The 72,089-nt window shown below is 42.5% G+C and overlaps 1 protein-coding gene across 1 annotated transcript; it reads right to left on the reverse strand.

Moving 5' to 3' along the window:
* Positions 1-12,193: 12,193 nt before the first annotated feature.
* On the reverse strand, positions 12,194-52,119 carry LOC134622508 (NLR family CARD domain-containing protein 3-like). The gene is made up of 7 exons (XM_065470163.1): positions 52,100-52,119; positions 51,068-51,303; positions 49,173-50,961; positions 47,375-47,548; positions 24,117-24,293; positions 12,882-13,058; positions 12,194-12,206 (listed from the first exon to the last, which is right to left on the reverse strand). Exons 1-7 carry the CDS (start codon positions 52,117-52,119, stop codon positions 12,194-12,196), a joined length of 2,586 nt encoding a protein of 861 aa, XP_065326235.1.
* Between the last annotated feature and the right edge of the window lie 19,970 nt (positions 52,120-72,089).

Genomic DNA, 72,089 nt, shown 5'->3' on the forward strand with positions numbered 1-72,089 from the left:
GTCCTGCAGGTTTTAGATGTGTCCTTGATCCAACACAGCTGATTTAAATGGCTAAATGACCTCCTCAACATGGCTGTGTCCGAATTCAGGGGAAGGATGCTTAAAATGCCATATTTGGATGCAATGACGTCACAGCGACGCGACGAAGGCTGTCCGAATTCAAAGAGCACTCAAACTGTGGCGACAAATGCGTCCTACTTTTCCCCGAATTTTAAGGATGGGTCCGATGTATCCTTCGTGTCCTATTATATCCCAGGATTCATTGCGGGTCATAGAGGAGATTTGTTTCTGATAACGATGGTGGTCGAAGCAGGAGAGGAATACACTTTCAAATGTAAGTATATGAAAATCTGGTTGTACAAAAGTTAAACTGTTATAGCGGTTGTGTTGTTAAGCTTTGGGCATCTGCATAGACATGTTTCTTTTATTTAAAATAACCGTATACCAGCTTGTATGGTGGGTCCCGCAGTTTTTCATGTATTGCCGCTTACATACAGCTAATTTTGATTTTTTCGAATTGGTGATATGTTGTGGGGAACAAAGACCAAACGGCTTAATTTATTAAAACGAGGAGAAAACGATCACCTCTTCACTGGGGTGAAGAATTGGGCCGCTACGGCGTGGATGTACAAGAATAAATCAATTTACACATCATATTCATATGAGTGCGGTCCTATTAACCCTCATGCTGTACAGCAGCGGTCCCCAACCTTCTTTGCGCCACAGACCGATTTATGTCAGACACGGAGCCTTTAAGGTATCGCGGATGAATACAACCACATAAAATGATCCGACCAAGACAAAAACTGTGGTATTTTGTAAATATAATAATAAACGTGAATGTACTGTATAATTGTGTAACTTTATTAGCAGCGTCCTCCTGAAAATGCGCCAACATTGAGAGTAACATCCTGCTCTCTGGTCGCTATGGTAACGTGTAAATATTTCTTTCAAAATAAGACACACAGCTACAACAAGGGAAAGACCCAGGGAAACCGAGTTAACGATAAAAACCCTGAAAACCACAAATTTCACAGCGGAGCCTCAACTCTCGTCTCCTGTACCAAACGACTCACGGACCGCTGCTGTACAGAACCTGTGATGTCCAGACGGTATTCCTCTGGTGTTCTGCTGTGAAAACCTTTGGGTTTAGGGATTAACATAGTTGCCATGGTTTCCTTTCTTCTCTTATTTGTTGTGTGTGATCAGGACAATTCTGGAGAAGATGGGCCTGCAGGGGAAAGTCACCCCCTTGCAGGCCAGAAGACAAGGGCTCAGCCACCTACAACGGTTTGTCTTTTCTGGTTGGACAAACCGTTTTCTGGTTGGAGAATCACACAGGGTGGTCTGCAAAGAGAGCTTTAGGATGCTTCCTCCCACTGTCCACTGCATCTTCCATCCACAGGGTTTGCAGGGCTGGCTCAATCAACGGCTGCCACACCACTAAGATGTTTTCAGAAATATGCAAGCAGGAGATGGTGGATGCTATATTATTAGTAAAATACTTGTAACTCTGTAGCAGACAACAGTTTGATAAAGTGCTATGTAAAAAAACAAACAAACAAAAGATTAGCTTCTATACGTTTCAAAGATATTTAGTTTATATTTTTTATATGATACAGTACATGTGTAAGAATGACCGATGTTGTGCCAAAAAATGATCGTCTGCCAAAAACTGATTTCCGGTTTTTGCCCTAAACTCATTGCTCGTATTTAACCTGCTATGAATAACGTGTTGGTCTATAATACGTGAAACATATGTCAAATGTTTCCCTCATTAATGATATCAAGTCACCTTGAGCCACCAGCAACATTCCTGTAACAAGGTAGAAGCTGCAATCAGTTTTTGGCAGTGACTTTTATATATCCTTTATTTATCCAGTTCACAAACAATCTTGTTGACATTAGAAATTTATTTTTTAAGAGTAATCTGGCCAAGAGGACAGCAGACAGCGCAACAAATATATCAATTGTACCTACATTATAACCAGAGTTATAAAGATACTTGAACAACAGGTAATTATTGTATATATATAAAACCTCTTTGTAAACCATGTTCACCGAAGTCTATTTACCAACATACATAAAGATATTACACTCGGAAACATTGGAAATCAGTTTTGGCAGGCGAACACTTTTTTGGCACAACGCTGGCAATAATTTAATTAGCCGTGTAATTAGCTAAGTAATTCCTAAATGCGTGTAGATTAAAGGAAATTATTTTACCTGGATATGATTGTCTCTGATGAGCCTAAGGTACAAAACGTGCGGGCGACGACGATAAGGTTTTTCTAGCTCCTCGAGAATTAAAATTGTCCAAACAATGGAGCAACATTTCTGGGTCCATTTTAAAGTTTTCGCGCTGTGGCGCCAGCGAACGGGAAAAACACGCAAGTAAGGGCGGAGTTGAAGGCTAGGAGGCTGTCCACAGCCCATCTGTTATGTTGGATACTCACTGTTTGTTCAATAAAGTTTCTATGGAGAAAAAAAGGGGGCTGTCCACAGCCGCTCACTTCCTGACTACCCGTCTGTCTAAGGACACTACCTTGTGACGCTTTTAGTTAATTTTGTGCAACATGTCAGCCCTACATTGTTTTATGATCGCCAGACAATATTGTAAATAGGCTTATCTACCCAAGCTTTAGCTTGGTTTGGAAATGATAACCAAGGCTTTCTGCCTCCCAATTTGGAAGTAACACCACCACACTGGCGTTCCTTACCACTGCCACTGGATATGCGGAAGCGACGCAGGAGACGGGGTAACCGTGGAGGTCGCCTCGTCAAATTGAGACTCAGGATTTCTTGTTTTCCTCATGAGCTTTGCTCCATTTGTCGATCCTGGCCGCGACTCTTCGTGCCGTTGCGTGCTTTGGACCCGGTGGACTCCTGCTTGGTTCCGGTTGTGGGATCTCTCGAGAAGGGTTCTGCAAAATACCCTCCTCTCCGACATCTGCGTTGGCGTGGAGTGGACCGAACAAACCTCCGACCTGTGGATCTGGTTGTTACCGCCTCAGGAGCTTCTGAGCCAATTCCTCTCAAGTTGGGTTTAATTAACGCCAGATCGGTGGCAAATAAGACATTTATTTTGAAGGATTTTTTCTCTTCCCGTGCGCTGGATTTTCTTTGCTTGACTGAAACTTGGATTCCACCCGGTGAGTTAAGTGCCTTTTCTGAATTACTGCCAGCTGGTTGTGCCTTCTTTAGTGTTCCGAGAGTTTCTGGTCGCGGAGGAGGGCTGGCTGTTGTTTTTAAGGCACATCTTGACTTTAAGCAGCTATCCCCATCGACACGCCACACCAGCTTTAAACTCTGTTTGTGCGAACTGGGCCACTCGTCTTCGCTGTTGTGTGCGATTGTTTATCCGCCCCCAAAATATAATAAGGAGTTTTTATCCGAGTTCTCAGAGTTTCTTGCTGACTGTGCATCACGGTATGACCAGATCCTTTTACTTGGTGATTTTAATATACACGTCTGCTGCCTGGGGAAGCCCCTGGCTAAGGACTTTCTGGACTTAGTGAACTCTTTTAATTTTGTTCAGTCTGTTAAAGGTGCCACTCAAGAACGTGGTCACACACTGGACTTGGTTTTATCACATGGTTTATCTGTCCATAACGTACTCGTCGAGGATGCGGTGTTCTCTGACCATATGCCTATTTTATGTGACATAGTTCTTTTTAACCCTGTTGTTAAAAGGCTGTACCTGCTCGATGTTATCGTGCTTTTGGTTCAGATATCGCCGAGCGGTTTTCCATATTGTTTGACCAACTTATTTCTTATCCTCCTGAGTTGTCCACCTCAGATGGATTAGTTTCGTATTTGGATTCTGCTTGTAAATCTGTCCTTGACGTTGTCGCTCCTTTTAGATTCAGACAGTGTAAGCCAAAGGCTAGTCCTTGGCTAACTGATTTTACCAGAGCCGCCAGAAAAGGATGTAGAAGATGTGAAAGACGGTGGAAAAAAGATAGGCTGTGTGTCTCTATGGAAGCTCTTAAGACTAGCTGGAAAGTCTATCAGAGAGCAGTAAAGGCTGCCAAGCACTCCTATTTTTCCCAACTTATTGCTGCCAGCTCGCATAACCCTCGTGTTCTATATAACATGTTATGAAATCAGTTTTACCCCGGTTCTTTTATTCCTCAAGGCTTCCAGAGACGGCACCGGAACTCCATAGTCATTTCACAAAACCTTTATTCATCTTTATTCATCTTCATTTAAGCATGCACCTTCTAGAAGGGAAGACTTGCCAGGCTGGTGTCCCTCTGCAAAATCGTCACTCCGTTGTCTGTGAAACGCAGTTTTGTAGAAGCGACCCTATCATAAAACCCCCATGGTGTGCTGCAAACTCTTTGTCTGTGTGTATGCACGAGCACGTGAGTGCCTGTGTGTGCGCGTACCCGTGTCTATGTGAGTGCACGTGAGTGAATCTGCATGTGGATGTGTGAGTCTAACAGTTTAAGCACTGTGTGTGTGTGTCTCTGCGTACGTGACTTCCTGCCGGTCATAAAAGTAACCTCACCCAAGCTACACCAAATTTCTCTACACAACATAGAAAACAGAGTTAACATATTACAAATATTGAGACCACCACTCTGCATCCACTGGGTCGTTGGCCTCTTGTTGTCTTACATTTACAGATAAGGTGTAGAGTCTCCTGCAAACCTACTTCTAAGTTATAACAATTATGCGTTTTTATTAAAGGTACAAGCATCAGCATCAGCAACCCCCAACTGTAGCTTCCTGTCTCCTTTTATGACAGCAGACCATAAATTCCTTTCTCTCTAAACAATTACACACACTCTCAAGCCTACAGCTAAGCCAAACTGAAACACAGAGACAAATCCTTTCCTATTCATCTGATCTAAACAAATTTAACACATTACATTCTAATAATTATTTTCTTGTACTCACAAATCCCTCTTTTGATCTGCCCTACGGCAGATCAACAATACTCTAAATCTGTTACTAAAATGTGTTCATCTAAGCTCTCCCCATTTCCCAAAAGTGGCATCATGTCGTCTGCGTTTGATTTGTTCCACCGTGGCCTGTGATGGTGGAGTCGCTGGAATGGATTCAGGTCTGTCTCTGGGCAATTCACTTATAAGAAAAATCACAGTTACAATAACAACAGTTATCACACCTAACACTACCGTTTCTCTCCAATTCCCCCTCAACCAGCCTAGAGAAGTTGACATGATGTAAATGTAGACGAAAGGCTTGTCTGTTTACATCTCTCCCTCGCAGAAGGCTTCTCTGCAGAGCATCAAATCTGCGTGGCAAAGTGACACACTTTAGGTGATCTTCATCCTTGGGAAAAGTGGTGTCAACTATTTCCCAGTCTCCTAGCATTTGTGCTTCACACAGAATGACAATTCCATCGCTGGACTTCCTCTGCGCTGTCACTTTTGGAGCTTGGCATGCTCCCTTCATCCTTCAGGTTCTCACATTCCAACGCTGCTGAAGATTTTAAGATTTTGCTGTGCAGAGTCTCCTCATGACGATCTCCTGCGCGATGTCTGCTGTGCTGAAGGTGATCTCTGATCCTCCTGAAGACTCTCCTGGCCTCAGCTCCCATCTTGTGAATGATCCCCTCAGCCACTCCTTCTCGTCATGGCACCTCACGACATCTGCAAATTAAAAATTAACACTCCTCTTGCCACATGGCTTTCACCATGTGTCAACTCCCCAATGAGACATGTACCAGAATGTTTCACATTCTCTCTAAAACAATCTCCAGGGTTTCCCACTTGGAGCAGCTTCACTCCAAACTGTAACCCTGTAATTAGTCAGCAGTTACATGTTTATCTTATTTAACTCCCAGCTCTACCTGGAGCCTGTATCCTGGAAGACAAAGTCTTAAAGTTAAAACAACTACACATTTGCAACCAACTATAGATCATAAGAGTAATAAAGTATTCAGCATAACAGACAAGTATCATGTGCAGGTTTTCTCCAATCATTGAATCACAGTTATTCCCCTAATTTGCCCCAAATCATGAATCATCCCAATTTATTCCACAATTTAATCGGTGACTTTCCTTAAGCAATGTCACTCCACTCATTTTATCACTATGAGCTCAATAGTGGCCAGCTAATGAGCCCCATATTCAACTATTCCATAAACACTGCATCTCTTATTTGTTTTCTCATGTCACTTGTCTGTTTTCTGCTGAATCCTCTACATGCACTCTTAGAAAAACAAACATTAGCAACACACATGGACAATCCTGGTGGTCAGGCGTAGGTCGACAGGTTCCAGAGGTGCTGTAAAAGGCCATAAAGTTAACCCTGGTGCTGTAAAAAGAATGAAACTGGTTTCAACACAGGATGTGTCTCACACTATTTTCACATTCTCCCAAGAACACAGTGTAATAGCATAATCAATCCTGTAGTAGGAAAAACTAACACCAACCAGTTGTGTCCTGTTATAAATCATCAAATCACATGAAGAACTGTAATGCTGTAGAAAAGAGAATGCAAATGTTAGCGCTGTGCAGATGTATACACACTTTCTCACAGTAACTTCTGTTAGCAACACAAGCCCATGAATAACACACCCCTGGTAGATTCACAAACACAGAAAGTGGCATTTAAAAGTTAAATCGGTATGGTCAGAGCTCATGGAACCTAGGCTCTTGCTGTCATCTTTCTGCTCCTGTAAAAAGAAATACACATAGATTCGTCCACCCTTTCGTCCTGTCTAGGTGGAGGTTAACCTTGAATAGTGGTCAAGTCAGTCAAGTTTTTTTTTTCCCCACTCATTCATTCATTCTTCCTTTCTTTCATTCCTTCTTTGCTGATAGTGGAACCTATCGTCGCATTCCGTTTCCACCCTCAGCAAAATGACGTCATTTCAAAAAGAAAAAGAAGAAATTTAGACTGGATTACCTCGCTGAATCCTTTTGGACAGGGACTCTAATTGTCCCAAATAAGTGGCTTTCTCCCAAGCCCATTGTAATTTTGGAGAAACTCACTTGCAACGATTTTCTCAACATGTTGTATAGCGCTTTTAATTCCCATTATGCAGATCTGCTTAAAGAAAAAAAGATTCCCAAACAAAACTGCCAGTGGACTGTTCAAAACAAAACAAAATAAAAAATAAAAATAAAAATAACAGATCAAAATGAAAAACAAAACTAAATAAAAATCCAGAAGTCCGGTCTTTGGACTTGTCCCAAAATATTCTTTCTCCTATAGGTGAAAACACACCAAATGTAAGACTTGGTGCCATGGTAAAACCTTCCCCATACATTAGAAACAAAAAACAAAACCAAAAAACTAAAAATCTGCTAGTTTCACTCATTTTAACTCTGGCTGCAGGTTTCTGTTCACCCCTGCAATCATATTCCCCAAAATAATACTAATTCAGTCGTCTATGTATCACTTCTCAACCTACTCAATAAAACAGACAGGATGATGGTAACAGTATTACCTACTTAAAATCATTCATGTTTGATCCTCATGAGCTTCATTAGGTGTGTGTGTTAGTAGGGTTAATGCATTTTCTATTTCTGTGTGTCCTTTTATGTACCTTCCCCCTTTTTTTCTGAAACAAAACTTCGTTCACTCCAAATTTTGTTTCAGAAACATCTAAATGAAAATGTGTCTTAGTCAGGCACAGCTAAACCCCAAGTGCTTGCAGGTTACCATCGGCAACCACGCTGTGTGTTATTAACCCCTTCTACAGATACCCTCTTTGAATGTGTGCCACTCTATGTATGATTTTGTGTTATCGCTAGTGCATATTATGCATATTATGTGCATATTATGTGCATGTGTGGTATTGCCAGTACACTTGCATACCTCAGTTCTTCTTGTCTTCCTCCCCCTTTTGTGGTGGTCTGGACACTTTGTCAATCCTCCACTTCAAGGCAGTCGCTTGTCTCCCTGGATTCCTTAACCCAATTTGATTCCCCACACTAAAACAGCATTCCTCTGTCCTCACCTGCTCCTCTCTCTCCGTTCTCCTCTCCCACTTTACAGTCCAATGGCAGTCAGTTCTCTTCAACTTTGTCCCATGTATGCTCCCACTGTCTCTTTCATTGCCATCTTACTCCAAACATGGCAAATGTCAAACTCCAACAATCTTCTCAAAAGTCCTTCACACACAGTGAGGTTGCAGCTTGCTCCATTCATCCAATCAAGATGATGGATCTTCTCTTTCTGATGCCGTTTGCCCATCGTGCTGCTGGACCTCTCTGCTCAGGACTCTGGTATTGTCTCTTGGACTGCTGTCCACTGTTGATGTTCATGCTTGTGCTTCTGGAACTGCACTCCGTGTCTTCAAGGAGAGATTAGCTTCCTTGGATCTTGCTTTTTCAGGATGAGGACGGGAAGCTGCAAAACAATTCAGCCAAAAGTCCTGGCTGGGTGTCTCTATATTTTTTTTTTATTTCTAATGATCTTAACCTATAATTTTCTTCTGAATGTCCAGGTCCGTTCCCCACCTGTAATCGACAGAGTGAGAGACTTTCATTATTCACTGTGACTGCATATGTTTTCATCATTCCTAAAGCAACACATCTCCGCTTATTTTGTTTTGAACTCTCCAGACTTTAAACCCCAAAAATGAAATTATTTGTTCTTAACCGCAAACACAAAAAATCTTCTTCACATTATTATTAATTATTTTCATCCACAGCACTCCAAATTATGTTTTCATTTGGGTCCAGCGGGGGAAGAAGGTGACCCGTAGTATCACTGCTTCCTCCAGTTGGAGACAATTTCCCACTCACACTTCCACACTTTTTATTTTTCTTTGTTTTCATTATTTTTTTTCTTTCTCTTTTTTCTTTTTTTCCCATTGTTTTACACCCACACATTAACCTGTAAACTCACTCCTCCAACCTCATTCTCCTTTCACCCCAACAGCTCTCATGCAGTCCACAATGAAATTCTCCATTCATCCTTGAATACTTGATCACCTTTAAATGTCATTGTTAATTTTATCAATTTATTTATCATTACCTCAACACTAATCCACTGTTTAGTTTTCTTTATTTATTTTAGTTCACTTTCTCCTATTTGATCACTATGATTTCTTGACTATTATTATTTCACAGAAAATCAACTAATCTACTTCTTCTCCCTCTTTTGTCATCAAGGAATTCACACACACTCACAGGCTGGTCACTCGCCCCCACTTTTCTTTCTCTCTCTCTCTCTCTCACACACACACACACACACACACACACACACATCTTACTCCTCCTTTGTTCCACCTGTGAACCCGCCCCTCGAGGCTGGTCCTTTTTGTTACTTTAATTGACTCCCGTACTTCAGACGAGACACAGACTCTAACTGCGCTTTCACACACAGTCCTTCTGCATCAGGCACTGGTTCAACTCAGCTCGGAATCTAACCGGTGAAAGCAACCGATCCTGCTTTTATGCAGACTTTAGACTGTGACAGGGACCTCTCCCCGACTTAGTTATTTAGGAGTTCCGAATCCCCAGGTTACCACCCTGGATCTCCTGTCCCACAGGTCTCCCCCCCGCGTCCGAAGGGAAGTGAGGCAACCAAGCCCGGAACACAAACAGCCCTGAGCTGGCGACGAGGCCTTAAACCCCGCTTTCTAACTAATAGTAACACACGTTTCCTGCTTTAATGCACGGGGACGGATCACAGCACCGCCACTTTTTCCTAATAACTAAGACGGATCACACACCGCCACGGATGAAGCACCGATTCTATTAACTACTAACTAAGACTGATCAAACACCATTTCTTTTACCTACTGAGTGAATTTACACTGAGATGCGTTCAACTTAGCGAACAGATAATTTAGGCTTTAAACAATATGCACGGTTCGAAAAGAAACAGGTCGTGCTTACCTTTTAATCAGGTGAGCTAGCGCTCTGTTCGCCTCGTTTCACGATCTCAGCTCTGCCAATTCATCCCCTCTGGGCCTCGAGCGAATCCCGGGTTTCACGGCACCAAAACTGTTGCGAAATCAGTTTCACCCTGGTTCTTTTATTCCTCGGGCATCCAGAGACGGCACCGGAACTCAGTAGTTATTTCACAAAACCTTTATTCATCTTTATTCATCTTCATTTAAGCATGCATCTTCTAGAAGGAGAGACGTGCAAGGCCGGTGTCCCTCTGCAGAATCTCTCACTCCTTTGTCTGTGAAACGCAGTTTTGTGGAAGCGACCCCATCATAAAACCCCCATGGTGTGCTGCAAACTCTGTGTCTGTGTGTATGCACGAGCACGTGAGTGCCTGTGTGTGCACGTGAGTGAGTGAGCATGTGGGTGTGGGTGCGTAACAGTCAAAGCACTGTGTGTGTCTCTGTGGACGTGACTTCCTGGGGGTCATAAAAGTAATCTCCTCACCCAAGCTACACCAAATTCCTCTACACAACAGAGTTAACATATTACAAACACTGAGACCCCCACTCTGCATTCACTGGGCCATTGGCCTCTTGTTGTTTTACATTTACAGATAAGGCGGAGAGTCTCCTGCAAACTGTGGGGTTAAACAGAATGTTTTTGCCATATATATAACCTGCAGCATCCACAGGACATTCATAAGTACAGCATGTAACTTTCAGATCAGATTGAGATGAGCAAAACAGATTGGCAATCTTTGAAACTTTTGTTATGAGAATGACTATAATCATTTTATACACACTTGCTTCTGTGCTTATAAAGAGCTGCAGCTTGGTCCATTAATTGAGGGTCAAAAGCTTTTGGCTGGTGGTATGATCAGCCAATCTACTGTGAAGTTGACTAGAGCTGGGAAGGAATTGCAACACATGCTTACAAGACATTTATATCAGATTACTCTTGGGTATCTTGTATTCGTTTATATTCTTTTTATTGAGTTTAAGTAGTATCATTTAAGCAAGACATTTATTCAATATATTACACATAGCAGTTTCAGTTGTGTACGTGCTGGCCTTTTGTTTGATGAAAAGGTTATGAGCAGAGGTGCGAGGTGAGCCAGAGTACAGGCGAGGTCATGACATATACACAGCACATACACACACAGTAGTAGACTCATTTTGTAGGTAAAGAGTTAAGACTTATTTTGCTGTAACTGCAAAGTTGTGTGCGTACGTGTTAGTCTGTTCCAGGAAGTACACCAGATGTCCCAGAGATAAGCGACAGCGAGGGCGAGCTGTGGGAAGACACCTGGACGGAGACGACGGCGCTGTTCTTTTTAAACTATGTCAAAGTTAACTGAACGTTTGTGGTTTTGGATTGACGTATGCTGTATTGTGTCTGCTTAATGCAAGGGGGGGGGGGGGTTGTATCACCCCAACCCTATATAACCTTTTGTTTTGAGTATTGTCAGACAGCTCTACACTGATTCTGCACAGTGTGGTCTCCATGCGTGTATCTCATTAAACTTCTTCGCTTGACCTTACCTCCTGGACCAGAGTGGTTATTTTTAGATTTCCTTTTGCAACCCTCCTTCAATATTTTGAATCCTAACAAAACCTACCTACTTCTAAGTTATAACAATTATGAGTTTTTATTAAAGGTACGAGCATCAGCATCAGCAACCCCCAACTGTAGCTTCCTGTCTCCTTTGATGAGAGCAGAACCCCAGTGTCCATAAATTCCTTTCCCTCTAAACAATTACACACTCAAGCCTACAGCTAAGCCAAACTGAAACACAGACAAATCCTTTCCTTATTCCTCTGATCTAAACAAATTTAACACATCATATTATAATAATTATTTTCTTGTACTCACAGTATCCACATTAAACATTAAGCACTGATTTATCCACTGAGCCTCAAACTGCACACATACATGAAAACATGATATTTATTTTATAAAAACATGATGTTTATTATTCAAAGGTGTTTGAAAGCCTTTCCAGGTGAGTTTGATCCAGGAGGGTCTGAAGCCAGAGTCAGACAAAGACTGTGCAGAGACTTTAGAAGGACAGAGCAGCAGCAGAGCAGTCCAGATCCACTGATGATCCAGAGGGACACACAGGGATGATGCTGGACTCTACATTGTGTCTGACAGTGGAGCTGTTCTCAGAGCAGTTCACTCTGCAGCACTGACAGTCATCTGCACTTCATTCCTCTGTCAGTCACTGCTGGATGAAGCTCTCCTCTCCACCTCCCAGTAACATGGCCCAGTCAGAGCGTCTCTACACACAAGCTGCTGTTGCTTCAACCTCTCTGGATCATCAGGACACAGCTGCTCCTCTCTCAGCACACACACCGTCCTGTTTACCATCATCGGCTCCACCTGCAGAGAGAAGAAGGAAGAGCAGAGGAGATAAACGAGTGTTTCCAGAGACTCTTCATCAGCTGTCAGTCAGTGATGCAGCACATCCAGTATAAAGAGCAGCAGGGACTTCAGTGCTGGGACTGTACTAGGACTCATTGTTGCTTCACTTTTTCTAATCTTTAGATTTTTATTGAAGTTGATGAAAATGTTTTTCACTCCTAGTTTGAGTTTGGACTTTCATTCATTAGAAGAACCTTGGTCTGTCCACTCTGAGCTCTTTGGCAACCCCAACAACAAGCCCAACAATCCAGATGGACGGTTCCAGCTGTTAGCTGGAGGAATTCCATACAAACATCTGCTCTCACTAAATTCTACCTCACCTACAGACTGTGTTCTTCACTGCTTTAAACTTGGAAATGAATGCAGTCATTGGTCTGCGTGCTGCTTTGTTCAGAGAGCTGATTGGCTGTTGACAGTGTTTGATCAGAGTGTGTCAGCCGTTACTATGGTGACCATAAAGGTGAGAAACAGGAAGTGTTTGTGTCCAATCCTGAAGCCTGTCACCATTCTCCTCTCACAGCTTCACTGAGAAGCTGCAGCTTTACAGGAAACACTGGATCTTTGTTTTATACTGACTGTGTTTAGTACAAGACTGCTGACAGCACCACCCACTCACTCCATCACTCTACTTACACCAGACTCGCCAGTCTGCAGTCTGGACTCTCCTTAAGATCAGACAGCTGCTTCACATCTGAATCCGTAAGGCTGTAGTTTCCACTCAGGTCCAGCTCTCTCAGATGGAAGGGGTTGGACCTCAGTGCTGCTGCCAGAGAATCACAGCTGAACTTTGACAAACCACAGAAACTCAATCTGTATAAAGAATGGAAGATGTAAGTTTATTAGACAAAGTGTGAGCTTGAAATCATTTAGTGTTTCATCATCTGTTCAGAGCTGAAGAAGGTTCAGAATGTAGAAGTTTAGAAAATGGAAACTCCAAACAGCTGAAGCCAACAGGAAGCAGCTTCAAACAGGAAACTGTGCAGAGTTTCAGACTATATGTCCCAATGCAGCCAGTTTGAGTTTGGAGATTTGAATCTCTGTTCTGGGACTAAGTCCTTGAATCATTTCTTCCAGTTTGTCTAAGTATTGGACATGTGTTGTGGCTCCATTAGGGGAACTTCTAAATGTGATGTGATGGCCCCTCTGGGTCTGTCAGATCACAGGACTGAAGAGAGCTCAAACTGGGCACACAGTTGTTCCAGTCTGGATCAGAGACTCTATACTGGAACTGAGGGATTGCTTTGACTGCTCCCACTGGGACTTTTAAAAGGCTCATGTTCTCACTTAGATCATCTGTTTCTACTTACATTTCTTTTTGGGAAAAATTACTTTGAAAACAGGAACTATTTTCCCCAATAAGCAGCCCTGGATTAGTAAATCACTCCAACATGTTCTCAGTCAGAAGAAGCTGTCTTGTTATGAGGGAGAGAAGAAAAGGATTGAGGCACATAAACTTGTTCAAAGAGAGATAAAGCAGCTAAAATAAGGTCTAAAAGTAATGAAGAGGATGAGCTGAATAAAGGACACTCAAGGCTGGCTTGGAAAGGAATGAAGTCCATGGTGGGTATTGTGGCTCCTCCAACCAACGGCCGCGGCAGGCTAAACATGAGGACACCGATGACGCGCAACAGTGAACACATGAGATACACTTCTGTATTATTTGCTCCTTTTATTCCACATGCAACTGTCCACTATACAAATCAGCACATGGGCTCAAACCATTAAACAAATGCACAGACTGCACAAACCAAATAACTGCAACTCACAAAGAATTACACCAATTACTATGCCAAACTACAACATTGGCCTATGGCATAAATTAGTGCATAAACCATACTTCAAGTTACAGTCAAAATATGTGTGTGAATGGGTGGATGACTGAATGTGTAAAGCGCTTTGGGGGAGTTACACCCAAGAGTTACGAGGCGCAGAATCATTGACAACGATAACCACATCCCCAGGAATGAAATTCCGTCTGATTCTCTGCCACTTCTGACGCTCTGGGGCAGGTACTACTTAACCCAGCTCTTCCAGAACAGGTCAGACATGTACTGTACTTGCCTCCATATTGTCGTCCATATGCGTCCCCCTTCTGAAACACTCCTGGTGGCATCAATGGCTTGGTCTTAAGCAGCAACAGATGGTTAGGAGTCAAAGCCTCCAAATCATTAGGATCAGTAGAGGCTTTGGTTATTGGCCTACTGTTCATAATAGCCTCTGGCTAACAAAGAACTGTACAAAGGCCTTCTTCGTCCAAATTCTGCACTTTCAGAATGGAATTTAACACCTTCCTGACAGACCTTATGAGACGTTCCCAAACACCGCCATGATGGGAACCAGCAGGAGGATTAAAAATCCACTTTATGCCCTTTTGCAGCAGCATCTCATGAATCTGTGCCTGATTCCACCCTTCCACTGCCTCTTTCAACTCACGTTCACCACCCACAAAATTTGTACCATTATCCGATCATATCTCCAATACCTGACCCCGCCTTGATTTAAATTGTCGGAGCGCATTAATAAAGGAGTCTGTGCTCAAAGATGACAACACCTCTAAATGCACAGCTCTCACAGCCACACATGTAAAGATAATTCCATATCTCTTTACTTCACACCTTCCACGCTTAACCTGAAAAGGTCCGAAACAATCTACTCCAACCCGAGAGAATGATTTGATTTGATTTGATATACCTTTATTAGTCCCACAAGGGGAAATTTCATAAGGCTGCCGACCTATTGCACGCAATGGCGGCGCCATCTTACCCTCCGACCATACATGCATTACACAAAAACATCACATGGGGAAGACAGGTCAGAGAGGTATAACATGGAAAAAGCACAACATGAGGAAAGATAAGAAGAAAAAAATAACTCCCCCCAGACTGAGCTCCAACAGGGAGATCAGTTTGAGAACAGAAAAAAACACCTCTGCACATAGCACATGAAAAAAAACTCTTAATACACCAAAGAAACACATGACAAGCAACAGGGGTGGGTAAAGGGTGAGAGACAGCCGATGTAGAATGGAGGTTCATCTGGTGAGATGCGATCTTGTGGAAGGTCTGCCATCATCTGATATCCTGGTGCTGCATGAAGTCTGAGACAGACAATGCATTTAGCCAAAATCCTTCTTATGGCAATGCTTGCACCTGGAATCCAATACCTTTGCCGCAATTCGGACAGCGTGTGGTTACGTCCACCATGCCCTATTTTCTGATGTATATATTGAAGCACAAGGTCAGAAATATGAAGATCCCTAGCTATAATAGCGGGATGCCTTGCCTCTTCAGGCATAGCTGCTCTACTAAGCCTACCTCCCACCCTCAACACATCATTCTCAAGCTTAGGATTAAGCTTATAGAGCTCACTACTCTTCTTCACCTTTTCACCCCTCTGCAACCTACTGATCTCATCTGAATATGTCCTCATTTGACAAAAGCAAAGAACTGCATTCTCTGCCTTGTCAAGCTCTTCTACCGAGAGAAATCCTTTAGCAGCATGGTCCTTGACAGTCTGCAACAAATGCAGACTGTCATTAAACAAATGCACAGACTGCACAAACCAAATAACTCCAACTCACAAAGAATTACACCAGTTACTATGCCAAACTACAACATTGGCCTATGGCATAAATTAGTGCATAAACCATATTTCAAGTTACAGTCAAAATACATCAAAATGACTCAAGCTGCGTCCAAGCTGCGGTCAACAGAAGGTTTCCCCTCGTGCTCACCCTACCTTTCTGCTCGTCAACATCAGGTGCGGTGAACAAGTGAGTGCAACCACATTTATCACCTAACACACCCATGAGTCACGCCCCACACCCGTGGACCAATACAGTGAGTGCATTTAAACCAACCCACTTAATCAAAAAAGGAACAACTCACATGGCTCCTACAGTGGGGATGCAGAACAAGAACCAAAGATGAATGTGATGCTGAATCAGCAGAAGACTTGGACTCATTTGATTCCAGTTTTGATATCATTGATTTCAAGAGCTTTGTGATTGTAGGAAAGGGCTGGTAGCTCTGAGAGTCACACTCATGAGGTGTTTGTGTGGAAATATCTTTTCTCAAAGAAAGAAAAAGCCCTGGTCCTGATGCTTTGGGAGGGAAATGATTGAAGTGTGCTGTGAGGAACTGACTGGGAGATTTTCACACATTTTCCAGTCCTCCTTGGAACAACAGGAAGTTCCCAGCATATGGAAACAAATGTTAAGTGTCCTATGGCACTCAGTGATGATGGTGCTGTGGCCCCACCACCTCCACCTCTTTTTAAAGGAACTAACTGTTATCTGAAGCTTCAAATGGGACTAAGACTTCTTCCACTAGGTGGCAGTGTCTGATGAGAAAGTGTTAGTGCAACTTGCCTGTAGTCAAAAACAGGAAAATGCAGGATTTGGGCTGAAATTGGAAAAAGTGGTTAGCACTAGTGCCTTAAAGTAAGAAGGTTGTAGGTTGAAGCTTGTTGGCCAGATGGGTCTTTCTGTAGAGGTTGGATGTTCTCCCACAGTCCAATGAAATGCTGCTTAGGTTCATTGGTGCTTCTAAATTGGCTGTAGGTGTGGATGTGAGAGAGTGCCTCTCTGGCTGTATCCCAATTCAGGGTCTTCAGCCTTAAAGGAATTTTAAGGCTGATTATGTCACAGCGACGCAACGAAGGCTGTCCCAATTCAAAGGCTGCTTGAAATGCGGCCCTCAAATGCGTCCTTCATTTCCCTGAATTTTAAGGATGGGTCCGTGTATCCTCCATGGCCCAACATATCCCAGACTTCATAGCGCAGCAGTGGGTGTGGATAATTTTGCAGAGAAAAAAAAAAACGGCGGAAGAGGGGCGGCCAAAAAGTAAACTTTTAAAAGTAAGTACTGAATATTATATCACTTATTTATGTGCAAATGTTGAATAATGAAGAACATTAAAACATTACTGTTGGCCACATGTTGGCAAAGTTATTTGCCATTAGTGATGTTTGTACTTTCAGCATTTACTTGGTTTTAAAGCCTTTACTTTAAAATATACGCCGTTCAATAGTCGACCTTAAACTTACAGAGAATGTGATGATTTTATGGATAATTAAAGTCAGTCATATATCCAAACACAACAAGCTGGAAGTCAGTGATGCTGCTCGGTTTGCAGTCCTGAATATCACGGCACAAGCAGGATTCACTGCACTGTTAATGTTAGCTATGTTATATTGCTGCCTCTGTTCGGTGGTGTCGAGCCAAACGGACTTTAACGTGTGTTTGAACGAGCTGACGGTTCACTCGTTAAGCTGAAAGAAAGATGCTTTAATCACAGGAGTCACACATGTGTCCACTGTACCATCTGGGAACTCTTCTTGTTTAGCACTCGTAATAACACAAACACTAAATCCTCCTTCTCTTGTGCTGTTTTGTAGCAGTGTATACACCTGAGACTGTCACCTGTCTGTCTGTCCTGCACTCTCTCTCTGTTTCTTTCTCTCTGATTGTGGAATAAAAGTATGAACATGTATTTATAAGTTACACTTGTGTTTGAATCCTGCAGCTTATCACACATTTGATTTCCATGTGTGACGACTGCAAGTGTCCAGAGTGAGAACAGACTGAGGGACCCACTGCTGCACATCATCTGTGAGGCTTTGCACCCCTGATGATCCACCAGGACAAACTCAGCAGTGTGTGAGGAAGAGGAGGAGGAAGAGCCAGCAGCAGCTGGCAGATGGAGAGAATAGACATACTGTTCCCTGTTTGTGAAGGACTGCTAGGAAAGTTTAAAAGAACTAATTGTCTGTCCTGAATCAGTCTTATTAGGTAATGTTCAAATAATTATATCATTCCAGTGTTTTCAGTGTGGGAGAAAGTACTCAGGGCCTTCAAGTTACACACTATGAAAGGCAGAAACAAGTTTAATGTTCAGAAACCTAAAGTATGTATCAGCAGCAGAATGGAGCTAAAAATAAATGTTTGTTTCAGTTCTATAATGCCAACATACTTAGAAAGAACAACATTTGTCTCTGATATATAATCAGTGTTGGGTAGGTTACTTTAAATTAGTAACTTAGTTACTTTTGATAGAAGTAACTAGTAATGTAACTCAGTTACTTCAAGTTACTCGTTACTTTCAAAGTAACTAGTTACTAGGGAAAGTAACTTAATTTTACTCAGAATTCTCTTGTTAATGTGTTGCTTCCGTAACTGGATACCCAGCAAGATTGCCAGTCTTCTAGCTTGCTTACTTGCCACAAGTGCACTGTGCCACCTACCAATAGAAAGGAAAAAATAATGTGCATATTTCCACGAGAGAAATTCCATGCCTGGACCGGCGCCCATGATGTCACAGCGTCATGTGCGCTTTTTACATCCAACACGAAAACTGCAGTCGTGGTGCTTTCGATTGTACTCAGAACTCGGAAATTCTGCCTTCCGAATAGGAAGATGTAGGTAACACCAGACTCCAGATGAGGTGCATACAGGGCTGGACTGGGACAAAAAAAAAAAACAAAAAAAAAACGGCCCAGGCGTTTTGACTAGAGACCGGCCCGCCATTATAGGAAAAATCATAAAGCCTTTGAATGAAAACAAACGCCGTAGAGACAGTGATGTATACTGTTTTGAGGCATCAATCTATCAATCGTTTGTTGTAAGATTCAGATAATTATTTTTTAAAAGCGAGACATTTTAAATGAGAATAAGAAAGAAAAGTACTTTGTGCCCCCCTTTCCCTGTTAATGCCCTATCTGCCCCCCTGGCAAAGTTTTGCTAGACCCGCCCCTGCACAGTTACCAGCTGTCAGCTAAAGGATCCTGGTGTTATTTCTCAGAAACAGTTCATAACTTCCCTTCAACTCATTCATGTCACCTAAAAGGTAAACCTGTTTCTCCATCACCTGTTCAGCTCTGATGATTCAGTAAGGACATCTCCTGGTTTCATCTTCATGTTTCCCTCTCACCACATATCCAAACCGATATCATGACCAGCAGCTTTTACAGCTGTGGCTCCAGCAAACTTCAGCTAAAACTAGAAGGTAATATTAAATAAATTCTAACAACAGTTGATCAAGCTTAAACGTGTAGCATGTAAAAGCCACCGAGTAACCGCTAAGGGCCTGTATACTACTCGTGCAAACTTTCAGGCCCAAAGCTCTTGCAGGAATGAGCCCAGAATAAACGGGACAAGAGGGTCAATATCAGCCAGATACGTTAAAATTTATTATTAAAAAAACAAAAAAAACAAAAAACAAAACAAAAAAACAAACAAAAAAAACCCGAAAAAGGGTTTTCAATAGGCCTAAAACATCACAATAAAGAGGTCACTAACGACCACAATATAGTCTTTTTGGTGCAACCTGCCAGCAATGCAACTATCACCTGAGGGCTTGCTCTCCCCCAGCGGTCCCAGATGCTCGTTGCTTTCAAAGAAACAAATCCACCCCAAATTAATACGAGCCCAACAGAACACTTATCGCATGCACTAAGTGTTTTATTTCAGGCAATAATTGGTGGCACTAAAATCACTCTAAATAAAACTTATTCACCACAAATCCACACGGAGCACCTCTAAAAGACCTAATTTCCCTAAGGTAAGAGCCCAGCTCAGGGATTGCATATTGCCCGACTAATATTGCACCAGCCCAGTAGAAATAAAAAACAAACCCAGCATAAGAAAAATTCAGTTTTAAAAGGTGACCCTACTCTAAAACCAACTTGTGAGAAAAACGCAACAACAAGGAGAAGGAGGAAAAAAACAGTGACAAATTCACATGTGCAGCCTGTCCTGCAGGAGGCAATACAATATAAATTAGATTTCAGTGCATAAATATACTTTTTTTATTGTCAAATATATTAAGTTAACCTACCTCCAGCTGACTACTATATTTGCTGCACAACTCACTTGTGGTCTTCTAAAATCTACTAAAAACATGAAATACAATAAACATCAAATACATTTCAACGTACTTAAAAAAAACACTAAAAGAATAACAGCCTGTACCTTGAACCTCTGCTGTAGAGTAGTGATGTGTCCTGTGTGTCGAAGCTTCGAAACCTGTGTCGGGTAATCTCGGGGGACTTTTTGTGAAGCACGTATCGAGGCTTGCTTTGATTACGTATGCAGTGACGTTCTAGGCAACGGAACTGTCTCGCCGGTTTGCGCCAGATTCGAAATAAAATGGGCAGCAAAACACAGCTGATTCCCCCATCACATTGTGTTGGGGAATTTGATTACGTACGTGCTACATAGTAAATTGAGCGTTTCTTCTTCGATGGAACCAGCAAGGAAGAGATTTGTTAAATCTCATCTCTTCTAATAAAGTATGCACACAGTAATAAATATCACAAAGATAAGTACCATAATATAAATAAACAACACTACAGATCATATAATCTGATTTCTGTCTTTTAGTTTATTAAAAAGTGAAGCACCAAACACTAGTTTGTGTCATTATCCAGATGTACATAAGCATGATTACACAGTTACTAGGGGTTGATTTTGATTATCTATAAAAATCGATTCTAGCTTGGATAACATGATATCGATGAATTAAAATCCTGAATCCATTATTTATTTTTTATTTATTTTGCCCGAAATGCCAGAATCTAAGGTTAAACCTCACTAAATTTCAACCACCACCAAACAGCTAGAACATTAAATGAGAGCAGGAACACGGATTCTGCCCAAAGACGCAAAAACAAAGCGCGGACCCGCCGACGGATCAGAATCAGTGAGATGTCGCCTTTCTCACCAGACGGCACGGACACGGTCGGGGCTGAAAGCCGACAGCTCACTGATTCTGATCCGTCGGCAGGTCCGTGCTTCGTGTTTATGCCCTTTTTGCGCTGATTCTGAAGCTGCAGGTTTTATTTCTCTCCAAACAATATTGACTGAACCAGCAGCAAAAGGAGATCCAAACTACGCTTCACATAAACATCGTCATGAATTCCCTCTGACTTTTACTGTTTTGCTTCCACCACGATAAAATCACACTTCATGCACAGCTCTCTCTCTCTCTCTTACACACACACACACACACACACACACACGGTATACTTTAAGAACAGTTTCCCATCTAAAAATCTGTTTTCTGCATTATTCGCTTGCTTGTTACGCACAAGTCTACCATTGTTTGCAGCGCTGTAGGTCACTTTCTGCTGTTCAGTAGGCTACTGAACAAATTATAACTTTTTATAATTATGCAAAATTGCAAAACGCTTAGCTGTGTCTCTAATAAAACCTCTGTAACTTTGCTCTGCTTCACTTCAACAGCATCAGGTAATGTTCCTATGTTGATTAATGGTTTTCTTTCGTTTGTGATCTACTACAGAATATTTTTATAAAATCCAGGAAGGAAAATCACCTTCACGTCTTTCTGTGTTTTATCCTCAGCTACTTTGACACAAAGGCATCTGCTGTGATGCTTACACCTTTGATAAAGTCTTGCAAGTGTCAGCTTTATTGTTATAGATACAAAAATATGGAAATGTACTGATGCATGATCTGAATTATAATATTTCTGACTGTCTGAGGCAAATTTCCCCGATTCGAATCGATTCTACAAATCAGTGATGATACCCAGCTCTAACAATTACACAATCATACCAAAACTCTGTCCTGATGGTTTCCACTTTCTCTTTTGTATCAAACTTACTGAGACAATATTCGGGATAAATAACCATGAAAACAATTTATTTATTCAGTTTAGAGGTTTACACATCACATCATTATAATCACAGAGCCTGTTTCACTTGAATTATCCACTTGATGGCGCAGTAGAGCAAATGAATCATCACAATGCTTTGAACCATGAGTCGACCAGTTGGATGGAAAGCTTCAGTTCATCACGAGGCTTCATCTCACCATCACTACTGTAGAGATTTACAACAGTTTGTGTAGCAGACAATTGAAACTTCTCAGGCTCTTCACCTTCTCATAACCATTGTTCACAGCCGATCCTCAGTGCAAATGAGAGAAGAAGGGCACCTGCTGCTACTTCCTCTTTTATACCCTGCCTTGGGTCCCCTGGGTCCTAAAGCCTTCCCCATTACAAACGTGCTCCTGTTGTTAAACACGACCTCCGCTGGTTTCTTCTTTCTGGCGCAAAGTGGGCGATAAACAAATAAGAGAGCCGGGACTTGCGACAGAAAAGCCGATCAGCTGATCACTGATCAGTTTCATGATTGAAGTAGAAACAGGAGAGGGAGGGGGAGAGAATGAGAGAAGAAGAGGCAGCTGTGCAGCAAGGACACAGAATAACTCCAGCTTTGTATCTTTTTCATTCTAGCTGAAGTCCGTGACAAACTGTGTTCCTTTTCACCTCAATACGAAACGCGACGATTCCATTTTTTAGGGGATGGTTGGAAACTCTACTAACTAACCTTATGAACAAAATAAAGTTCAACATCAGTAACATCATAGCACCCACCCAGCTGTATAGAAACTCTAGAACTAGAAACATGCTAGCTAGTGCCCAGTACGAAAAAGTCAGCATAACGAAAATAAACTCCACCTAAACTTGGTTTATATCTGACCCAGATAGACTGCAGGTCATAACCTGTTACCTGAAATTCAGTTCACCTGACACTCGGACCGGCGGCCGCCTCAGGGCTCTCCTCCTCCCCTTTCCCTCATCCACCTGCTGGCCTCCACCACTTGCTAATGTTACTGAATCTGTGGAAGTTCCACGATAGCCACCACACAAAGTAACAAATAACGACCCGATCTAAATCCCAGTAACGAGTAACGCGTTCCTGATTTTGGCATAATAACTAGTTACCGTGCTCGTTACCACAATAATAACGTAGTTACTGTAACGCGTTACTTAATAACGCCTTAGTCCCTACACTGTATATAACACACCTATATATGCACTGTCAAAGATACTTGTCTTTGAGTGAAGATTTAAGGTGATAGGAAATATAAATAACTGCAACTTGAATCTTTACTGAAGCTCAGTTTTTGACACAGAGTTCAAGTACACTGCTGTAATAACTAATGATGATTAATATAATAACTATCATATTGGCCACATTATATTTACATTACCAAAGTGATATGACTTTAGTCTCATGAACAACATTAGCTAATTGTTATTTACAAGCTAATCTTAAAATGACTGTTCAGTACAGAAATGAAGCCCAAAAATCATGTTTTACTGTCCCGTGGTCTCAGCCTCAGATACTTATCAAATCACACAAAGCTCATGTAGAAACAAACAAACAAATGAACAAAAGATTTTCTCCTTCATTTCTGTCAAACAATGCTGTATGACACATTTCCAGCTGTTAGTATCATGGTTGCTAGGCAACCTGGGCAGCGCGACGGGGGCTAGACCGTCCCATTTCACAAGCCTACAAACCTCGCACTTCCGGCCTTAGTGGTCTTTGAGTACGCGGCCCTTGAGGACCGTTGAGGGTGCGTACTTTAAGGCTGCAGACCCTGAATTGGGATACAGCCTCTGTCTCTCTGTTGGCCCTGTGATGGACTGCTCACCTGTGCAGGTGGACCACGTCTCTTGCCCTATGACAGCTAGGGCACAGGCTCCAGCCCTGTGAGCCTAAGCTGAATAAACATTGGATGATGTGTGTATGTTTGTGTTGGACTGCTGTCTGTAAAGCAAACGGCCATTTTGGTTTGGATTTCAGTGTCAGACAGACTTTAAGGTGGAATGAAGAGTTTTAGAGTTTCACAGTCAATTATCCACTGGAGGAATTTTCTTCTTCTTTTAAGGTTTGAAATGTGAACATTGTTCTGCTACAGTCAATGGACTAAACCAGAGAAGAAGAAAACAGACTTTACCATGAAGATCCTTATGTCAGCCTTATGTCTGCAGTTTAGTGTCAGCACAACTTTCACATCATATTCATCTCAGCACAACTAAAACATGGTGACTGACCTTAGAGTTTCAAGTTCACATCTTGGACTCTCCAGAAAACGACACAGCTGCTTCACTCCTGAATCCTTCAGGTTGTTGTTGAAACTCAGGTCCAACTCTCTCAGATGGGAGCGGTTGGACTTCAGCGCTGCTGCCAGATAATCACATCTGATCTTTGACAAACCACAGCCCTTCAATCTGTATAAAGAATGAAAGATGTAAGTTTATTAGACAGTGTGCGCTTGAAATCATTCAGTGTTTCATAATCTGTTCAGAGCTGAAGAAGGTTCAGAATGTAGAAGTTTAGAAAATGGAAACTCCAAACAGCTGAAGCCAACAGGAAGCAGCTTCAAACAAACACAACAAGAGAAAAAACTCTCAATGTTTCACATTAAAGTCGTACATTTATCATAAAAACATGAAAAGGACATGAAAAAGTCATGTGTTTCCACATGGCTTCACTTTTAAAGGTGAAGTGTGAAAGAAACGGACATATTTGAAGTCCAACACCTTTTTCCAGTCACATTATTAAAGCAGACAAACTACAAGCTCATTTTCATTCCAGCAAGTCATCTTCTGACCTGGACTAACAACACTGGTCTCTATATGCAGCTGGCTGTCAGACCAGTGCTCAGGGACCGTCTACAAAGTGCAACACTGAAAGAACATCACACACAAATTTGCTTCAAGCACTTTCACACAAACATCTACTGTCATTATTTTCACCAAACTCTGTGGATCCTTTATTGGAAATTCAAATGGGATTCAAATGGTCAGACAAAAGAGGGTTATGTTGAAATATGATGAAATGTTGTGTATTAGCAGGAAGTTATTGAATCATTTTCCTCATAAACCAAACAAAATGATTGACAAACATGTTTTTACAAACTCAGTGCTGGACTTTAATCAGCAGATTCTCCAACACACACTCTGACCACAGGCCAGGCCCAGGGGCCACACACAGCTGGGCTCCATCCAAGAGACGGGAAACGAACCAACACAATAACATAGAGCACCATTTGATCTTCTTACATTTTAGCTCTTCAAACCAAACACAGTAAAAACATGAGCATATCTATTTCATGATAAAATGACCTGACAGGTAGAATAGAATAAAGTGGTGGTGTTACAGCCGGCCTTTCTCCCTTCTGCTGCCGAGGCTGCTAGTCTCTCCCAAACTCAGCTACAGGACTTCCAAATGAATGAAAGCAGCAGAAGTGGCTTTACACATGAAAGAGGAAGAGGAGAAGAAGAGGAGAGGGAGGCCACCCTGACCATCACTCCAGCTGAAAACATCGCACTTCCATTAAAGTTGGTGAGAAAATGTTGAGCAGGATGAGCTGCTGGCTAATCTGGAGGCCATAGCAGCAGCTCACAATCACAATGGATTTCCACTCATGAAAAAGCTCTGGCTGCTTCATTTCTCATTTCATATCAGAGACTTTAAAGTTTCAGTGAAGCTGGACTGTGATGCTTCCTTTCCTTCATATTCCAGTGAGACCTCCATAATGATTTCAGCTGTTCTGTACACACACTGTGTGCCCTGTATGTCTAATTATTGAAGAAGGAAAAGAAGCCGAGCATTCAAATCCTGCTGGTGAGGGTCCATCACACATCTGTGCCCAGGGCTCTGTAAGCTGAACATGGAACCATGGAGCCATCATGGATTTAGTGTGAACAATAAAATAGACAGTGATGTTTCCACATCTGATCCACAACATAATGACATTAAAATGATGTGATTACATGGAACTGGCAGATCCTGATTCAGGCTCCAGTCTGCAGTCACGTCAGCCATCATGTCCCACCTTCACTGGAGGCCATCTTTGGCTTTATTGTCAAACTCTGCTCTGACTGGCTGGCCTAAAATCCCTGTTACCCATAATGCAACAGGCGTCAGACATGGGCAGAAAGAGTGTGAGATTTTTTACAAAGTGTAAACAGTTCTTCTGTTTTTAATAACGCTTAGCCAAAGTGAGAGAAAAAGGAGCTTTATGGAAGAAATAAATGTGATGAATGAGTCATTACATCCACACCTGAATCACAACACTCCAGTAGGCGCAGCCATCGGCCATCAGCTGTGCAACACTCACACAAATATATCAACTGTGTTTAATATTTAGTCATGTAGATCATTTATGTGCTTCAGCTCTTCTTACATTTTACTGCCAACATGTTTCAAAAGGAGCAGCTTTTACTTTGAAGGCCAGCTGTCTCTGTTTCCTGTTTTCATTGTTGGATAATGGAACAAGTCGATGCTTCAGTGCGTTGAACTGTGTTACACAAAAATAAGAAAAGTTTTCACGTTGTTCAGGCAGAATTGAGCGTTGAAGAATGAATTCACACGTCAATAAAATTTTCCATCAGCACAAGCAGGACAAAGAAAGCAGGAAATACTCTAAAACTGCCCTTTCTCATTCTACAACTTCACCCACATGAATTATACTTCATACGCAGACGCACAGTCTCTGATTGCTCTGAAATCTCACTGACAGCCAATAGAAATAAAGTAAAGTCCAGACTGACCGGGTCTGTGGGGTTAGGCAGTGAACTAACCCCAGTGTATCATATCTATCTAATAGACTCCAATTTGTACATGTAAATGGAGAGTCCTCTTCACCCACTAAGGGCAATTATGGAGTTCCACAGGGTTCAGTGCTAGGACCAATTCTGTTTACATTATACATGCTTCCCTTAGGCAGCATCATTAGAAGACATAGCATAAATTTTCACTGCTATGCAGATGACACGCAGCTCTACCTATCCATGAAGCCAGGTAACACACACCAATTAGTTAAACTGCAGGAATGCCTTATAGACATAAAGACCTGGATGGCCGCTAACTTTCTGCTTCTTAATTCAGATAAAACTGAGGTTATTGTACTCGGCCCTGAAAATCTTAGAAATATGGTATCTAACCAGATTCTTACTCTAGATGGCATTACCTTGGCCTCCAGTAATGCTGTGAGGAGCCTTGGAGTCATTTTTGACCAGGACATGTCCTTCAATGCACATATTAAACAAATATGTAAGACTGCTTTCTTCCATTTGCGCAACATCTCTAAAATTAGAAATATCCTGTCTCAGAGTGATGCTGAAAAACTAGTTCATGCATTCATTACTTCCAGGCTGGACTACTGTAATTCTTTATTATCAGGATGTCCTAAAAACTCGCTGAAAAGTCTTCAGCTAATCCAAAATGCTGCAGCAAGAGTACTGACAGGGACTAGAAAGAGAGAGCATATTTCTCCTGTTTTGGCTTCCCTTCATTGGCTTCCTGTTAAATCCAGAATTGAATTCAAAATCCTGCTCCTCACATACAAGGTCTTAAATAATCAGGCCCCATCTTATCTTAATGACCTTGTAGTACCATATCACCCTATTAGAGCACTTCGCTCTCGCTCTGCAGGCCTACTTGCTGTTCCTAGAGTATTTAAAAGTATAATGGGAGGCAGAGCCTTCAGTTTTCAGGCCCCTCTTCTGTGGAACCAGCTTCCAGTTTGGATTCGGGAGACAGACACTATCTCTACTTTCAAGATTAGGCTTAAAACTTTCCTTTTTGCTAAAGCATATAGTTAGGGCTGGACCAGGTGACCCTGAATCCTCCCTTAGTTATGCTGCAATAGACGTAGGCTGCCGGGGATTCCCATGATGCATTGAGTTTTTCCTTTCCAGTCACCTTTCTCACTCACTATGTGTTAATAGACCTCTCTGCATCGAATCATATCTGTTATTAATCTCTGTCTCTCTTCCACAGCATGTCTTTATCCTGTTTTCCTTCTCTCACCCCAACCGGTCGCAGCAGATGGCCGCCCCTCCCTGAGCCTGGTTCTGCCGGAGGTTTCTTCCTGTTAATTTTCCTTCCCACTGTCGCCAAAGTGCTTGCTCATAGGGGGTCATATGATTGTTGGGTTTTTCTCTGTATGTATTATTGTGCGATCTACTGTACAATATAAAGCGCCTTGAGGCGACTTCTGTTGTGATTTGGCGCTATATAAATAAAATTGAATTGAATTGAATTGAATTGAACTGCTCACGCTGCGTTCAAGTGCATCACTGGAATTGGATCCAACTTTATCAGTTTCTGTTTTGAACATTTCTCATTTCCTTATTAACTGTATTAAACTCTGTAAATGAACTGAGAACTATTTCGACATTTGAAACAATGGATCATTTTCCCATTCACTGCTGTACGTTAGTGTATAAATGAATGTTAGACTGGCCTCCATGGAAACACTTGGACTGGTCTCGGCTGCCTGCTTTCTGTAGTCCTTCCAACAGAGTCCTTTCTCTTCTCCAGCTTCTGTTTGAAATCCTCTCACAGAACCTGGATCCTGCTTTGTTGTAATGTTTGGGCCTGTGTTAGGCTGTTCTGTGTTCCTCTGCTTTAACACACACTTCACCACAGCAGCTGTGTGGGTTGTCTCTGTAACAGCCATATCAGCTTCTGATACCATGAACATCATCACAGCTCCTAACGTCACCTTTATTAGCTTTGACATTCATTCGTTCCATTCAGAATGGCGGCGCATGTAGTTGCAGCAGCTCAGTGTCCCACCGATCAGCGCTGTGTTTGGATATTTTTGTACGCCTTGTGTTTGTTTCTGTGTTCTACCAGTCAAGCGAATAACATCTATAGCCGACATGATCTCCTCAAGATCGGAGTAAGTTACCGTGAGAGTGTGACTAGCACATTTGTCCGCCTACACAAGATACCGGTGGAAATAGCAAGGAGACCGGATTCCCCATGGATTGTTATCCCTCCGGGGTGGAGGCGCAGGTGGCATCGAGAGAAGGAGAAGGCGAGGCTGCAGGGCCGGCGCACTAGCCAGGCTATGGAGGCAGCCACTCAAACCACCGCTCCCCAGTCTATTCATCGCAAAAACCAGATCCCTCGCGAATAAGTTGGATGAATTGAGGCTGCAAATAGCAGCGTATAACTACATCAAAGACTCATGCATCCTTCTTATCAACAAATCCTGGCTACATCAATCCATTCCGGACTCTGCTATTGAGCTAGCAGGTTACACCACACAGCGACATGACCAAACAGTGGACTCCGGTAAGCGCAAAGCATGGGGGCTCTGTATGTATGTGAACAACAGCTGGTGTACCAACACAGTGATAATCAGTGTTGGGCAAGTTACTTTGAAAAAGTAATTAATTATAGTTACTAGTTAGTTATTCAAAAAAGTAACTGAGTTAGTAACTGAGTTACAATATTCTAAAAGTAATTACTTACTTGAAAGTAAAAGTAACTAATGCGTTACTTTTAAAAAAAATGTTTTACCTTTACCTTTACCTGCTCCCTCCTATACTGATGTGGTGTCTGTGGTACTGCTGAGCTTTTCAAAAGAAAACTGTTTTACGAGTTAAGTTTTCCTTACTGACCCATCCCATGCCCCTGTTATTTCTTCTCCAGATCTGAACCAGTGTAAAGGTTGCAGTTTAAGGGCCTGAGGTATGAAATTCTTTTCAGATTAGCTGTGATCAATATTTTTTGGATCTTGATAAATAACAATTAAAGCTGTAATGGCTCCATTAGCATTTTGTGTAAATGTTTGTGTGAAATTATAGCTTTAATGAGGTCTTTCTACATTATTTTTAGTTGTAAAGTATGTATATATGTACATATAGTATATATATTTACAGTACAGTATGTTATGTTTGTTGACATGTTTTCAGGTGGAAGCAGAATTTGTGAGGAATACTACTGCTCCACTTGTTCCAAGGCTTTTTGCACAACTTGACCAATACACTGACCAGCTCATAAAAGTCTTCAAGAAAAAAGGAGGTGCTGCAGGGAAGAAAATTAGACAAACTTTGGCCCCTGCCACACAGGTGCGTTATTCTGTTGGTAGCAAAATATTATGGCGTCATAAGATCACTTTCAAATTTAAACAGCTAGTGTATGGTAGCTGCACAGCCACATTATATATGTCCATAATGGAGGTATAGACAAACTAATATATCATCTACTTTGCATACAAAAATTTATCTTTAACATAAAAACATTCACTTGTGGTTTAACCCGAAATTGAGGGATCAAATTTTACTTATGTTTAGATAATTTTAATTTTCCAGAGTTTTGAGTACCAAACTTTGTCTTGCTTAATATAAATGTAAGTACACCCTGCCCAACAGGTTAACTATTCATGTCCATGTGATGATTAGTTGGTCTTGTGTACACGTCTATCTGTGCAGTGGATATGTCATTCATTTTGCATATAATGTGAGTTTGTGTCATTCTGAAGTATTTCTGTTTTCTCTTCCTGTATCTCTGCCACTCACTACAGAAGGAAACTATTGAAAAGGGGAGGGAGTGTGTCCTCAGTGCACTACTTCTTTACATGAAGACCCAAGCATCCTCTTCAAAGAATACCTGGTTGGTAATTTTAGTTTAGTTTTTTATCTGTATTAAACCAAATCTTGAATAACTAATGTTGTTGCATATTGTAATGTTGTTGTTGTTATAATTTGCGTGGAACGTGTTTAAATGTTTTGGGGAATCTTCTTGTATACCCAAATTATTTATATATTTTGTTGCGTCTGTAGTCTAAAATAGTGGCACACTGGGGTGCATGTTCCTAATTTTGTGTTTACTTCATTAAAGGGTAGCTTTGGCTTCTTTTTTTTCTTTTTTTTTTTAAACTGGACGCCATTTTTCTATGTTTTTGTGTCTAATTGACAAATGGGTTTGGTTTTTGTACTCTCCGTTGTAAAGGATTCTGATGCTAACGCTGTTCAAAGGGAGCTGGAACAAATTACCCTTGCTCTCTTCACCATCGAAAGAGCTGATGCCAGCACTCCTCCAGCCAATGTGGGTATAGCCATTGAGGGTGTTCTGCATGACCTGGAAGACATGGCGTCTGCATGTGCACTCTTAATGGGTGGGATATATGCACTGAATCTCAGTTAAAGTCGCATGTTTTCTCTGAAGCAAGGTAAGAGGAGTGTTGCTTACTTTTCCGTGGAGTTCTGGATCCTGGCGGAGGAGTCGGGCTGGGAGGAGAAAGCACTGCGTGGAGCCTTCCTCAACAGCCTTAACGAAAATATTAAGCGTGAGTTAGCAACCAAGGAACTACGTAAAGCTTTGTCTGCTCTAATCAATATGTGTATTAACTTAGACGACCACATGTGGGAGTTCGGCAAAAGAGCCGGGGATGGTCGGCGGCCTGCTGGGGGCACGGTTACATCTAGGGACCTTCCTACTCTGATGTGGAGAGGTGAGGAGGAGGAGCAACACGGGGATGAAGAGCAACCCATGCAGCTCGGCCAAGCCAAGCTTTCCTCCTCTAAACTGGGCCTCTAAACTTTCTTTTGGCTCTCAGCGAAGGCGGTTGCATTTTTTTCCTCTCCTCTCCTCTCCTTCCCCTTATCTTCCCTGCTTAGCTTCTTATGTCCTTGTCTAGTCTCCTGTTTTTTTTGTATTACTTTCCCTGGAACACTCTCTCACAGTCTGTGTCTAAAACCTAAAAGAGAATTATGGATTTGATCAACTGGTCTCTGAATGCTATTGACACCCTTTTCTCAACGAGAAGTCTGGGCTCGGGAGAGCCCGAGTGCCCTGGAGTGACTTTCCTTGCCGGATACACGATGGATGGGTGGCAGAAATGGAGGATCGTGTGCCTGGCGGGACTGTTGATCGAGGACGCTGAAGTTATCTACCTATTCGGAACCATGATAACAGGGTTCTTGCTGATCGGAGCTGGCCTGGCCCTGGCTTATCGGAGAATTAAGAAAGCGGAACCGGCTGTTCAAACCCCCACAAGGCTGCCCGCTGGGATTGAATCGATGGGACGAGGTGCTTCTTAGAAAGGGCTCACGGAAGGCAGCATGGTTAAGAGCTTGGAGGCGCTTGCGGCTGCAGTGAATACTCAGAATAACAACTCTGAGCGGATAATTGGGATACATCAGGGAAGAATCCGCTCAGAACAACACCTATGGGCGGAAGCTGGAATACATCACGGATCAGTTGGCTGTGGTCGTGAGGTCTCAGAATCTGCTCTGTGAGCAAAAGAGTGACAAGACCACGGAATTGAAGGAAAATAACATCATGGAGAAACTGGCAGCTATCCCACAGGAGATTGAGAGACCAGTGTCGGAGTGTTAAAAACAGCTCGAAATTCTCATGAGTTGTTTGTAAAAGAAAAATCACCATCATAATGCGGCTACCCTTCGGCGCCAGCTGTGGGCTCAAGGCTGGAGCTGAACAAAAACTCCCTGATAACAACTGTGTTGAGTCTGTTCCTTCCCGTTTACTTAGCCTGGCAGGGCGAAGGACACTGTCTCAGCTGAACTCTGGACATACACACACACACGCACACACATACATATACACTGATATGCACACACTGATCCCCCCTCCCCCTCCAAACGCCTTTGACGCTTATTCCCCTCCGATGCTGACGGTGGATCATGGAGACCAGCGCACAGGCTGCAGGCCCGGATGTACTGTCTACATTGGATGTCTCTTACCCTTTACCCACCCCTGTTGCTTGTCATGTGTTTCTTGGTGTATTAAGAGTTTTTTTCATGTGCTATGTGCAGAGGTGTTTTTTTTTCTGTTCTCAAACTGATCTCCCTGTTGGAGCTCAGTCTGGGGGGAGTTATTTTTTTTTTCTCCTTATCTTTCCTCATGTTGTGCTTTTCCATGTTATACCTCTCTGACCTGTCTTCCTGTCAAAGGAAAATTGTGTATATGTGATCAGTTACATGAAAATGTGCTCTTTTATTATCACTAAGCAAGTGCCATGTCTACGTGACTTCTGTCATGAACTCTTCTGTGATAAACAACTTACAGCTTCCCCTTTCTGTAAGAACATGCAGACTTAGAAAAGGGGAACCTCAGCTCTGAGTTCTTAGAATAGCTCTGTTACCTTTGTACACACAGACATACACACACACACATGAGTAAACTTGTATAAATAAAGAGTGCAGACGGTGACAGAGCGCGAGTCCGTGAGTGCCTCTTGCGTGTACGAGCGCTCTGTGACCGTCCTCGCGAGTGAAAGACAACTGCAGTATTTGTGTTTTCTAACTCAGGTGTCTTAGCTGAAGAAAGACCGGGGTGATTCTTAGAAATCCCCTGTCATTTAAATTGGTCCTTCGAGCTTAGAGATGGAAACAACAGACACGTTTCTGTGACTCCAATGCAAGGTCTGACTGCTGCATCCTGGCGTCGTGGGAAGCCAGCACCGAAGTCTGTCGACAGCCCTCTCCAGGTAGAGGTGAGAGTCCTGGGACGGGAATTCGGGTCCAGGCCGGTGTTAGTTCTGGTCCACGATGCTGGGATCCAGCGAGAAGACTTGAACAACCAGCAAAAGACGACTGAGGGTGAGAAAACACTGTTTAGGTTTAACCCGCCGCAAGGGTCCAATAGGTTTAACCCGCCGCAAGGGTCCAATAGGTCTAACCCGCCGCAAGGGTCCAATAGGTTTAACCCGCCGCAAGGGTCCAATAGGTCTAACCCGCCGCAAGGGTCCAATAGGTTTAACCCGCCGCAAGGGTCCAATAGGTTTAACCCGCCGCAAGGGTCTAATAGGCCTAACTCGCCGCAAGAGTTTAAAGAAATAAAAACGTTTTAGACTGGTTTTAGAAGTAGCCGCAATTACTTCGTGACAAAAAAAAAGAGAAACGCGCGAATGTCTTTGTCTATATGTGTTTTGGAAGTAAGTTGATTTTACAGCACAACACCCTGCTGAACTACTTCCATTGTTTTTTGTCTTCTTTGTGTATCCTGCAAAAGCCCACGTACTGGTGACAAAGGGGAAAAAGGTTGAGTTCCGTCTCATAAAACTGACACCGCCCTGTGGATAGCACAGGGTAGAAGGGCGTGTCAGCAACCACCCCTGAGTCAAGCATACCAGAGAAGGCTCTGCAGTTCTGTGATAATGGGGAATCAGCCCACAAAACTCACTGCTGACGAGCAGTGGCTAGAAAAGAAATGTCCAGGCGCCGGACAATTCAGTGCTTGTAGATGGAGAAATCCTAAGAAAACAAAATGTCCCACTTGGGAAGGAAAATGCAGCCCCTGAGCATTAACACATCTGAAGGAGGCTCTTTAAAAGAAGCAGCTAGGCGAGAGGAAAATAAAAAGATAAACAGTCAGAAAAACAGAACTTAACTGCAAGTTTAGTAAAACCAGAAGACGAGACACTGTGCAGTCCTCGTAATACTTTATTACTCCACCACCCGGTCCTGCAGCCGCAGCTGCAGCACCACCCATTATACACTCACCCATATCAGGAAGAACATAATAATTCCTAATAGAATGAAAAATTAGAGACCAAAGTAGAAGTTTAAAAAGGGCTGGATACAGACCCAACTGAATACATATAAATACAAGAGGAATAAAGTGGAATAAACAAAAGGTTAAATTAAATTAGAGCTTATCTCTACTGTATTCAACCTAATAATAGGAAGGAAGGATAACAACCTGTAAATTGGTATTAACAATGAAACATAGTTTGGATGACGACCATGCCCAGAATGAATAGAATGAATGAAAGCAGATAATTCACACGAAGACATATTAAATAAAATAGAGAGATGCATAAGGTACATTAAGGCTGTGTCACTGTTTAGCCAAGGAAAGTGTGTGAAAAGAAAGTGTGTCTCCAGCTTGGGAGGGGGTGAAACTGCCGATCACCCCCAGGCCCTGATGGATACATAATAAAATATAAAATAATAAACTATTGTATATTAGTAGTATAGTAGTATATTGTAATATACTATTGCTGTTATAAAAAAAAAGGAAAAACAAAACAACAATAACATTAATAATGATATACTATTTATAATAAGAGGCACCTCAGTCAGTTATGATTTGAGGTGGATAATTGTTAAAAGTAGTCTGATTCAAGCTTAAGGTTTGCTCAAACTCAGTACAATGATATATGAGATGAAGAAAATAAGGAAAATACCTAAACTAATCAGGTGCATAGAAGCACTTGACCTGATTGAAAACCTGTCATCCTAGATGAGACTTTGTTGAGATGAAGAGCAAACCTATACTAACAACTAATAAGCCAAACCCTGTGGACAACAGCTAAAGCTACAGGTTTGAGAAGCTGAATTAAATATGTGGACAATACTAAGCTGATGAGCAAGTTACACATTTTTATTTTTTATTTAATTGTTATTTTTTAGAGCAGAAGCTGCATGATATTAAAAGCTCACACATGCAACTGTCTGTGAGCTCAGTTTTTTCCTCACACTTCTGCTTTGTTTCTGGCAGCAGCTTTTTCTTTTTTCTTTTTGTGTCCCGACTCATGTGTGTAAAGCGTTCATGCCATCAGCAATTTGTTTTTTGTTTTTGTTTGATTATTTTGTTGTTTTGGAAACAAATTTGTGATCATGCCTCTGGATCACAGTGACACATAATGATTAGGCATATGATTTGCTAATGCCTAGTTTTAGAGCTGTGAGCTATGAGCTGTAAGCAATGCCAAGTTTTCTTTTCTAACTTAAAAGTTTGAACTATGTGAGATGTATGAGATGTATGAATTCTTTGAAAAAATAGAAACTGCCTAAAATGCCTTAAGTAATAATGTAGTGTTGCTTCTACAAAGAAATAACACAGAAGAAGCACACTTTGATCATCAGAGTACCCCATGCAGTGACTTCAATTTTAATCTAAGCCAATTTGTCTTACCTGATACATGCGAGACAGCTCTCATATGTTGGAATCTTACTGTCACAATCTCAGCCAGGTGCTGACATTTACAGCAACCCGGTTTCACTGATATTTTTGTAGACGGCTCAGCGTCTAAAAATAGCCTAGGAAGAAACTCTGTAGGTTATGCAGTAACTACAGCAGACAGAGTCATAGAAGCGAAACCGCTCACATCCTGACACTCAGCTCAAAGTGCAGAACTTACAGCAGTAATACGTGCATGTGAATTGCACGCAGGCCAAGATATATACACAAACAGTCAGTATGTTTTTTTCAGCAGTGCATCACTTTGGAAAAATTTGGCAGAACAGAGGAATGATTACATCTACTGGACACCCAGCACAACATGGAAATCTTCTGAAAACACTATTAGAAGTAATAACATTGCCAAAACAGTTAGCATTATGTAAATGTGCTGCACATCAGAAAGATAAATCAGAAATAACTAAAGGCAATAACTTTGCAGATTAAGCTGCTAAGGTAGCCGCACAACAAACCGTAGACACATTAATGTCTGCATCCACTATGCAAATACCACTTGATGTACTTAAAGATGAACAAAAAGCCGCACCAACTACAGAACAGAAGAAATGGTTAAAGTGTGGAGCACAACTAGAAAATGATCTCATGACTTGTGAAGGAAAACCAGTACTTCCCAAGTCACTACACAGAACAGCAGCATTGGTGACCCATGGGGTGACCCATGTTTCAACGGGGGGAATGGTCCAAGTCATAAACACACACTTTTATACTCTAAATTTTGAAACTTCAGCAAAAGAATTTGTGAGAACATGCATGATTTGCCAGAAAAACAACTCACAGGGAAATTTAAGGCCTAAAAGAGGACATTTCCCCACACCACCTCATCCATTTCACACCATTCATATGGACTTTATTAAATTAAGTGAAAGTCAAGGCTCAAAATACGTTCTAGTGATTATAGACGTATTCTCAAAATGGCCAGAGATTTATCCAGTGAAAAAAGCACATGCAATCTCAGTTGCAAAATGTCTATGTAATCATTTCATTCCTTTCAATGTCTTAAGAAAAAGTAATAAAATGATATTAATTACATGTTTTAGTGTGTCAATACAGGTGGACTCTCCTCAACCTGAAAACATGAATACAGCGGTAAAAATGATAAATTAACAGAATTGGGAAAAACAGGCCAGGTTTTGGCTAAAATTTTATAGCTTGACCTCTCACTTTGTCCTCAATCCTGAGAAGAAGATTAAAGGACAGTTAATCTCCTGATGAAGACCGATAGAACACTGTGGACGTGAAGAATTAACAGCAGGCAAAAGACAGTGCAAGTGAACCATTAACACTGACGACGACTGACGACACCAGCAGCATGTAAGAAAAGCACGAGATGCAACATGTACTGTGAATTACAGGCTGGGCAGTTGAACAGTGGGATAAAGAACTGTGGGAAAGCACTGGACATTGATTTTAATATTTGCCATGCTTGGAAGAGAAGACTGAAAGGATGCATGGAGAAGAAAAACAGAGAAGAAACAGACTGTGTTTTTCCTGGAGATTTGAAGGCCAAACAGGGGACCGGTGACAGGTCAAGCCTGGACGAGTTTGAGTGCGAAAGTACAGGATATAATTGGATCAAAAATGGAAGCTAAATCATGGAGGTTTAGGATTGTCCACCACATTTAAAAAGAAAAGAAAAGAGAAAGATCGGGGAAAATAAATACATGAACTACCAGATAATGTACATTCTTCAGAATGACTTTTGTAAAGTGCACAACAACATCATTGATAGGTTTGTAGCATAAACCTATTCGCTGGAACGTTCAGGACAATTTGCTACACGGCAATAACAAGACACAAGTAGGCAACGTTCTTTGTGTTACTCATGCATGAGGAGACCTGCTCAGAGCCAAGTGTCGTTCCACCCACTTGACCTCCGTCAGACTCTGTGTGTGTGTGTGTGTGTGTGTGTGTGTGTGTGTGTGTGTGTGTGTGTGTGTGTGGGGTCAAGATATGACCCCATGAAGACTCCCCAAAGCCGTCCATCTAAACAAAAGGCACTTAGACTAAAACAGATGTAGACACGTTTATCCTACCATAAAACAATAAGACAAGGCACGGCCTCTCCCATGCTCCCAGAATGTGGGTGTGAATGCCAGAGTGCTCTGGAATGCACACAAAGCCTTTTACAACCTACTGAAGATCACACATCCTATCACTACACAATCGATTATACATCTCTAAGCATATATGGTTAAATATCTCTTAATACAAATGACAATAATAAAATATAACCCCAACAATCATCATCATCCTCATCCAGGAAGAAGCGCTCAACTTTAACAGGTTCTAAAGAGACTATTGATCGTCATTGGAGTTTTCCTGGTTTTATTTTGTTTTTTACTTGTGTTATTCCTTGTTTAAAAGCTGTAATTTCACAAATGATAAGTTTATCACTTACAGCATATGCAGATCTACCACAAACCAATGAAGATCATGAAGACCTTTTTCCTATTTGTTTAATGACGATGAAGTGTAACTAATGATGTAGTAACTGCAAATGTGAAAGACAAGTAGCTGCTAACTGATGAATTGTACATTTCATTTTCTGATCAACAGGAGGGAATGTCAAAGGAACATTGTGTATATGTGATCAGTTACATGAAAATGTGCTCTTTTATTATCACTAAGCAAGTGCCATGTCTACGTGACTTCTGTCATGAACTCTTCTGTGATAAACAACTTACAGCTTCCCCTTTCTGTAAGAACATGCAGACTTAGAAAAGGGGAACCTCAGCTCTGAGTTCTTAGAATAGCTCTGTTACCTTTGTACACACAGACATACACACACACACATGAGTAAACTTGTATAAATAAAGAGTGCAGACGGTGACAGAGCGCGAGTCCGTGAGTGCCTCTTGCGTGTACGAGCGCTCTGTGACCGTCCTCGCGAGTGAAAGACAACTGCAGTATTTGTGTTTTCTAACTCAGGTGTCTTAGCTGAAGAAAGACCGGGGTGATTCTTAGAAATCCCCTGTCACTTCCCCATGTGATGTTTGTGTAATGTATGTATGGTCGGATGGGTAAGATGGCGCCGCCATTGCGTGCAATAGGTCGGCAGCCTTAACATGAAATTTCCCCTTGTGGGACTAATAAAGGTATATCAATCAATCAATCAATCAAACAACGGACCGGTGAGTGCTTTCTTTGTGGAAAAAGAGGACATTTTGTTGACTCCTGCCCAGACCGAGTAAAAGAGTCGGCCCGTCAGTAATTGTGGGGATACTGGCGGGCGCCACAACCAAAGTGTTCCCTCACCTCAGCTGCCCTGCTAAATTAATGTCTCACTCCCTCACTCACTCCTGCTGCGCACTCATTGACTCTGGTTCTGAACAAAATTTCCTAGACGAAGAGTTAGCCAAAACCTTAGGCCTGCCCCTATTTTCCCCTTCCAGAGGTCCTGAAGGTCTCAGCCTTAAATGGCGGCCATCTAGCCTCCGTCACACATCGCACTCAGGAGGTTACACTCATTATTTCGGGAAATCACTCTGAGAAAATCAGTTTATTGGTATTCAAAGCCCCCCACACACCACTGGTTCTGGGATTTCCTTGGCTCCAACGTCACAACCCCCAAATAGACAAAGGGTGTGTAACTGGCAGGAGCACGCGGTGTCATGAACAGTGTTTGCTTGCCGCTGTCCCAGATAATCCCGGGACCACCTCTGCGAAAAGTTCCTCAAAAGGTATTCAGCAAAAGTAAGGCGTTGTCTTTGCCTCCACATCGGCCTTACAACTGTGGAATCGACCTACTCCCAGGCGCTCCCCTGCCAACAAGTCGGCTCTACAGCCTGTCTAAACCGGAACGCGAGACCATGGAACGCTACATAACGGAGTCTCTGGCCGCAGGTATTATTCGCCCATCTACTTCACCTTTAGCAGCAGGATTCTTTTTTGTAGAAAAGAAAGATAAGAGCCTGCGTCCCTGCATTGACTTTCGAGGGTTGAACAAGATTACAGTTAAGAATAAATATCCACTCCCCCTGCTGGCCTCAGCATTCGAACTACTACAGGGGGCAGTCAGTTTCACCAAACTGGATCTTCGGAACGCCTATCATCTGGTTCGCATCCGCAAGGGTGACGAGTGGAAGACGGCTTTCAACACCCACCTGGGGCACTTCGAATACTTAGTGATGCCTTCCAGTCTAACTAACGCCCCTGCTGTCTTCCAGGCCCTGATTAATGATGTGCTCAGAGACTTTATTAACCATTTTGTCTTCGTGTATCTGGATGACATTCTGATTTTTTCCAGGTCGCAGACTGAGCACATCAACCATGTACGTCTGGTTCTACGGCGCCTATTGGAGAATCGCCTTTTTGTGAAAGCGGAAAAATGTGAGTTCCATGTGCAAACGGTTTCTTTTCTGGGTTTCATTGTGGAACAGGGGCGTTTGCGAGCTGACCCAGCCAAAGTCAAAGCCGTAGTGGAATGGCCTATTCCCAAGACCCGCAGGGAGATGCAGAGGTTCCTGGGCTTTGCCAATTTCTACCGCCGCTTTATCAGGGATTTCAGCAAGGTAGCCCTTCCTCTAACCAACCTAACTTCTCCTAAGTTGTCTGGTCCTCCGCAGCCCAGCAAGCGTTTGATCGACTCAAGCACCTGTTTTCCTCAGCTCTGGTCCTCGTCCAGGCGGACCCCGGCCGGCCTTTCATCGTGGAGGTGGACGCGTCCGATTCGGGCGTGGGGGCGGTTCTCTCCCAACGGAACGAAGGCAAGCTACATCCCTGTGCGTTCTTCTCCCGCAGGTTGTCTCAGGCCGAGAGAAATTATGATGTGAGCGACCGGGAATTGCTCACCATCAAGTTGGCTCTCGAGGAATGGCGACATTGGCTGGAGGGCACTGAGCAGCCTTTCATGGTGTGGACTGACCATAAAAATCTGGTGTATCTCCAGGCAGCCAAGCGCCTCAATGCCCGACAAGCCAGGTGGCGACAAGCCTTATTTTTTAGTAGTTTTCACTTCTCCAGTACTTACAGGCCAGGTTCTAGGAATACTACGCGTTGTCGCACCAGTTCGCACCCAAGACTGATGAGGACGAAAAGGAGAAACCAGTTCTGCCCCCCACCTGCATTGTGGGCGCGCTAACATGGGAGATTGAAAAGGTAGTCAGGGACGCCCAGCGACAGGAACCCGACCCTGGCACGGGCCCGAAGGGGAAACTGTATGTTCCGACCACGGCTCGTAGTCAAGTCATTCACTGGGCACATACCGCCAAGTTTTCGTGCCATCCAGGTAAAAATCGCACTGTCTCCTTTCTACAACGTTTGTTTTGGTGGCCCTCTCTTATTCTCGATGTCCAGAACTATGTTGCGGCATGCCCGGTGTGCGCACAGAGCAAAACCTCCAACTCACCTGCTTCTGGCCTCCTGCGACCGTTACCCACTCCAAAACGCCCGTGGTCGCACATCGCCCTGGACTTCGTCACCGGCTTGCCTCCCTCTTCAGGTAACACCTCCATTCTAACCATTGTTGACCGTTTTTCCAAGGCCGCCCACTTCATCGCTCTGCCCAAGCTCCCTTCTGCCCTGGAGACGGCCCAGTTACTGACGCAGCACGTGTTTCGGCTCCACGGCATACCCCAGGACATCGTTTCCGACCGAGGCCCTCAGTTCACCTCGCAGGTTTGGAAAGAGTTCTGCGCCGAATTGGGAGCTCAGGTCAGTTTGTCCTCTGGGTTCCACCCCCAAACTAATGGTCAGGGCCAATCAAGAGCTGGAGGCCATGTTGCGATGCATCGCGTCATCAAACCAAGCGACCTGGAGCGACCAGTTGGCCTGGGTGGAGTACGCCCACAACGCAAGCACTTCGTCAGCAACTGGACTCTCGCCCTTTGAGGCGTCGCTGGGGTATCAACCCCCCCTCCTCTCCATCTCCGAGGGAGAGCTGGCGGTTCCCTCTGTCCAGCACCACCTTAGGTGCTGTCGTCGGGTCTGGCGGGCCGCCCGCGCAGCACTCCTGAGAATGGCCGAGCGGAACAAGGCATTGGCGGATCGCCGTCGCACTCCTGCTCCGGATTATCGGGTCGGCCAGCGGGTGTGGCTCTCCAGCAAGCACATCCCCCTTCGGACTGAGTCTAAGAAACTGGCCCCTCGGTCTCTTGGCCCCTTCGCCATCCAGGAGGTCCTGAACCCAGTGACGGTCCGGCTGGCCCTTCCGCCTGCTATGAAGGTACATAACGTCTTCCATGTTTCTCAGATTAGGCCCGTCCGGACCAGCCCTTTGTCGTCATCGGGAGTCCCTCTTCGCTGTTGCCGGCCCACCTGCAGCTGATTACCTGACCAGCTGTTGGTAATCATCCCTCCCGGCTAGAAAGAGGTATTTAACCTGGACTTGCGGCGACAGTCAACGTGGGATTATTACTCCGAACTGGTATAGTCTGTGCGAGCAGTGTGAGCTTGTTATTCGGCTAGCGTGTGGCTAATAGTGGATTTTCCTTCTTCCTCTAGGAGAGGCGAGCGGAGAAGCGAGTTGGGGAGCACACACACTAAGGGCGTTACAACACGGAACGCACGGGAGCAAGGGATGAGCACAATTGGAAAATTGCACTTTTGAGTGAATTGTTGGACTTGCCTGTCTGTTTCACTGTAAATAAACGCACTGTGTTTCTGTGAAGAAGAACCGCGCCTGGGTCCCTCTTTTCCGTGACATTGTTAGACCATAATGTTGGCATGCTTTAAAGTTTTATTCGGGATGGTGATAATTGCTATATCAGTGGACTATTTTTTATTACTATTATTATTATTATTATTATTATTACATTTTTTAAATTGTGGCTGTTGAGGTGGACACTTCACTTTGTATTGTTAAAGGAAAGAACTTCATTGGCGTTGTGTTACTGGACTGACCCTAAGCAATCATTGCAAATAGCAACTTTGCTATCCATTTTAGAAACTCAAAGAAAAAAACACTCCACAGACCTTACTAGCATCACATGTGCATAACTCAAGTGTCATCTTATCAATCTGTTATGTGATATTCAATGTTTTTTTCTTCTATTTCTGGCAGATATAGACATTTAATTTAAAGTCTTGATGTTGCATCATTCTACATACTGTTAGTTACTAACCCTAATGAGCTGTTGTGTTTTATCTTGGACTGGGTTTACACAAATGCTCACTGAATTTGTTGGCAATAAAAGAAATTAAAAAAAAAATAAGTTGGATGTACTTATTTCATTTATGTGGAACCTGTTCGCAAAATAGATTTATGTAAAACTAATTAGTAAAGCACAAAGTGGCTGAAAATATAATATTTTAATTAATCTAACTTAAATTTAACATTTTACTGCCACAAATAAGAAAGGTGTTTAAAAAACTAATCTAAACTATCTAACCTGTAAATATATCATTTATGTTCATACAACATAACTTGATTTAAGTAGTCTTAAATATCTCTTGTTAATCCTAATTAGTTTTTTAAAATTAGATGACCTAAAGTTTTTTGCTTTAAACAAACACAATGCAATTTCATGGAACCTGTTGACAAAATACTTTTAATTAAAGTCAACGTTTCATTTTTTTGTGTGTACCTGCAGGTCTGACAGCAGCAGGTGTATCACTCCTGTTCTGTACCTGGAGACAGCAGTCGCCTCATTGTTCTGACACACAACACAAAACTATCCACAACACTACACACTAACTACACAAGACAACACATTAACTACACACTCCAAGCACGCTAAACGTCACAAATCTCTCACATCTCAAAACTCGCTCTCACTTTTTCTGCTCTCTCTCTCTCGCCGTCATTCCTAAAACTTCCCCCACTTCCTAAACAAATAAATGTCATGTTGCCATATCATTTTTTTTGGTCGACATTGTGCATTTTTCCACAAACAGCCTGTTTTGGTTTTTTTTAGGTTTTTTTGTCATAAGCAGAGAGTGTTTGCTAGCGCTGTCGTTAGACAGTAAATGTGGCGAAACGATTGAGGAAAAAAACGCTGCGCATATATTGTTTATCATGACTCTGGTTTTACGTGGCCTATCAACACAATTTAAAAACTGGTATATATCACCTTGTTGCTTTGTCATCTTGAAGTGGTCATGCAATTGGCTTACCACGACTACTATATTCTTTCTCAGTCAAGCACTCATTTGATTGTTTTGCCCCCTAGCTCCAGGTGTTGGGCCAAAAGGTGATCGTGATTGCCGCCCGCGGGAGTGTGCACAGCTGCTTAAAACTGTAGCGTCCAGATTACTTACATAGTCTGCTACTTCCATGCAACTGATATAAGATGCGGTAAGCTGAACACAGCTTCAACCGTCTGCTTGTTGAAAAAAAGTAACGCAACCGCACCGCATTTTCTTGTTAGTAACTGTAACGGCGTTGTAACTATAGGAATAGTAAGATAAGATAAGATAACTCTTTATTGTCATTGCACAATCATACATAGTACAGTAGTACAATGAAATTGGAAAACTGTCCTACGTCGGCACTACATATAACACAACATGACACAATACGACACATCACAACGCAATACAAACAAAACAACACAGTATATTAACTTAGTAATACAAAAAAGAAGAAGTGTATGTGTATTGCACACTGTTATTATTGCACATTATTATTAGTAATTAGTTAGATTACTTGTTACTGCAAAAAGTAACGCCGTTAGTAACGCAGTTACTTGTAATGCTGTTATTCCCATCACTGGTGATAATAGACCGTCACTGTTCACCGGAGATTGAATATCTGACTGTCAAATGCAGGCCCATCTACCTACCTAGGGAGTTCACCGTTGTCATAATAACAGCTGTTTACATACCACCAGATGCTAATGCTAACTCGGCAATCACACTTCTGCACACAAACATCAATAATAAACAGAGCATTTACCCTGACGCTGTACATTTTGTAGCAGGGGACTTCAATCATGCAGACTTAAAAACAGCAATCCCCAAATTCCACCAGCACATCAAGTGTGCCACTAGGGGTGACAAGATTCTGGACAAAGTTTATTCCAACATCAAAATGGGCTACAGGGCCAGACCTCTGCCACATCTGGGTCAGTCTGACCACTTGTCACTGTTTCTAATACCTGCATATGCCCCCCTCAAGAAAGCTGCTCGCACCATCAATGACCACTATTACTGTATGGCCAGAGGGTGCCTCTCAGCAGCTGTAGGACTGTTTTGACAGGACTAACTGGGATATCTTTGAACATCAGGATCTGGAAATGTTCACAGGCAGTGTTCTCTGCTACATAAAACACTGCATAGACACTGTTACAGCAGACAAATGTATCCGGGCTTATCCCAACCAAAAGCCTTGGATGACCCGGCAGGTCAAGCAGCTGCTGAAGGAGAGCAACATCGCGTTCAGGTCTGGCAACAGGGACCACTACACCGCAGCCCAATCCAACCTGAAGAGATGCATCAGAAAGGTGAAGGGGGACTATAGGAGGAGGATTGAGGAAAATCTGAAGAGTAACAACAGCAGGCAGGTGTGGCAGGGCATCCAGCATCTAACCAACTATAAGATCAACCTCGGAGCTGTGGAAGGTGACCTGGCGTTGGCAGAGGAGCTGAATATCTTCTTCGCCTGCTTTGAGGCCACTGTACCGGAGGTATTGGAGCCACAGCAGCAATACACGGCCCACACCAGCACCACCCTCACCCTGGAAGAACACGAGGTGAGGAGCACTCTGCAGGCCATTAACCCGAGGAAGGCGGCGGGTCCTGATGGTGTACCAGGTCGAATATTGCGGGATTGTGCAGAACAGCTGGCTGGGATCCTCAACAGGATCTTCAACAAATCCCTCCCACAGGCGACTGTTCCACTCTGCCTGAAGTCCTCCACCATAGTCCCCTTGCCTAAGAAGCCCCATATCACAAGCCTGAATGACTAAAGACCAGTGGCACTCACCCCAGTGGTAATGAAATTCTTTGAGAAGCTGGTCCACAGACACATCACAGCAGTCCTGCCTCGCAGCCTGGATCCACACCAGTTTGCCTATAGAGCAAACTAGTCCACAGAAGACGCTGTAGCCACAGCACTCCATGTTGCCACACCTGGAAGAGCTATGTGCAGATGCTTTTCGTGGATTACTGCTCAGCTTTTAACACCATCCTTCCACACAAACTGGTGGTCAAGCTACAAGACCTGGGGCTTCCATACAGCACCTGCATGTGGATCAACAGCTTCCTCTCAGTCCGTAGACAGAGAGTCAGAGTTGGTCATCGCACGTCCTCAGCCCTGAGTCTCAGCACTGGCTCACCCCAGAGCTATGTGCTCAGTCCGCTGCTCTACTCTCTCTACACACATGACTGCACTCCTCTCCACCAGAGCAACATCTTTGTGAAGTTTGCAGACGACACCACCGTGGTGGGGCTCATTTCCAGGGGTGACGAGTCTGCTTACAGAAACGAGGTGGAGCAGCTGTCGTCATGGTGTAAGGCCAATAACCTCCTCCTCAACACTTCAAAAACCAAAGAACTCATAACTGACTTCAGAAGAAAAAAGGCAGAGATCCAACCACTATTCATTAATGGGGACTGTGTAGAAAGGGTGGCAAGCTTCTGCTTCCTGGGAGTCAACATAGAGGAGAACCTATGCTGGTGCGTGAACACCTCTGAGCTGCTGAAAAAGGCCCAACAGAGACTGTACTTATTGAGAATTCTCAGGAGGAATAACGTCACACAGAGACTGCTGGTGTCCTTCTACAGAACCACCATTGAGAGTGTACTAACCTATTGCATATACATCTGGTACACTAGCTGCACAGTGGCTGCAACATGTAAGAGTTTGTGGAATGTGCTTTGTCTGTGTCTCTGTATATAAGATGTAAGGGCGGCAGCCACAATTCAGAGATGATCTTGGTGTTTCACTGGGATGTTCTCTCCACATTGCAATGTGTTTATTAAACCCACTTCAAATCAAGCTCACTGGGTGTGTTGCAGGCTATTGTTAAAATTTCCATAACAACTGACTGAAGCATGTATGTGGAAATGTATGTGAATGTTTGCTAATACTATTCTTATTAGCACTTTAAGTTTTTATTTATTGATTTTATTGAATTTTATTGTTTTATATATATTTTGATATTGTTAGGGATGATGCACTGATTGGGGACCATTTTTAATTTCGTTGTACCTGTGACAATGAGAATAAAGACATTCTGATTCTGATGTCCTTCTTTTCTCTCTCTCTCTCTCTGTTTCCACACAAGCTCAAAGTCCCTGCAGCCTGTTTTTATCTGCTATCATCAGATCTTCAGCAGCCTCATTCACATCCCTCACACACTCTACAGCCTCATCAGTACTGACTTCATCTTCACTGACTGATGGACCACAACATGAACCTGTGGAGGCTGAACAACTGTCCTGTCAAACATCTCCCTGTCACCACTCCACTTCTGTCAGCCTTTAAATGAACCCTGCTCAAGTCTTTCAAGTCTATTTGGAGCCAAAAAGAAAAACTAATGTTCAGTCGTTTGGAAAGACACAACATTTCTGAAAGCACTCAAACTTCTTCACATTTGTCTTCAAACGCACAGTTTCAAACATCAATCAAAGATCTGAAATACAGAAAAACAACAACAGCTGCAGTCAGTGAACTCACCTCAGAGTCTCCAGTCGACAGTTGGGACTCTCCAGTCCAGCACAAAGAAGCTTCACGCCTGAATCATACAGGTCATTCAGACTCATGTCCAGCTCTGTCAGGTGGGAGGGGTTTGACTTCAGAGCTGAGGCCACAACTTTACAGTGAGTCTCTGAGAGTGCACACTTAGTCAGTCTGTGATTATAGAAAATATAAAATGTGTTATTATAAAAGTAGAAAATCTGCATTATAAACACAGACTGAATCTATATGAAGACAAAACAGAGTGAGGTCATAATCTGATGAACATCTGCTCTTCACATCTGTGCTTCAGCTCCTCTTACTGTGTTTGACATGACACAGTGATTCAGTCTCTCTCAGACCTGCAGACTTTTAATGATAATCTTTGTTTGACTTTAATCTGCAGATGAAGGAGGAAAGATGGTGTCACATTTAGGCTTCCATAATGTCCACAGTCTGTCACTGAGATCTGATCCAGAGTCAGAGTGAAGACACACTTTTGGACTGTTTCCTGATTTTAATCTGACTCCAGGACATTTTGAATGAGTTCAGCTCAGTGAAGAGTTCCAGCTGGGAAAGATGATCTCTGTTTGCTACCTGCTGCTGTCAGGTATGACTGTTCATGTCCACACGGAGGAAAAATCTGCTGACTGTTACCAAATGAAGCAGATATCTCATCACTGGACAATAATGATGAATGAACTCAGAGCTGCTGATATCAGATCTGATTTCAGGGGAACTAAACAAAGAAATGATTGGCTCATTTTAGCTTTCTGAGCCATTAGTCTGCTGATATATCGCTAGTTGGCAGAAAAAGATTTGTATTCCTGTTCAGGGCTTCAGTGTTTATGAGTCCAGATCCAGGTGACAGCAAATCAAAATGATGTTACCTGTCTGTGTCCAGCAGCAGCCTGTATTCACTTTGAATATTGTTATAAACTGACATGGATCAGTTTGTCTTTGATTGGTTTGTAAATGTCACTGTTTCCATTGAACCTGAGTGACGGCACAAAGACACAGAGTGAGAGAAAGGAGAGAGCAGGATGGAGACAGCAAAGAGAGAGCAAACAGAAACAGGTGAGAGTGGACATGTAACCAAGGTCAGCAACCAATCAGAAAGCTTCTGTTTGACCCACAGTCACTGATGATGACTGCACATAACCAAGCAGTGTGTTACTCTGATATCAAATATGGATCCTGCTCTTATAATAATGATCATCAGATGATATTATTGTGTTATTTTGTAGCTGAATACGATGTTTGTGTGATTATCAGTGAAAGAAGCAGTGAGAGGGATGGAGAGAGAGAGAGGACAGAGGGTGAAGTTAGAAACACTAAAAGGATTTTTCATGGATTTCATGGATGATTTGAGTGATTTCCAGCAGGACACTTAAACATGTCAGTGGACGTTCTAAAGAACATATTCACTGATATGAAACGTGTCATTGAACAGGATTAATATTAGTGGAAACATGGTGGAAACAGCTGTGACTGCATGGATGTGACACACAGAACAAATCTGTTCTCCACTCTTGAATTTGGAATCCATGGAGCTGCTCTGTGCTGAGTCTGTACAATAAAGGAATGGTGTGGAAGGTTGCAGCATACAGACACAAACACTTTGTGGTGACAACCTAAACCTCCCACCGTCTATAAAGCACTGTACTAAGAGATGGGTCATTTGACTGTGTAATAAAATGTTGTATGAAGAGTAACGATGTTTAAAAATGAAAAAATTACATCATGTCAAAAATTACTAACACTGTTTAATGATGTTAATGATCACATCTGGACTCACTGAGCCTTTCTGCAGTTCCTTACAGCTGGAATCAGTCTACGTAGTCCCCAGAATGATGTGTTGTACTTCTGCAGGTCCAACTCATCCAGAACCTCCTCTGACATCTGCAGCATGAAAGCCAGAGCTGAGCACTGGATCTCAGAGAGTTTCTTCTCTGATCTGTTCTCTGACTTCACGAACTCTTGGATATCCTGAAATAATGAGAGGTCGTTCATCTCCATCAGACAGTGGAAGATGTTGATGCTTCTGTCAGGAGAGATTTCATCACTGTCCATCTTCTTCAGGTTGTTGATGACTCTCTGGATGGTTTCTGGACTGATCTCTGTCTGACCCAGCAGACCTCCTAAGAGTCTCCGGTTGGACTCCAGAGAGAGGCCATGAAGGAAGCGAACAAACAGGTCCAGGTGGCCATTTTTACTCTGGAGGGATTTCTTCATGGCTCTCTCGAGGAACTCATCCAGAGATGATTTCCAATAATTTTGTCCCACGAAACCTTCAAGCACCTCTGTCTTCCTGTTGGAGTGACAGTGGAACATGTAGACTGCAGCCAGAAACTCCTGAATGCTCAGATGAACAAAGCAGTAGACTGGTTTCTGGAAGATCACACACTCTCTTTTGAAGATCTCTGTACAAACTCCTGAGTACACCGAGGCCTCTGTGACATCCAGACCACACTGCTCCAGGTCTTCTTGGTAGAACATGATGTTTCCTTTCTCCAGATGTTCAAACGCCAGCCTCCCCAGCTTCAGAAGAACTTCCCTGTCAGCCTCCGTCAGCTCCTGTGGACTCGTCTCATGTCCCTCATGGTACTTGTTCTTCTTCCTCTTTGTCTGAACCAGCAGGAAGTGTGAGTACATGTCAGTCAGGGTCTTGGGCAGCTCTCCTCTCTGCTCTGTAGTCAACATGTGCTCCAGAACTGTAGCAGTGATCCAGCAGAAGACTGGGATACTACACATGATGTGGAGGCTCCTGGATGTCTTCATGTGGGAGATGATTCTGCTGGACAGCTCTTCATCACTGAATCTCCTCCTAAAGTACTCCTCCTTCTGGGCGTCAGTGAAGCCTCGTACTTCTGTTAGCCTGTCAACACATGTAGGAGGGATCTGATTGGCTGCTGCAGGTCGGGAAGTTATCCAGACGAGAGCCGAGGGAAGCAGATTCCCCTGGATGAGGTTTGTCAGCAGCTGGCTGACTGATGACTTCTGTCTGACATCAGATAGCAGCTTCCTGTTGGTGAAATCCAATGAAAGTCTGCTTTCATCCAGGCCGTCAAAGATGAACAAAAGCTGAGAGACAGCCAGCTTCTCTGCTGTGACCTTCTGTAATGTTGGATGGAAAACATGGAGCAGCTCCAGAAGACTGTACTGCTCATCTCTGATCAGGTTCAGCTCCCTGAATGAAAGCAGAACCACCACACTGACATGTTGGTTCTCCAAGTCCTCTGCCCAGTCCAGAGTGAACTTCTGCACTGAGAAGGTTTTTCCAACACCAGCCACGCCGTTGGTCAGAACCACTCTGATGGGTCTCTGTTGGTCAGGTAAGGCTTTAAAGATGTCCTGGCACCTGATTGGAGTGTCATAGAGGGCGTCCATCTTGGAAGCTGTCTCCAGCTGCCTCACCTCATGTTGGGTATGAACCTCTTCACTCTGTCCCTCTGTGATGTAGAGCTCAGTGTAGATCCTATTGAGGAGGGTTCTACTTCCTGTTTCATCACTTCCTTCAGTCACACGTTCACATCTCCTCCTCAGACTGATCTTATGTTCATCTAAAACCTCCTGCAGACCAACATCTGCTGAAAGAAAGAAAAACAGAAAGAAAACTCTTCAATGTCTGAACAACACAAGAAGTCCAGTTTTCAGAAATGAGTCCATCAGCAGACAGATGTTCAGTCTTACTTTGTACACAGCTGCTCTGACTGGCTGTCTGCAGTCCAGCTCTGCTTCTGGATCTTTCTCCACACTGGGGACAGGAGGAGTCTCCCGATGAAGCAGACTGGTCCCAGTATGAGGAGATGCACTGTCTGCAGAACCAGTGTCCACAGCTGGTAGAGACTGGATCCTTCAGGACATCCTGACACAAAGCACAGCAGGACAGCTGCTCATCCTCACAAACACCACTCCTCTTCCTCTCTCTGTGAACACATTTCTTTATCACTAAAATAATTTACTGTTAGTAAAAAACATCCAGATTTGACCAAACTGCAGTTCCATACAGTTCCTCTGATCTCATCAACACTAGTGAGCTGTTTTTTCCTGTCTGCCTGTCTTATTAAACACTGAACTCAAAGCGGCTGACATGAATGAACAGGAACAGCTGACAGATACACACCAACAATAAAAGTTAGCTGATTCCTGCCAGCCAATAATAAAACACCTGTTCAGTGACATTTTCATTGCTCAAGAAAAGACAGGGGGGCTTTTAGAAAACATATTTATAATTTCCTGCATCAATATTTGATAACATGTGAACATCAATTATTAATCAGTTCATTTTAAATAAATTACTGAACTTTATTTCTTCAGTTTTAGGTTTAACGTTAGGCTATATTTTTTTCATAAATATTTTGTCTCATTTCAACACTTTCTGTACTTTAAAAAATACCACTAATATCATTTTTATCAGTTATAGTAACCATCTATGTTACTGAGACTGTATTATTTTTTAAAAGCTAATAAACTAATAAACAATAGTTGTATACACCAAAAGTCTGCTATGGCTACAACCTTTGGTGAGGTTTTGGTTCATCAGTGGTCTCCTGCGAAACATACTGCTGCACTGAGTCTGGAAAAACCAACTTTTGAGAGATTTCTCTAAATGAACAATATAATTCATCACATCACTCTCATTACTTCACACATCGGTGAAACCACAAAAGTCATTAAACCTTTTTTAATGTTCCAAACAATAAATAAAAATAAAACACTTACATTGTGACAATGGCAGACATGACTACAATACAGGAATAATAGCAATGACATGAAAGAAGATAATTCACCAAATGAGACTAAATGTTAAGTTTTGCATTCAGTATTACATATCTGTGAGGAGAAAATGTTTGTGAAACTTTCAGTGTCTGCTGTGAGCGCCATGGTTAACAGTTTATTAGCCCGGAGGAATCTGAGCTCATTACTTCAGCTCTGAGATATTGTTGAGTTTTCTCACTTCAGGTCCTTCTAATTGTTTTGGTCAGCTCTTCTAAATCATTATATTTATTCTACTTTGATTGTTTTGTGTGCTGAGGGTCAATGTTGTATGACCCAATTTTTCTTATGATTTAAATATCCTGATATTTTCTTTCAGAAAGCTGTAGAGCTCTCCTGGCTCGGTTGGCCTTTGCTCTGTACTGCAGTACTTGCATAAGGTCCACTGGATAGATCTGCATGTGCATTTACAATTGATGTGACATTTTGGCACAAACACAATTAACAAACACTACGAGCAACGTGTTTAATGTGCAGTGGCTTTCTTCTCATTCATCCACTTAACACTGTATAAAAATCTGAAGCCTCTCACTGACATCATCCTTCCAGTCCCACGTCAACAAGACTACCTCCCATCTTCAGAACGCAGCAAGAATTTTTCTTCCTTTCTATGGAGAAACTGAGAAGCCAATAGGATTTTAGCTGAAACTTGCCCATAGTCCTGCTCCATCACTGCTCACTTCTACCTGTGTTGGTGCTGAGTGGACAGTCATACGCTGTGTCCCAATCCAGCGACCACACGCTTCGTAGTATGCACACTTCGCAGTACGCACACTTCGCGTACTACGAAAAGCTGAGAGACAGTGAGCTTCTCTGCTGTTACCTTCTGTAATGTTGGATGGAAAACATGGAGCCAGAAGACTGTGGTCATGTCCAAATTCATGGGCTGCATCCTCCTGAGGACCCGGCCTTCGCGGTCCACGTGGGCTGGGTCCTCAGAAGGTCGGGTAGGCCGGAAGTAAATGGCTGTGTAATTGGACGGTCTAGCCTTCTGATCAGCATCACCGCTGTCTCGGTGGAGTTTAATAAACTCAGCCGTCTGCTCCTTGCTATCTAAAATATAACAGGACACTGGCATAAATTCTCGACCATCTCAAACTTCTGTTTAATCAGTTTTCTGTTTGACGTTTATTCAGCTGTGTAAAAACCAAGGAGGAACCCACCCGAGGGATTAATAAAGTTTTATTTTATCTAATCTAATCTAATAACTTTAATCTTAGCCAAACCAATTTACTCACGAACAAATAAAACACTGAAAAAAGCCAAACAATAACATTTTTAGGTTGTCTAAGTGACTTACATATTACGTTTAACCTGAGTAGCGAAAGTCTGCGGTGATCTGAAAATGATGTGCTGGGAGTTGTGCCGTTCTCGGCGGCTTCAGTGACCCTTGAGTTCTTGGCAAGCTATCGAGCTGGTGGGTAACAGACGTCTCCGAAAACGTTGAAGCACTTTTGCAAATGTGCGATATCTTGATAAACCAAGCAGATATTTGAAGTTTACACACCCACATTCTCGCCTGAAAATATGTTAAAAGTTTATTTTGTGACTCAGAAAGATTAATAAGAGTAATTTTAAAACTTTGCCGGAAACTGGAGTTTGTCAGGCCCACGCTATGAATTCTGGAATATGGTGGGCCATGAAGGACACACCCAACCCATCCTTCAAATTCGGGGAAAAGGAGGACGCATTTGTCGGCTGCATTCAGAGGAGTCTACGAATTTGGACAGCTTTCGGCGCGTCGCTGTGACGTAATCGGTCTACGAATGCGTCCTCGGGAGGATGCAGCCCATGAATTTGGACACGACCTGTATGTCCTACGTACGGCGGGTACTACGAAGTGCGGAAGTGAGAGGCTTGTGAAATGGGAGGGTCTAGCCTTCGCCGCGCTGCTCAGGTTGCCTAGCAACCAGGATACTAACCATAAAAAACGTTTCATACAGAATTGTTTGACAGAAATGAAGGAGAAAAATTTTTCTTTTGTTCGTTCATTTTTTTATGACATCACTTTGATTAGTTGAGGATCTGAGGCTGAGACCACGGGACTGTAAAACATGATTGTTGGGCTTCATTTCTGTACTGAACAGTCATTTTAAGATTATTTAGTAAATAACAATTAGCTTATGTTGTTCATGAGACTAAAATCATCTCACTGTGGTAATGTAAATATAATATGGCCAATATTAAAGTTATTGTCACATTATTACGATATATTACAGCAGTGAGCTTGAACTACTCTTGGTGGCGCTGTCACTTGGTGTTCGCTCTCTCTGCGGTAGAGTATCACTTCCTGTTCCTGCTCAAACAGGGTGGTGTTCTTGAGTAGCTTATCTGCTTAGTGATTTATTTAGATACATTCTTTCTTCATAGTATAATCTTCACGTGTTTCATCCGAAGCACACTTTCTGTGTAGTCACTCCCGAATTTATAGCCAAAGTATTCACTCACTGTGTCTTTACTGTTTCGCTAGCTTAGCTTAGCTTGTAGCCAACTCGCTAGCAGCATGGCCTCTTCACCTGTCCCTCCTGCACTTTGCTGCTCATTGTGACAGATCACGAATTTAGAAGATCATCATTTAGCCTGGAGAAATAGTTTGTTGCTTTATAAGAAAGCCCTCCGCAAAGCCAGAACATCTTACTATTCATCATCTTAGAAATATGGTATCTAACCAGATTCTTACTCTGGATGGCATTACCTTGGCCTCCAGTAATGCTGGGAGGAACCTTGGAGTCATTTTTGACCAGGACATGTCCTTCAACGCACATATTAAACAAATATGTAAGGCTTCTTTCTTCCATTTGTGCAACATCTCTCAAGTTAGAAATATCCTGTCTCAGAGTGATGCTGAAAAACTGTTCATGCATTTATTACTTCCAGGCTGGACAACTGTAATTCATTATTATCAGGATGTCCTAAAAACTCGCTGAAAAGCCTTTAGCTAATCCAAAATGCTGCAGCAAGAGTACTGACAGGGACTCGAGAGAGCATATTTCTCCTGTTTTGGCTTCCCTTCATTGGCTTCCTGTTAAATCCAGAATTGAATTCAAAATCCTGCTCCTCACATACAAGGTCTTAAATAATCAGGCCCCATCTTATCTTAATGACCTTGTAGTACCATATCACCCTATTAGAGCACTTCGCTCTCGCTCTGCAGGCCTACTTGTTGTTCCTAGAGTATTTAAAAGTAGAATGGGAGGGAGAGCCTTCAGTTTTCAGGCCCCTCTTCTGTGGAACCAGCTTCCAGTTTGGATTCAGGAGACAGACACTATCTCTACTTTTAAGATTAGGCTTCAAACTTTCCTTTTTGCTAAAGCATATAGTTAGGGCTGGACCAGGTGACCCTGAATCCTCCCTTAGTTATGCTGCAATAGACGTAGGCTGCTGGGTAGGGATGGGTATTGATAAGATTTTAACGATTCCGATTCCATTTTCAATTCTGTTTAACGATTCGATTCTTTATCGATTCTCTTATCGATTCCTTTTTTTAAAAAAAGGAGAACACTAAGGTCGATTAGCTTAGAACTTTGTTTTATATCTTCTCTTTGAACAAGATAGAAATTTAGGAGTAACATGGCCTTACAAACCCAACAGTGAGATCTTAAGAGATCCAGCGTATGGATATTCAATGGGGTGTCACAGGGTCCCCGGAAAAAAATTGTAAATGTAAAATAAAATAAATATTCTTCTGTAGCAATAACAAAGTATAACATAAATTATTCTGTAGCAATTACACAAGAATATCCAGTAATCTCCCTGCCTACAATTAAACACATTCACTTACCGAAAATCGGGGGCACCTACTGTGGCAAATGCCTTTTACCACAAACTTAGTCACTGCTCGGTGACATTCTGGCCTGAAAGGAGACGCTACCGGTAGACTGCAGCGAAAACTGCCAGCATCTGAGCCAGCCAGACTCTGTCTGTCTCTCTCATCATGGTCACCTAAATGCACAGTAATGGCAGGTTTTGTAATAAGGCAGATCGCGCTAACATAATATGCACTGTTAGTTGATTATTTACCTGCCGCATTAACGGGAGAAGACGTGCAAACGTTACCGGTGCTGCTGGGTTGAGATTCACGAGTCCGGAGCGGAATTAAAAACACGACATTCATTTAAGGTTATCGCGTGTTTTGTGAGCAAATGCTTTTGCATATTCGTAGTGTTTCGTCCCTTAAATGAAATATCTACTTTGCAAGTATTGCAAGTTGCCCTGTTGCCATCCGTTCTCGTAAAGTGTGACCAAACTTTTTAGCGTTTGAGCCGCCATGTTTCCTGCCAGGTAAATGACGCTCCACAACGTGGTGACGTCATTCGGGGCAACTGGAATCGATAAGGGAATCGTTTGGAAAAATGGCAAACAATTCCAAGGAATTGAAACAGTGGGAACCGGTTCTCAACAAGAACCGGTTTTCGATACCCATCCCTACTGCTGGGGGATTCCCATGATGCATTGAGTTTTTCCTTTCCAGTCACCTTTCTCACTCAGTATGTGTTAATAGACCTCTCTGCATTAAATCATATGTGTTATTAACCTCTGTCTCTCTTCCACAGCATGTCTTTCATACTGTTTTCCTTCTTTCACCCCAACCGGTTGCAGCAGATGGCCCCACCCCTCCCTGAGCCTGGTTCTGCCGGAGGTCTCTTCCTGTTAAAAGGGAGTTTTTCTTTCCCACTGTCGCCAAAGTGCTTGCTCATAGGGGGTCATATGATTGTTGGGCTTTTCTCTGTATCTATTATTGTGCAATATAAAGTGCCTTGAGGTGACTGCTGTTGTGATTGGGTGCTGTATAAATAAAATTGAATTGAATTGAACTCTGTGTCAAATACTGAGCTTCAGTAAAGATTCAAGTTGCAGTTATTTATATTTCCAATCACATTAAATCTTCACTCAAAGACAAATATCTTTGACAGTGTATATATAGATGTATTAGATATAACACAAATATTTTTTGTTTAATATGTTGGCATTACTAAATTTGGCTCAATGCTTACATATATGTGTAAAAAGAAAATGTATGAGCTGTGATAACTGTTTCTGATAGAATGAAGAGTAGACTGATATATTAAATATTCCTTTATTGGGTGAGAAAATCAGACCATGTCATAACTGCTTTAAGTCACACAGAATAGATATCAGAGCCTTAAACAGGCTGACTTCTGCTAAATGGGTCAAACTGGGCAGAAAGTCTACAAACACATAACATCCTTATAGAATATGATGTAACACTATAGATCAACTTACCTCAGAATATATAAAGCATATAAACAATTACAGCAATATGATGCAACAAACACAGCAGTGCTACTAATCCAAAATACTCAAAGCTTCATAGAACTGAAACAAACATTTATTTTTAGGTCCATTCTGCTGCTGATACATACTTTAGGTTTCTGAATATTAAACTTGTTGCTGCCTTTCATAGTGTTTAACTTGAAGGCCCTGAGTACTTTCTCCCACACTGAAAACACTGGGATGATAACATCATTTGAACATATGATGATAATAAGACTGATTCAGGACAGACAATTAGTTATGTTAAACTTTCCTAGCAGTCCTTCACAAACAGGGAACAGCCTGTCTATTCTCTCCATCTGTCAGCTGCTGCTGGCTCTTCCTCCTCCTCTTCCTCACACACTGCTGAGTTTGTCCTGGTGGATCATCAGGGGTGCAAAGCCTCACAGATGATGTGCAGCAGTGGGTCCCTCAGTCTGTCCTCACTCTGGACACTTGCAGTTGTCACACATGGAAATCAAATGTGTGATAAGCTGCAGGATTCAAACACAAGTGTAACTTATAAATACATGTTCATACTTTTATTCCACAATCAGAGAGAAAGAAACAGAGAGAGAGTGCAGGACAGACAGACAGGTGACAGTCTCAGGTGTATACACTGCTACAAACAGCACAAGAGAAGGAGGATTTAGTGTTTGTGTTATTACGAGTGCTAAACAAGAAGAGTTCCAGATGGTCCAGTGGACACATGTGTGACTCCTGTGATTAAAGCATCTTTCTTTCAGCTTAACGAGTGAACCGTCAGCTCGTTCAAACACACGTTAAAGTCCGTTTGGCTCGACACCACCGAACAGAGGCAGCAATATAACATAGCTAACATTAACAGTGCAGTGAATCCTGCTTGTGCCGTGATATTCAGGACTGCAAACCGAGCAGCATCACTGACTTTCAGCTTGTTGTGTTTGTGGATATATGACTGACTTTAATTATCCATAAAATCATCACATTCTCTGTAAGTTTAAGGTCAACTGTTGGATGGCGTATATGTTAAAGGCTTTAAAACCAAGTAAACGCTGAAAGTACAAACATCACTAATGTCACATAACTTTGCCGACATGTGGCCTACAGTAATGTTTTAATGTTCTTCATTATTAAACATTCGCACATGAAATTTCCCCTTGTGGGACTAATAAAGGTATATCAAATCAAATAAATAAGTGATATGATATTCAGTACTTACTTTTGACAGTTTATTCTTCGTCCGCTCTGCTTCAGCGTCTGCCGTATTTTTTGGCAAAATTATCCACACCCATCGCCGTGCTATGAATTGTGGGATATATGGGACCACGAAGCGTACACCGGACCACGCTTCAAATTTGGGGAAATCAACGGCGCATACATTCGAGTACACGTCGAATTGGGACAGCCGTCGTCGCGTCGCTGTGACGTAATAGGTCTCAAAATGCGTACTCCGAAGCGTGCGGTCGCTGGATTGGGACACAGCCAGGGACACACTTTTGTTATCTAACAGGATTAAAGTGGTTAACATTGTTAGTTTTGATTGTATGAGCTAAGGGTAGAGCTCTGGGAAGTATTAAATATTAATAGACGACCATGAAGTGTGGAAACGTTCATGGACAATTTATAACCAATAGATATGTCCCATGTGTGTGTTCATGTTAGTTCATGTTACTTAATGTGCTTCACTGCAGTTAAACTAAACTTAACTAACCTCGGCTAGCTTTGTTAGCTGTTTACATCTGTTTGCTTCTCTCCTACACTCGCATGTTAATACAGTTGGATTCAAACTAAATCTGTTATAATGGACATATTTTTCTGTTCTTGTTGTCAGTCAACAGAATAACTAATACTAATAACCAATTGTAATGTGGCCCATAAATTAGAGGTTTAACAGCTAACACCGCTAGTTCGATTGGCAGCTACTCTGAAATTCAGATTTCCGTAACTGTGACATCGTCGGATGTGTTAAAAACAAAGACTAATTCAGAGTTAGTTAAAAGCGAACTCATTGCTCAGAGAGAAAAAAGCCACAGCGTCTCATTCAAGTCTGTATCTGCAGGCATCCACCTCTAAAGTCTGACATCATTTCTGGGTCCAAACTTTTCTTCTGTTCCAAACTCAAATGGCACCGTGACATCACTGAGAGTTAAAAACAGTCCAAATTCATTCATCTCCAATAAAATGTTCAGTGTGGCTGTTCCCACTGGTGTTAAAACAAAGTTTAACATCCAGGTGTCTTTTCTTTGTGCTCCTTGGTTCCCAGGTTATTTCAGAGTCTGTTCCTAGTTCTTCACTTCATAGTTCTTTATTCTAGTTTTCAGTTTTAGCTCCTTGTAGGAGCCTAGATAAAGCTTGTGGAGTTTATAATTTGGCTTAATGATTCAAACTATAAAGTTATGACTCACTGGCTTAGAGTTGTTTTATATTGGAAGGAATATTTACAGATTGACATATTAAGAATAATGGAATAAGTTCATAGTTTGATTGCTTGCACTTAAAAAGTGTGCTTTTATTTCTATAGTCTGGCAGAGACTGTCAGGATCCTGGGTCTCCTGACCCAGCGTTTTTAGTTCTTTGTGATTTTTGTATTTTGTACTCGTGTGATTTATTCTATGGTTTCTAGTTTTGATCCCTTGCCCTTCATGTTTCTCTGTGCCCCCTCTGTTCTGTGTAAAGTCCGGGTTTCTTGGTCTGTGTCTTCGCATGTTTTGAGTTTCTTGTGTTTTCTGTCACTCTGTATTGTGACTTATGTTTTCATGGTTGGTCTTTTGTTACTCCCTCGAGTCTAGTTTCTTGTGTTCCAGGATTTCCCTCTGTGTATTATTTATCATCTCTAGTCTTTTGGTTCTTTGCCTTATGGTTATGTCTCTGTGTTTCTTAGTTGCTCTGTCTCCACTGTGTCAAGCTTGTGTCTCAGTGTTGTACTTCCTGTTTTACTTTGAAGGTCTGTCTCATGTGAATGTGTCCTGCTTTGCTTCCTTGTCTCGTCAGTTCTGATTTCTCCCAGCTGTGCCCTCCTTCTGTGTCTCATTCCCTCATTATTCCCCAGTGTATTTAAGCCCTCTGTTTCTCTGTGTCAGTGTTGTGTCCCTCATGCTGTGTGGATCTCACTGTGAGTTTAGGTTGTTATTTCCTAGTTTAGTTTAGCATGCTTTTCCCCTGCCAGCAAATAAAGCTGAGTATTTTGAGTTCATCCCTCGAGTCTGAGTGCCTGCATTTTGGGTCCAACTCCTGCCTGCCACACAGTGCTTCCTGACAGAGACAGGAAGTGAGGAGAGTGAAGCCATGAAGGGTTTTGACCTCTCAATCTCTCTGCATCTGTTTTAAGTCTTTGATAATTGTGGATTCAGGTATCCTGAACCCATCTTTGGACATTTGTACGTAAATATTTTAAAACTCTATCAAAGACTCCTGATGTGGATGTTTGCAGAAGGAAAAGAGGGACAGAGTGGAGAATCGAGCTGAGGCTTCATTCACTGCAAACCTACAGTTATGTTTTCTTATTCCTAGTGTTTGCATGTTCACAGCTGAAATAAAGCTGCCTCTGTGACTTCATCCTGTTGTGTTTGGGTCCAATCCTGCCTGCCACACAGTGCTACAGGACAAAGTCTAATATTTTTATCTTTTTAATGAATCTGTGGTCATATTTATCCAGGAAAACACAAACATGTAAAGGAGCTCATCACAGTTTTGTTACCTCATTGCTCCAGGTTTATCACTGAAGTTTGGATGGGGATGTGACCTCTGACCTCTGCAGACACAAACATGTTTTATTCAATTATAAATTCTCTGATAAAGTCATAGAAGTAGCTGTGATCACACAGACTGTAGATAATGCAGCTGTTTCCTGTCAGTAACAGTCCTCTTAGATTAGAGTTCAGCTTTTTACAGGAAAACAAATGTCCCAGAATGCAACAGTGAGAAACAGTCTGCCTCTGTGGCTGTGATAGCTGCCGTTAGGAGCATTCATGTGTTTATAGTTAGATGAGGAGATGTTACCACCATGGACATGTTAAGAAATCCTGGAGCATCACGTGGCACAAACACTTTGTGTTCCTGTCATCTGAAAGCAACAGGAAGTTCATTAATAAAGGCGGGATGGAGACATAACTGTGATGGTTCTCCTTCATTCAGCTGTTACACACACATCTGGGCTCACACGACGAGCCTTTGTCTAATAAAGCAGCTGCTCTCTGGACTCTTTTCTGAAGAGGAGCTGCACAAACCTTGATTTGCTTTCTAGAGCAGCGTCTCATCCTCACAGAGCACAGCTGGCACGCTTGTTTCTGTTAGCTTAGCCACCAGGCTAAAGTCAAACTACCCACTGCTAGCAGCTGTTTCTATCATAGTTTAGGATCCAGATGTGTGAGGTCTAAATTTACACCTGTGATTAAAATTAATAGTTAAAAACAGCCAATTGTGTCCAAATTTTTCTTAAAACAAGATAAACTGACAGTTACAGCTGAGTCTGTGTGTCCTTTGAGACACTGCTCTCCTACAGGGATGCATTTTAGAAACCAGGAAACATCAAATTCATTTAAATCAGACACCAAACTGACATCAGTTCATGTTACTAACAGCTCACCTCTCTGCAGCAGAGACGTTAAAATCAAGGGGGAGACCTTTAGACTGGTAATTCTTTAAGGACACAGAGCTGGGTGGTGGTCCAGGTTTGAGTTTCTGATGGATCCTAAAAAAGGATCAATTCTCAAGTAAAAACCTCATCATATATATACTCAAATTTTATGATGCTTTATCAGTGAAATTGACTTACTGCTTGTCAGATGACTTTTTTTGCCCTAAATTACGAAAGAAATCCTTCATCCGTTTGCTCTTAGAGGACACAGAGCTGGGTGGAGGTCCAGGTTGGTTCCTGTGAATAATGATGGAGCAGTGATGTGAGTGCTGAGCTGTGACATGGAGAAGAGTCATGGACAGTTAGAGATGGTCATCTCACCTCTGAGCTTTGGTCTGGCTCTCATGTTCCCCACACAGAGTGCTTTTAGAGGGAGGGACTCCCTCCTCTCTGTCCTCACACTGATCCATGCTGCTCAATTCACATCAGCTCACACACACTTTCTACCTTCACCTGCAGAGGAAACACAAATCATTCATGTGCACATCAACTGAAATCCTCCTTTCCATCATGTGTGCTGTCCAAATATCAGCTGCTTCTTTCCTGCTTCATCTTAGTGTCAGCTGAATGCAGTCAGACAGCAGTGTGAGGCAGAGGAAGCTGCCATCAGCTGCTCTACTTCTACTATCAGTCCATGAGATGGAGCCATGAATCACACACGATGCATTCACTGACACACACTGATTCACTGTTAATAAGAGCCTTCTTACATCCAGTAATGCTCTGTGTCTGTTATATGACTAAAAATACTGGGATATACTTTACTGCTGCTATCAAGGACCATCAGGTGGGGACTTGTGTGGCAGCCAAGTGTGGTGGCAGATTTTTTTTTCTTATGTATTGATCAGTCCACTAGATGGAGCCATGAAGCACGCACGATGCATTCACTGACACACACTGACTCACTGTGACTGGAAGCTTCAGTCAGTTCAACATGTGTGAAGAAGCTGATCCATGATTCAAAGAGTTAAAAGCTTGCACTTACACAGTGACTACCAATAAAAATTAGTGTGCATTACTGTCAGGGCTGCAATTATTCATCCAGTAAGTCGAATGACTTGATAATAAAAAATATTTGTTTTATGATTTGCATTGAGGAACATTGTTGAATTTGCAGGGACACAATAACCTCAGATTAAATGTGCAAACCACTACAGTATAGAGCCATGTTATGAATAATAAACATATAATAATAATAAGGTCAATTTAAGTGATTGTTTTTGTCTGAACTAACAAATGAACATTACATATAATGTGACAAGCACTAAATTCAGGTTAAGTGCATTATCAGCATTTCGAGGAGCTTCTTATCCTTCTCTTTACTGGTCACCTCTTACAAAGGGGGTGTCCAAAACCATGGGCTGCATCCTCCCGAGGACACATTTGTAGGCCGATTACGTCACAGCTAGGCGACGAAGGCTGTCCAAAACCGTAGACTCCTCCAAATGCGGCCAACAAATGCGTCCTCCTTTTCACTGGATTTGGAGGATGGGTCCGGTGTATCCTTCGTGGCCAACATATCCCAGAATTCGTAGCGCAGCCCAGTCAATTCCAGTTTCCAACAATGGCAGCAGCTACTTAGTTTTAATATTCCACTTTCTGGGTCACAAAATAAACTTTTAGGATATTTTCAGGCGAGAATGTGGGTGTGTAAACTTCAAATATCTGCTCGGTTTATCAAGACATCACATATTTGCAAAAGTGCTCCGACGTTTTCAGAGACGTCTGTTTACCAGCTCCATACCTAGCTGGCCCAGAATTCATTGCGGAATTTAATGGCCGAAGCAAGAGATAAACTGGGGGTTAATACACTTTTAAATGTAAGTATGAAAATCTGGTGGTACAAAAGTTAAATTTTCATAGCGGTTGTGTTGTTAGGCTTTGGGCATTTGCATAGAGTTTTTTTTTTTTATTAAAATAATCTTAAAATAAGCTAGCGACCGGAAATACACGGCAGGAAAGGCGGGAACAGATCGAGAAGGCTAGACCGTCCAAATTCAACAGCCACTCACTTCCGGCCTACCTGGCCTCCTGAGGACCCAGCCCACCTAGACCGCGAAGGCCTGGTCCTCAGGAGGATGCAGCCCATGGTTTTGGACACGCTTAAAGTGTTCACACAGTTTGCTAGCTTCTTTCAGCCTGCTAGCTATGCTAACAAGTCTACTGGCTACACACACGCGACTCGGTCAAATGACAGACAGCAGAGATGGCGGCTGCTCTGCTAGCTGCTCTGCTAGCTAAGCTAACTCATGTTAAAGGTCAACGTAAAGAAAAGATGTGATGCTGCTGGGAGTGACCTCACAGACTAGCAACATTTAGTTACTCAGCATATATTTAATATATTCACCCCTGTTTACCTCTGACAACAAGAACATTTAGCCAACAGTTTATTAGCTTTGATGAAATTATGAACAGGCATCAGCGCGGTCACCTATACTGTGCTTTAGTGCTGCAGCAGCAGGAACACCAGTTAATCTGAAATCTCTTTTTCTCTCTAAAACACAGTGACAGCAGACTGAGTCAAAGACAGAAACCTTATTTAAACACCAAATATTTACCGTCATGAACCAGGATTCAAAGAGGACGTTGCACTTACTCAACTTCTTCCCATGAACGTCTTCACTCTGCAGCTCTCTGCTGTCTGGACCAGGTCTGTGTAGAAACAGAGAAAATCCTCTGCTTCTTCTCCGTCATCAGTCCTCTGTGTCTGCAGGATGTGTCACATTAAACACTTCACACCAGAGTCTGAAGCTCACAGGTCAAAGGTCAGCTGCTGCACCTTATATGATATTAATTTGATCAATAATTAACCTGCAGCAGGTTTCTGCTCCAACACTCTGAACAACCCTGAGAAATAAGATAATGTGGGTGGGTCTGCAAGCTTCAATAGATGAGCATTAAACACTTCACACCAACAAAGAGTCTGAAGCTCGCAGGTTAAAGGTCAAAGATCAGCTGCCACACTGTATATAACATTTCAACAGTAGATAACCTGACTGTGGGCGTCTCTGCAGCCATAAACAGTTTAAACATTAAACACTGAACCATAAAAGAGGCTTAAACTGCAGCTCACAAAGGTCTGCTGCTGTGCCTTCATATCAGTTTAAATAAATCATTAATCATTATCTTTCCCTCTCAGCACATTTACTTGGCATTGGGGTGTTTTGACTGAGCTGCACTGATTGTGTCAAATGTTGTAAATAACCGAAGTCCTGAACTGGGAGTGATTTCGTTGTATTATTGGTTTGTTTGTTGGTTATATATTTCCATGTAGATGAATGAAGACAGATTCATTCTTACATTTTCAAAATGACTGTGAGGTCCACCACGTCTATGCTTTTATGCGTCTTCCCGAGATAACCCCAGTGATTTTCACTTGCTCTGAAATCTCACCTGATCTTGTGACATTGCGAGTCATCTGCCTTTAAGGCAGCTAACCACTCTTACTAGATTATATCACATCATCTCAACATGAACTGAGAAGTGTTAAGCTGTTAAGTTTAATGCAGATCGTTTATGATTTAATTATGTTCATGTTAGAAACATGTTTTGTTCAAACTCTTGTGAATGTAATAAGCATCCAGTTTGTCTGTTTTGAGTGAATAATTAAGAAGGACAAACAGGAAATTGTATAATATGGAAATAGTTTCTGATGCATCTTCAGTCCATCGTCCGATTAACCTGACGTTCATATTTCTGAGTGGATCTAAATGATTCCTCCATCATTTCTGTTCTCTCTGTATTCAAGTGCAACATTTGAGCTTCTGCTGTGTTTACATTTCATAACTGTGTTTTGAGTATTAACAAACAATCCCAGTTTTCCACGTATCACTTTACACCTGATCCCAGTGATATTTCATTAATTTCTGATAAAGTCCAATGGTGTTCATTTATCTGTGCTTAGAGAATTAAAGGCAAACAGCTTCATCAGCAGCTGGTTCTCTAAACTCCATTTATAACTCAAATATATTTCAGATTTCTGAGCTCTGCTTTGAATCCGTGCCTGTAGCTCCTTAATATGACTTTAGTTTGATCAATCTGCAGCAGGTTTCTGCTCCGACTCTGCCACATTGAACATGTGCCATACACATATGTTCTGACCCTGCTGATTTCTGCAGGTCATTCAAAGGAGAACAGCCTGTGAAACATCAGGTTTGAATTTAAAGAAAAGGGAACATTTCGGGTCAGATTTACTGACGTCTGCAGCAGCACAAAGACTTCTTTAGATGGAAAAAAGCTGCTGGATTTACTGACGAGGCTCAGAGTCAGTTTGTGACTGAAAGCTGTGGACACGAAGATTTTTGTGGCCTTATGTGTTTGTAAGAGTTTCACTTTCAGGAGGAGAATATTTAAACGAGTCACACAAATGTGAACTACAACGTCTCTGACACACAATTTACTGCAAACTGCATGAAATCTGAGCCTGAAGAAATCCAGTCTTCTCCCTGTTGTGGTTGTGACAGCTGCTAGTAGGAGAGTTTGTTTGTAGGAGGTGGAGATGTTCTCAGAACGAGTGCGTAATCGGCTGTTTGTGTTGTGAGATTAGTATATTATCTTATGCCACGTTATACCCCTAATTAAAGATTGTGAAATCATTATGTAGTTTTAGTTCGCATTATTCTCCTGACTTAGAAGAAGGTGATAACTATTAAATTTAGTAGACTGATTTGTATTACATTAGACTGCTGATTTATCTATAATTATCTACTAGTCACAAACACACAGCAACAGTAAGACTCAATGATTACACATAGATGATTTAACTGCTTTAGGAGCATTTTACTTTTCTTTAGCGCTCTGAAAGAGACAGAGGCTAATAGTTTTTAAACAGAGTACCACAAACAACATGTATTCCTTTAGAAATAAACTTTTCTTGTGATACTTCTAAAAACACATATCCCCACACAGCATTTAATTTAACTAGTATAGGGGCATTTCACATTTCTTTAGCGCTCCGAAAAGACACATGAGCTAATAGTTTTTAAACAGAGTGCCACAAACGACATGTATTCTTTTAGAAATAAACTTTTCTTGTGATACTTCTAAAAACTACATATTCTTAACTAGCCACACTCTGCAACAGTAAGACCTGATGATTAGACAGAGGGTGTTACTAGTGATGTGCGATACCACTGATTTCCTTTCCGATCCGAAACCAAGTAATATTCAGGGTGGTATCAACGATACTGATCCGATACCGATACTTTGTACAAAAACTTATTTTATTTATTGGATCTCAAATTATAGCGTCATAATGATTACAGGACATCAGATTACTTGTTCTTATCACTTAATAATGCAGAGTTCATCATATAGAAATAAAAAAACTGAAGTTGTGCGCTATTTGAACACCTTGCCTGCCTGCAGCACTAAAGGACTCCGTGAGAGACGTCTGTCTCGCCCTAGCAGCACCTGTCCTCTTCAGTTCGTATCAACATACTCTCATCATATTCTGTGATATGATTTACTCTGAGGTGTTTGACAAGGTTAGTGATGTTGCCACAACCATACATGCCAACCCTCCCAATTTTTCCGGGAGAATCCCGAATTTCAGTGCCCCTCCCGAAAGTCTCCCGGAGCCACCATTCTCCCGAATTTCTCCCGATGTTCCACCCAGACAACAAAATTGAAAAACCATATCCCAGAATTTATAGCGCAGCCCAGCTAATTCCAGTCTCCAACAATGACGGCAGCTACTTAGTTTTAATATTACTCTTATTTCTCTTTCTGGGTCGCAAAAATTTTTTTAACATATTTTCAGGTGAGAATGCAGCTGTGTAAACTTCAAATATCTTAGCCGACCGACACATCGTCTTCAAAACCCCGCGGTCTTTCACTACTCAGGTTAAACATGATAGTCACTTTGATAGTCACCTTTCGCTTTTGGCTCTCAGCGAAGGCGGTCGCATTTTTCTCCTCTCCTCTCCTCTCCTTTCCCTTATCTTCCCTGCTTAGCTTCTTATGTCCTTGTCTAGTCTCATGTTTTTTGTATTACTTTCCCTGGAACACTCTCTCACAGTCTGTGTCTAAAACCTAAAAGAGAATTTCTAAAACCTAAAAGAGGAATTATGGATTGGATCAACTGGTCCCTAAATGCAATTGACACCCCTTTCTCAACGAGAAGTTTGTGCTTGGGTGAGCCTGAGTGCTGAAGATATCTACCTATTCAGAACCATGGTAACAGGGTTCTGGCTGATCGGAGCTGGCTTGGCCCTGGCTTATCGAGCAATTAAGAAAGCGGAACCGGCTGTTCAAACCTCCACAAGGCTGCCCGCTGGGATTGAAACGATGGGAAGAGGCGCGAGTTTCTCAAAATGGGCTCACTGAGTGCAGCACGGATAAGATCTTGGCGAGGCTACGGCTGCTGTGAATATTCAGAATAAGATCTCTGAATGCAGACTGGATTACATCTCGGAAGGGCTAGCTCAGAATAACATCTCTGAGCGCAAATCGGATGACATCTCGGGGAGGCACACTGTCGTGACTTCTCAGAATCGGCTCTTTGAACACAAGAATGACAACATCACGGAACGCAAGTATGGCGAAGCTCGCCGCTCTCCAACGGAAGATTGAGAGACCAGTGTTGGACTGTAAGTAAAGTAAAAAAAAAAAACAGCTCGAAATTCTCATGAGTTGTTTGTAAAAGAAAAATCACCATCATAATGCGGCTACCCTTTTGGCGCCAGCTGCGGTCGCAAGGCTGGAGCCGAACAACAACACCCTGATAACGACTGTGTTGAGTCTGTTCCTTCCCATTCCATGCAAGGCCACCTGGGTTGGCTGGAAGACTGTTTACTTAGCCTGGCAGGGCGAAGAACACTGTCTCAGCTGAACTCTGGACACGCACACACATACATATACACTGATATGCACACAGTGATCCCCCCTCCCCCTCCAAACGCCTTCGACGCTTATTCCCTTCCGATGCTGACGGTGGATCATGGAGACCAGCGCATAGGCTGCAGGCCCGGATGTACTGTCTACATTGGATGTCTCTCACCCTTTACCCACCCCTGTTGCTTGTCATGTGTTCTTTGGTGTATTAAGAGTTTTTTTTTTTTTTTCATGTGCTATGTGCAGAGGTGTTTGTTTTTTCTGTTCTCAAACTGATCTCCCTGTGGAGCTCAGTCTGGGGGGAGTTATTTTTTCTCCTTATCTTTCCTCATTTGGTGCTTTTCCATGTTATACCCCTCTGACCTGTCTTCCCCATGTGATGTTTGTGTAATGTATGTATGGTCGGATGGTTAAGTTGGCGCCGCCATTGCGTGCAATAGGTCGGCAGCCTTAACATGAAATTTCCCCTTGTGGGACTAATAAAGGTATATCAATCAATCAATATCAATCAATCAATAACTTAAAAATGTTATTGTTTGGCTTTTTCAGTGTTTTATTTGTTCGTGAGTAAATCAGTTTGGCTGAGATTAAAGTTATTAGATTAGATTAAATTAAATGTAACTTTATTAATCCATCGGGTGGGTTCCTCCGGGGTTTTCACACAGCTGAATAAACGTCAAACAGAAAACTGATTAAACAGAAGTGTGAGACGGTCGAGAGTTTACGTCAGTGCCCGGTTATATTTTAGATAGCAAGGAGCAGACGGCAGAGTTTCACTCCACCGAGGGAGCTCGTGACGTACTACCCGGCTTTCTTTAGACCGCGAAGGCCGGGTCCTCAAGTGGAAGCAACCTCTGAATTTGGACACCCCCGCTGTTTCCAGGCCGGCCAATAATAACGGTGACATTTAATGTATTTTATCCGATAAATAAACACTGTAAAATGTATTTATCACCCCCCTCACAGCCCTTTTGAATGTCTCCCTAGTATGGCCACAACACCTCACTCTTGGAGCACTTTTTTGCCACATGTATTGCAAACCACGTCTCAGCTGTTTGTGGGGGTAAAATACGTCCGCACATGACTCCAATTATGCTCAGCCATTGTTGTGAGCGCGCACGCCAGCAGCTGCGAGACATTTATACAGCCGTATTTCGCACATGACTATGAAAGGCGGAAGAGGAAGTAGTTCGTTTGAATGTAGACAATCGGAATGTTATAGTTTCTTTCCACTGTGTTCCTGTTAATGATAAACTACAAATTTACCCTAAATTACTAAAATATCGATATTTTAATGTGAGAATCGATTCTAGAACATAAATGACTGGTATCGGAGGAATCGATATTTCAGGATCGATCCGCACATCACTAGGGGTTACAGGTAGGGGCCCAACAGCCAGCAAAAACAAGTCATAAAACAATAAAAGCGGATCCCTTATCAAGAGCATCCCAGCACTCACACATCCCAACTGTAGTTCCATAGTTTCCACCTTTTTTCATTACAAACAGTTCCTTTATCTCACCATGTCAGAGGTCAACTGAAACCATGTCCAACCCCGGATGGTAATGACACCTCCTAGTGGTCTGGTCTAGCGCATATAGACCAAACGGACTCTTTCACCATTTGGAACATCAACAGAGTGACCTAAGGCAGCGGTCCCCAACCTTTTTTGCGCCACGGACCTGTTTATGCCCGACAATATTTTCACGGACCGGCCTTAAAGGTGTTGCGGATAAATACAACAAAATAAAACTAGTACCGGTACCGAAAAAAAAGAAGATTTATTCATAACACACGTGAAAAGACCCAGGAAAACCGAGTTAACGATAAAAACAATAAGTCTGTGAAGGTTCTCAGTTCTCAGAGCTTGCAAAGAAAAGCGTCTGGACTTCTTTAGGTTGCTTGAAAATGTTTCACCTCTCATCCGAGAAGCTTCTTCAGTTCTAAGGTCAAATTGTGGGGAGTCCCAGATTTAAACCCAGTGGGAGTATCCCCCCAAAGAGGGACAAAGGACCCCCTGATGATCCTCTAATCGCCTGAGCCAAGGTGTGAAATTGGGTGTGGGTCCAAATCAGCCAGGGTTTCGGGTGAGCTCATTGTGAAACCCGGCCCCACCTTATCATGCGAATTCCTGAGGTCAGATGGCCCAGGATGTGAGTGGGCATTAAGGCGTCTGGGGAGGGAACTCAAAACTGGATTATAGATGGCAGACAGTTGGTGTCGTAAACCACCGCCTCTGTTCAAAGATGGTCGCTCACAGTGGACATAGATGGCCTCTTTCACTCCTCTTTCAAACCATCTGTCCTCTCTGTCCAAAATGTGAACATTGGCATCCTCGAAAGAGTGACCTTTATCCTTAAGATGCAGATGGACTGCTGAGTCTTGTCCTGTGGAGGTGACTCTTCTATGTTGTGCCATGCGCTTGTGAAGTGGCTGTTTGGTCTCTCCAATGTAGAGGTCTGGGCATTCCTCGCTACACTGTACAGCATACACCACGTTGTTAAGTTTGTTAAGTTTGTACAAACTTAACAACGTGGGACTCCCCACCATTTGACCTTAGAACTGAAGAAGCTTCTCGGATGAGAGGTGAAATGTTTTCAAGCAACTTAAAGAAGATAAAAACAATAACAAAATAACGCTAAAAACCGATAAAAACCTTGAAAACCATACATTTCACACCTGAGCCTCAACTCTCGCGGCCCGGTACCAAACGACTCACGGACCGGTACCGGTCCGAGGCCCGGGAGTTGGGGACCGCTGACCTAAGGAACACAGACACCTCTAACTAAGGAGTGCAGGATGACGTCGGTATCAACCATGATGAGCAGCCAGGACATCGCCCAAGCCACAGCCGCTCTAGGTACGTCTACAGGCATATGCACCCGAGGCCCTCATCGTAAAAAGCAACGCTATGAAAATGCCGTAGATGGGACTGAGTTTAAGTTAGAATATCGAGGCAGTAATGGGTATGTGTATACCGTTAAATATACCAGCGGAGCAGTTATACTTCGTGTAGATTGTGGTGAGGGAGTGTTTTGGGGGGAGTCACAAGTCATGTCTACTAAAAACTGGAAACTCTTTTGCACTGTTGTTTGTGCTGACTTGGACAATGTGGGCTTCCCAAAGATGCTGTATGTTTCCCAGTGGAACAGTCCAACAGGCCCTGAGCTTTACAGGGTCGAGGCTGATCGTTTCAACCGCAGCCCCGA

The sequence above is a fragment of the Pelmatolapia mariae genome, linkage group LG3_W (genome assembly GCF_036321145.2).
Source record: "Pelmatolapia mariae isolate MD_Pm_ZW linkage group LG3_W, Pm_UMD_F_2, whole genome shotgun sequence".
Taxonomy (NCBI): Eukaryota; Metazoa; Chordata; class Actinopteri; order Cichliformes; family Cichlidae; genus Pelmatolapia; species Pelmatolapia mariae.

Bases quoted from the DNA above. Each gene is read 5' to 3' on its own strand.
- LOC134622508 (XM_065470163.1), bottom strand. From the start codon at position 52,119: ATGTCTGCCATTGTCACAAT. The intron at 47,549-49,172 runs GTGAGTCCAGAT...CTATAATCACAG, and splicing joins AGGAACTGCAGAAAGGCTCA to ACTGACTAAGTGTGCACTCT. The intron at 24,294-47,374 runs GTGAGTTCACTG...TTCTTTATACAG, and splicing joins TGTCGACTGGAGACTCTGAG to ATTGAAGGGCTGTGGTTTGT.